Source organism: Eucalyptus grandis, chromosome 4 (genome assembly GCF_016545825.1).
Source record: "Eucalyptus grandis isolate ANBG69807.140 chromosome 4, ASM1654582v1, whole genome shotgun sequence".
Taxonomy (NCBI): Eukaryota; Viridiplantae; Streptophyta; class Magnoliopsida; order Myrtales; family Myrtaceae; genus Eucalyptus; species Eucalyptus grandis.
This window is the reverse complement of record NC_052615.1, coordinates 31,877,714-31,949,802: the sequence shown is the minus strand read 5'-3', so window position 1 is coordinate 31,949,802 and position 72,089 is coordinate 31,877,714. Positions and strand designations below refer to the sequence as shown.

Below are 72,089 nucleotides of genomic sequence, written 5' to 3'. Positions count from 1 at the left end.
TTAAAATGTTATCTCAAATGCAACTACTAATGCCCACAAAAGTGCATCTCCCCTTCGCTACTTTTTTTAATACGAGCCACGTGATCGATCGTGCTCATAATCAACAATGTCCCCCACCATATCCCATCCATTTCTCGCCACCGCACTTAATTCTTCTCCCCTCAGGCATTTTCGCAATTAGCTGGTGGGCATGGCGTCGTTCTGCCGAGAAGAAAAACTAGGGGCTGCGGCTGCCGATACCTGCGGGCCTCCTGCTCGTCGGGAATTTGCCCTTCATCGATCAGCTCCGCGCCTATTTCACCGCCCCCCCAAGGATGTACCGCCCAGTCTTGAAGCTCCAGCTTGGTGTATCCGTGATGTTGCCGGCCACCAATTGCGGAGTGCTAAAGAATAGCGACGTAACGTTTTCGAACTGCGACATGCCCATAGCGAGAAGACCGCATCCTATGGCAGCTCTTACATCGTTTGGAGGATGCTTTAGAAGTTATGCATGCTCAATATTAGATCTGTCAAATGGATAAATCAGGTTGAAAATAGTCGTACTCAAATTGACCAATGTGACCTATTTTCAAGTAATATAAATTTACTTTCATACCCAATTGGACACATACTTGACTAGACTCATATTGTTAAAACTCTTCTATACTTAACTTAATCTAGAAAAAATCATAACTAAATTGCTATGAGAGCACGGAGTGAATGCGTGTTAGATCAAGTGAGAGGATGGGAGAGTGAAGGGAAAACCATATAGGTGGATTGGGTGTAAGTAAGTAGTTAATCCATTAGCACCTATATTATTTTTCAGATTTAATATTCTAAATCTAGTTATGATTAATTTATTGAATATAATAAACTCACATGACAACTCATCCCCTCACATGTGGTTGGGGAGGGTCGGCTGGCAACCTCCACACACTCGGCGGCCAAGGGTTGGAATTAAAGGGAAAGAAAAATGAAAGTAACATAAAGGAAACAATAAAAAAGATGAAACATTGACAATTTTTAAAGAAATATACAAAAAAAATTATTCACGTTAGCGTCGATCGTTTTAGCGCCGATCGTATTACATAAAACAATCTACGTTAGTAGTTTTTAGTTAAAATTGATTGGAATGAATAAATTAACAAATTGTCAAGATGTTTATGATCAAATAAGTAAATCATTTGATTTTGATGAGCTCACATAGGGTTAACATGATCCAAGGATCGAGATGTATTGGACTTGTATGCGCTCGCTTCACCCGATAATGTCCATTGGAATCGGCAGACAAGGAGCAAGATGCGAAGACACATCTATAGATTCCGATAAAATAATGCTAACTGGATACCACGATCTCACTATGTTCACAACCACCGAGAAATGGAATCGTACTTATACATGCATTTTCGGTGTTGCCTAGTCGAATGGTTGATCTGTCCTACTCTTTCGGAAAGAAGTGGCCGGCAAGACCTCGCCACCTCGGGGTGTAACCAAGGACTAGGGGTTCCCGAATCCGCTCTAGGATGTACACACCCGCAAAGGGACACCTCAAAGTGGAAAGCATCTTTGAGAAGAGTTGCAAGGGCATCATTATTCTGATGTCGTATGCGGAAGTTGGAACTGCCTCTCTCGCAATCGCTTACCTAAAATTGATTTTTTAATTTCCGAATGTAACGCTCCGATGTATTCCAAGACTTCTTAAGCTAATATATCGGTAGCATTTTCGACAAAAAAAAAAAACTATTGGTTGTATTGACATGTTTTCCACTTTTTGATTTTCTTTTCCCTCTTATAATATATCACACAGAAACCCCCAAATCTTTGGCCAAAGGCTGATTTTCTTTTCCCTCTTATAATAGATCACACAGAAACCCCCAAATCTTTGGCCAAAGGCTGGTTGCATCTTGTAATTGCATATAGTCCTGAGGAATCATTTCAATTATCCAAGCGTTTGGCTTCATAATACACTCGCTCGTGAAATTGTGCTACCAATTAATAAAATTTAGTGCGCACATATAAGAGAATGATTACCAAATCAGTGCTAAATTTATTGTACGAATATAAAAAAAAATTATAAATATAATCATAAATCTTTCAATGAAATTCCAATATAATTATCTCGGTTAATTTTAATTTGAAATTGTTGACGTGACATGGTAATGGTCGCTAATCTATCGTAAATTGCCATATTAACGATTTCTTGTAGCAATTGATAGGAAAAATTACATTTGAATGCGCATAAAGATCTATGACAAACTTGATAAAATTAAAAAATTTATAATTGAATAAATATTCGTATAATAAATTTATAATTGATTTGGTCATTTCAAATGTTTTAATTTGAAATTGTTGACGGGGCATGGTAATGGTCGCTAATCTATCGTAAATTGCCATATTAACGATTTCTTGTAGCAATTGATAGGAAAAATTACATTTGAATGCGAATAAAGATCTAGGACAAACTTGATAAAATTAAAAAAATTATAATTGAATAAGCATTCGTATAATAAATTTATAATTGATTTGGTCATTTCAAATGTAAAACTTTTGTTTGCTAGAACGTAGGACAAAAAGGCGAGATGGACCTTTCCGTATATAGACTTGATAGTCAACAATTCATCAATTAGATTTTCTTTTCTCTCTTTTAAAATAATAACCTTGACGTCGATCAAAGATTATTAAATAAAGAATCTATCCCTTCTTCTATTCAATTATTGGCTAAAAATCTACATATCCAACCAGTTTCGCCTTATTGATTTGACATCCTGACGTTAACCGATCTCAACCCAATCTTCCATCCATCGAGAAAATATCAAGTAGATATCGACAAACACTTAACTAATCTAATTGGCTAGATGGGTCCCACTTGTCTATTAATGCCTACCTTTTCCGTCACCTTACTTTCCTACCTCTCCTCCGCTACTGGTCGCTCTCTGTAACTTCCTCTCGAAATGTGTTTTGTCTTTTCTTTAAGATGGGTCCCACTTGTCAATTAATGCCTCCATTCTCTATCATCGTCACTCTCTCCCTTCTCTCATCTGTCACTGACCGTGAGTCTCCCTCACTCTCTCTCTTCGGTCCCGTTTGAACGGACTTTCAATCCTTAAAAATGTTTTAGATCTGCTTTGGATTTTTAGCATTTCAGAAATGCAAGTCCACATCTACTATTCATCCATTGATTTTTTTTTTAAACAGATCATCTTCCTCACACCTCAACTGTCGTTGATCGGCGATGGAGTTTAATCGGATTTTATGACAATTAATTTTTTTTTTACATTAGAATGATAATTAATTAACGAAAATGATTAATACTACAATAATTAAAAAAATTATTCAAAGCTAAAAACAAACTTAAAAGAACCATAGGCCAAAAATTGAGCTTCACATCTAATCTATAATTAAATTCTTTTAATATAATTTTTAAATAAATTTATTAATATATATCTTTTACATTATTCTCAACATGAAAATATAAAAAGTTATATATTCATTGTTTCTTTTTTGCAATTTTAAAAATACTAAAACTAAAAAAAAAACTTAATTTGGTTATATTAAATGGCTTTTCAAATATATATTTACCAAATAATCTTGCATTTCCCTAAAACATTTTTTAGTTATAGTTTACTAAATAATTTAGCATTTCGGAAAACCTTTTTACTTCAAAAGTATTTGCATTCTCTTAAAAGTATTTCCCCAAAATCGAACCAAACGGGTCCTTCCTCTCTACTTCTCTTTTCTTACCGCCGCGTTTGCCATGGCTCAAGTTCAAGCTCAAGGCTCATGGCCGCTTTGGCCATGGAGCTCATCCTTAAACCCAGGGCTTGGGATAGCTTTGGCCGCTCGAGTTTTGAGCTCAGCCTCAAGCTCGTGGCAATGGCCACTTGAGCTTTGAGCTCAAGGCCATGGTGGCCCGAGCTTTAAACTCCCGTCCATGGCTGCTAGATAGAGAGAGAGAGAGAGGAATGGAGGAATTTGTCCCTGAAGCCCTATTGAGCAGGGATGGTGGATCACAAATTCAGGATGCTATCGAGCTTAGCAAACTCAACAACAAACGCACAAGGTGGCAGACGGCGGCTTGATATCTCCTGCGAAATTGCTACGAATCCCCTTAGATCGCCATCTCATTGCAAACACAGCTTGACCCAATCTCCACTCTCCCAAACCTCGGGGCCTTGTGCTAAATCGCCCCCCTCATCGTCGCGTCTGACGGCGTGCCGTCCCTCCTCGACTGGAATCGGGCATGAGGCTCGGACTTAAGCTCGAGCCATGGCGAACGGAAGAGGAAAGAAAAGACCTCGGGACCTTGTGTCAAATCACCCCCTCATTGTCGCGTCCGGCGGTGTGCCGTCCCTCCTCAACCTGAAGTGTGCATGAGGCTTGGACGCAAGCCCAAGGGAAGAAGTACACCACAAGTGCCATAACTTGGCACGCCGGGACACTTAAGTGCCATAACTTCAAAAAACGTACACTTAAGCCGCCACTTTTTTTCGAGTGGGACACTTAAGTGCCACCTCCGGCGACCCTGCCGGAAATCCTACGTGGCAATATTTTATTATCATTTTTTGCCTACGTGGCTCACGGAGCTCCAAATCAAGCATAAAAATTAAAAAAATTAAAAAAATTAAAATTTTTAAAACTTTTTTTAAAAATAAGAAAATTTTAAAAATTTTAATTTTTAAAAATTAAAATTTTTAAAAAATAAGAAAATTTTAAAAATTTTAATTTTAAAAATTAAAAAAAAAAAGAAAATTTTAAAAATTTTAATTTTAAAAAATTTAAAAAATTAAAAAAAAAGAAAATTTTAAAAATTTTTAAAAAAATTAAAAAAATAATAAAATTTAAAAATTTTAATTTTAAAAAATTTAAAAATTTAAAAATAATAATAAGAAAATTTTAAAAATTTTAAAAATTAAAAAAGGGGGAGGCGGCGGCGGCGGAGGTGGCGGCGGTGAGGGAGCCGGCGGTGGCGGCAAGGGAGCCGCCCATTCGGCCTCCCACTCCCCACTTTTTTATAATTTTTTATAATTTTAATTTTTTAAAAAAATTTCTTAATTTTTAAAAAATTTTAAAATTTTCTTAAATTAAAAAAATTAAAATTTTCTTAATTTAAAAAAATTAAATTTTCTTAATTTTTTAAATTTTTTAAAATTTTCTTAATTTTTTAAAATTTTTTAAATTTTTTAAAATTTTCTTAATTTTTTAAAATTTTTTAAAATTTTTAAAATTTTTTAAAATTTTTTAAAATTTTTAAAATTTTTTAAAATTTTTAAAATTTTTAAAATTTTCTTAATTTTTTAATTTTTTTAATTTTTCTTATTTTTTTTTAAAATTTTTAAAATTTTAACATTTTTAAAATTTTTCTTAATGTTTTAAATTTTTTAAATTTTCTTAATTTTTAAATTTTTCTTAATTTTTAAAATTTTTCTTAATTTTTAAAATTTTTTAAAATTTTTCTTATTTTTTTTAAATTTTTTGAATATTTTAAATCTAATTTAATTAATTTATATACTATTATTTACACGTAGACGCGAAACGACGTCGTTTTTGCATTTTCTCCGCCACGTCGGCGCGCAAAACGACGCCGTTTGGGACCAAGCTCGCGGAAAGTCGCCACGTCAGCCATTTGGCCGGATTTTCGCCGGAGTGGCACTTAAGTGTCCCATTTTACTCGATGATGGCACTTAAGTGTACCATTTTAAAGTTATAAGACTTGTGTGTTCCTTGCCAAGTTATGGCACTCCAGGTGTCCCGCACTCCAAGCCCAAGCCATGGCCGACGAAAGAGGAAAGAAAAGACAAAAGAGAAGTAGGGAGGAAGAGAGAGAGAGAGTTGTCAAGATGGGAGGCGAGGAAATAGAGTGACGGTGAGAGAGAAAGGAGACATTAAGGGCTCGAAGAATAATTATTCTAGCCATAAATTGATTTTTGGTAGAGAAGTATTTTTTATTTATATTTTTGGTAAAAAAAAAATTGGTATTTCTTTTTATATTATTGAATGAGTTTTAAAATAAAAATATGCGTTTGATTAATGACACAAAATTTTTATTCTCCAAATAAAAATTTGTTTGATAACGATACAAAATTTCTTCATTCCGACAACAGCGGGTGATTGGCAATTGGCAATTGACGGTAGTCGACGACTAATCTTTGGCTATTGATAGGTAGCGATTGATGGCTGAGAGGGGGAGTGGTAGCAACAGACAACGAATGACGGCTGGCAACAATCGATGGGCAACCAACCAGTTGCAATGACAAATGATAGGAATAAATTTTATTTTTCATTTCTGTTTTAGAAATAGAAAAGTACAAAATTTTTATTTCTTATTTTTGTTTTCTTATTTCTATAGTAGAAATCTATTCTAAAAATAAAAAAATGAAATAATTTTATCAAATGGATTTTGTTATAGAAATAAATTTAAAAAAAATAAAATAAAATGATTATTATACGCATCTTAATTAACTCTCTAAGATCCATCTTACCATTTATGGTGTTCGGCCCCCGAGATGCATCAAATATTTTCTAATCTTAATTACCACTTTTGATGTCCACTTCCCCTATATATTGGGAAGTGAGCCACGTTAGTCGAGCGCACTCATCGGTCATTCTGGCCCCCAAGATGTCCCATCCCTTCCTCCAAGATGTCCAATCTTCTCTTTCGTTGCACGGCCTCTCGCTGCCGCACTTACTTTTCCTTCTCTCAAGCATTTTCGCAATCAGCTATTGGGCATGGCTTCGTCTCGCCCAGAAGAAAACCTCGCTGCTGCTGCCCCCGGGACCGGCGGGCCTCCCCCTCGTCGGGAATCTGCCGTTCCTCGACCCCGAGCTCCACACCTACTTCGCCGCCCTCGCGAGGACGTACGGCCCGGTCCTGAAGCTCCAGCTCGGCAAGAAGCTCGGCATCGTCGTGACGTCCCCGGCGACCGCCCGCGAGGTGCTGAAGGATAACGACGTCACGTTCGCCAACCGCGACGTGCCCATCGCCGGGAGGACCGCGACCTACGGCGGCTACGACATCGTGTGGACCCCGTACGGGCCCGAGTGGAGGATGCTTCGGAAGGTGTGCGTGCTCAAGATGCTGAGCAACCACACGCTGGACTCCGTCTACGAGCTCCGGCGGAGTGAGGTCCGAAAGGTGGTCGGGTACTTCCGCAGCCAGGCCGGGTCACCGGTGAACGTTGGCGAGCTGATGTTCTTGACGGTACTCAACGTGATTACGAGCATGTTGTGGGGTGGGACGTTGCAGGGCGAGGAGAGAGAGCGCGTGGGTGCTGATTTCAGGCAGGTTAGTTAGTGATAATGACAACTGGTTAGTATTTCTCTCTGTCTTTTTCCATAAACAAGTAGAGTATCCTGCTGTCAGCATAAGCAACATTTTGCTGGCCAATCCTTCGGTCGAGTGTTTAAAGCTGCTAATCTAATCAAAGCAGGATACAGCCGCTTTTCATGTTATGACTACTGTTTTCTCACTAACAAGAAAAAAAAAACTAAATAAAAGATTCGGCTCTTTCTTATTTTATGCTAAAGGTGATCCATTTTCGGGACTATAGGGTTGCGAGCAAGTTATTTTCTAGACCAAACTATAGTGGAACATGATTATAATTTCTTCGAATTAGGCTGGATTGGGTTTATAATTAGTTGGTGTCGCTAAAGTTTGCTCGAGCGTGCTCTTTGTTTCCATTTAGGTAGGGCAGTAAGCAACGCACTAAGCCAGTTAATCATCAAGATTTATGATCAGTTCTATTTCTTGCGCATGTTGCACGAATTGTGTGCTTAATCGTTCAGTTTTTTCTTATTTAAGTTCAAAATATATCTTATTTATTATTTTTCTATTAGATTTTTGGCTTGTCATTGATAAAAATTTGGATGTCGATTCTGTGATTTCTTTCTTTTTGACCTTTTCCCTAAATAGGTGGTATCGGATATGACAGAGCTTCTAGCCAAGCCGAACATTTCGGACTTTTATCCCAGTCTGGCCCGATTCGATTTGCAAGGGATAGAGAGGCAAATGAAGGGGTTGGTGAAACGGTTCGATGGAATTTTTGAGAAGATGATTCAGCAAAGGTTGAAAATGGGGAGAGAAGGCGGAAGCGGGTGTCAAGATTTCTTGCAGTTTCTGTTAAAGTTGAAGGATGAGGAAGATGCCAAGACCCCTCTAACAATGACTGGCCTCAAAGCTCTGCTCATGGTGAGTTTTCCTTAGTCTCCTTATATTATTGGCAAAGCTTACTTATACTTTATTCTTTTGTTTTGAGTAATATTAATGTTCGAAGAAGATAAATTTTGCGTGGATCACATGACTATTTCTTTTTGAATGATATTTTTCAATTTGTCATGTTGCTTGATAATTTAGTTCCATTAATTAATCGGAATGTCCTTGACATTTCGGTAGATGGCATGCAACCGGCTTAGAAGTTTTAATTAACAAAAAATATACTTACAGTAATAATTGATTTCCCAATTTGAGCTAAATATCGAGATATGTGTAGGGATTATCCAAATGAGTGCTCACGCTTCCTCTTCTAGATGTCTAGTATTAAGTTTAGAGTAACAGTTAAACTTATTGACTCTGGCTACCAGTTTATTTTCAGTCATGATGAGGACTCAAAGGAAAAGATAGTGATAACAATGTGATGTTATTGATCTTATGGTATCGAAAGGCAAATTTTCTGTACTCATAAATAGAATCTACGAAGTCTAGTGGGTGCAGAGGGTCATCTAGATCATTTTAGGGTTGGTCCAGTTGTTAGGTTGTCAAGGGATTTAAGTTCAGAAATTGAGGTTTCCTATTAAAACCACACCAACAGAATGTAAATTGCTTTGAGTTAAGTTCGTATGCATGCATAAAAACCTGAATTTAATCGGTTTATGAGATTCACAAAATATTTTATAAGCCTTTAAATAGTTGGGTATATGTTATCGTGCCTCTGGATTGTGAAACAAAGAAGCTGCCATGTGATCTGTGCTGTCCATCTCAGGAGTAGTTCATATGAAAAAAAAAAAAAAAAAAAAAGAAGGGAGAAAAAGAGCACGATCCTTGTGCTTTCATCGTTGGAAGATGAATATCTCGACTCATAGGCAGGCCTAAGGTTTAGGTTGACTTGGGGTTTGTTTAGCCAACCAGATTATCGATTTCTTTTGATCAGTGTAATCATCGGTCATAATATTTCATTTACATAAAAGGGTCAGATTTAGGCTGCAGTTCTTATGTAGTTTGAAACTGACACATTTATATTTTGCACGTTTTTCGGTCTTTTTTATTCTAAAATTTTAGCAGCATCTACGATCATGGCAGAGGTGATAGGATGTTAGTACCTTGCATCTTTGGATATAAAGAATGCTAATTTGTCAATAAGTAAATTGTCCCTCAGATGGGCACCCCATGATATATCAATAATTTACAATATGATAATGCACACTCGGCCTCGTCACACTTATCAATATAGGGTTTTATTTTAATTCTTTTTAGAGAGAGAGTAACCCTATCATATATCGAGAATTTACAATATGATAATGCACTCTGACCAAAAAAAATGAAAATGATTAATGCACACTTGACCTAGCACACTTATCAATAAGGGAATTATTTTAGTTTTTTATTTTTTGGTAGGTTTATATTGATCTGGTACTGATAAATCCTACATTTCCCAATTATGCATTCTTATTCAGCCATCGCCTCAATTTATGTAAGATCAAGCGTTTACAGTGTGCGACTCAATTTCTCTAAGTCCATTTAGTGACATAGCTGTACTTTCCCTCCTAGAAGTCCAACCCTATAACCCTTTTCCACGTGAGAGTAATAATTTTCTGACACAACACTGTAACATGTTTCCAAACTATATGACCTAACATGTTTTGATCCGTTTTGAACATAAATTGATTTTGTTATTGTACAGAACTAAAATTAAATTTTCAATCGCATTAAACGAGACGAACATGAAAACGAGCAATAACATGAGTTGCCCTCTCTTCCAAGCTCTCAACAAGTTTCCTCTGTTGCGTGTTTGGTGTCATATCACTGCTGACCATTTGTAAAGGGCAATTTGATGGGTCTCGACTCTACGGCTATTTGCCACAAGTCTAGTTCAACAAACAACAACTGAAAGAAAATAATTGAAATGACTTAGCTTTTTATCCTTAAAAAATTAGTTTCATAATCATAACTCTTGCTTGCCTGCTTATAAATTCTTCTCCTTGACTTCAATTTCTCTTTAGGACGGTTCTATTGAAAATTACGTGTAATTAAATTACTTTGACAGGATATGGTGGTTGGTGGAACAGACACATCCTCCAATACGGTTGAGTTTGCCATGGCTGAGATCATGAACAAACCTAGTGTTCTAAGAAGTATCCAAAATGAATTGGAAATTGTGGTTGGCGAAGACAATATAGTAGAAGAATCTCACATTCCTAGGCTGCCTTACTTACACGCCGTCATGAAAGAGTCACTGAGATTGCACCCGGCGCTTCCCTTGCTGGTCCCCCACTGCCCAAGCGCGACTTGCACTGTTGGAGGCTACACGGTCCCAAAGGGTTCTCGGGTCTTTGTCAACGTGTGGGCGATACATAGGGACCCTTCCATATGGAGCGACCCGCTAGAGTTCAATCCCGAGAGGTTTTTGCACGATGAGGGCGATTATAGTGGAAACGACTTCAATTACTTCCCCTTTGGGTCTGGGAGAAGAATATGCGCAGGGATAGCGATGGCTGAGAGGATGGTGCTGTACTCACTTGCCACGCTCTTGCATTCATTTGATTGGAAGCTACCCGAGGGAGAGAAGATGGATATAAGAGAGCAATTTGGGATCGTCTTGAAAAAGAAAAAGTCGCTTGTGGCTATTCCTTCGCCAAGGTTCTCTGATCCTCGCCTTTATGAATGAGTACCGTGCATGTTGGTGTGGTTTCTTTATATAATCTTGTGTGAACAGAATCAAAAGGAAAAATGCATCTACCTATCTTCATGTGGTTAATATAATTCCTATCCATGAGGATTTATTTGATCATGTTAACATGTTGTGGATATATATGCTTTTTAAGTGAAAGAAATAAGACATATGTTGCATCACTTTCTATCGATTATTCATAGAGAATTCCACTTTTTACATGCGATGTTCAAACAATATGATGCATCATGCATCTATAACTCATTTAGAGGATGTAAGCAACACAAATTTCCCGTTTGTGATTGCGCACGTGACGGTGAGCTGGCTCTTTCTTCTTTTCTTCGTTTATTTTGTTGGCCCTTTTTTGCCAAGGTAGGCCTTGACGTTAACGGCCCAGAAGACCCACATAAGAAGTTCCTGAGGTCCAATTCCTTAAATGCCATGATTTGTACTATGGTTTTCTGTTTTTTTTTTTTTTTACCATATCTATGATTATTGCATATACGGGGTAGTTGGAGGTTGTAAACTTAGGCTCCGTCCGTTTTGACATAAATCTGATATTTCAGGAAAATGTTTTTTAGAAAGTTATTTTTCAGGAAAATGTTTTTTAGAAAGTCATTTTTCAGGAAAATGATAATATTTTTCAATGTTTGGTTGAAACATAAAAATAAACTGTAAAATATTTTCTAGGCATTTGGTGTAGAAAATCAAATCTAAATAAATATAAAATGTTATGGTGCTAGTAACTTATGCATTTGCTGTCGAGGAATCAAGTACAAGCACTACAATCTTGAGTTAGGCCTCGATGGAAACTGACCCAAGTGCCAAGGATTGGGGCACGGGCACCTAGGTCCCAAGCCCAACCTCGGTGGACTTGTGTAATGGCCCTTATGGACCTAGGCTCAAGTGTTGGAGATCTAAGCTCAAATATCGAGATCCCAAGCTTGGCCTTGGGGACCTAGGTCCAGGCTCGGGTCCTAAATCATTGGAGCTTTGAGCTTGACCTCAATTGACCCGAGCATAAGTGTTGGACCTTGGCACAAGTGTCTGGACCCAAACCCCAAACTCGGGAGTTGAAGACCTAGTCCTGAATGTCGAGGAGCTAGCTATGAGTGATGGTTCCTATAACTAAGGGTTTATTCATTTCGCGGAAAATGGGCCATTTTCCGCGAAAATATTTTTCTAGAAATCATTTTCCTGGAAATGACAATATTTTTTAATGTTTGGCTAAAACTTAAAAATGTTTCGGAAAATATTTTCTAGTGTTCATTAAGGAAAATATTTTATAAAACTTCACCACTTAGGCATGCATCATTGATCGACTTATAAATCCATTAAATATGAACTTATCTTTAAATTCAGACAGACTTGCTTCATATATTTATTCTCATTGTCACAAAACGTTCATCTACTTTAAAAAATGTTTGTTTGGATTTTAAAAAGAAGCAAAAGAGAAAAGAAGCAAAACATGTACAACACTGATGAGAATCTTCCAGTTGAGTGACATGTTCTTCTCTCGTGTTTTTTTTTTTTTTTTGATGACCTAGGGAAACCTCGTACGCCGGCAGCGCGGCGGGGCAAACCCTGGGGCCGCACAAGGGAACCATCACCCCGTGACAACGGTTAAGACGCCAAGCGCCTCCGCTTGGTTTCAAACCCTTCACCTTTGAGGAAAGGATCAGTAGGGCCTTATCTAGCGGAGCCACCGTGGCGGGTGGTCTCCCCCTATGTCTTTTGTGTTCTAATAAACAAAATAAAAAAGAAGCAAAGCATGTAGAGCCATTTGCTTGAGCAATGTACAACTACATGGTATAGTAAATAAAGAAAATGATAAACAAGATTGAGAGTACGAGCTTGAGATCAATGAGCTCGAGATTTACTTGACAATAGCCAACAACTAGTCAAGAAAGATGAAGATGGAAAACAAAGAAAAGAAAATTAAGAAAAAGGAAATAAAATAAAAAAGAAAAAGAAAATTAAAAAGAAAAAGGAAATTAAAAATAATTCTAATTAAAAAGAAAAAGAAAATTAAAAAAATTGAATAAAAAAAGAAAAGAAGAAGAAAAAATGGGAGGATGAAGTGATGATTTGTAGATGTGTGAAATAAGAGAGATCAAGTAAGGAAAATGTTTTCCACTTTTCAAAAGTGGAAAACATTTTCCCATAATCTAGATGACGTTTTTCCTTTCATGGAAAATATTTTCCCAGAGAATTCATTTTCTGTGAAACAAACGCCGGAAAATTCAGAAAATATTTTCTCCGAAATTATTTTACACGAAACGAACGGAGCTTAAGTATAAAGTTTTGGGTCCAAGCATTAATATTTAGTCATATTTTGAAAAATAATTTTTAATCTTTAAAAATAAAATAATTAAAAAAATTGAATATAAGTTTTTCGTTAACTTATTTTTCAAAATGAATCAAACATTGAAAAATGTTTTCCGTAAAACAAACCAAGCATTAAGATACTTTCTTTTTTTATGCCTAGGATCCGCCGGGTCCATCGGGCTTACGCAGGGCCCGTAGAGTGCGCGGTGTACCTCGGACCAAGTGTCAATACCTAGGGAGAAGCTAGCATAGGACCCCACAACCATAGCTCCCCACTTAAGACATATTGACAACGCAGAGATTCGAACTCGTTTTCTCATGCGGTAAGATAGTAGAGCTTAACCAACTGTGTTGCCCACTAGTGGGTAAGCATTAAGATACTTCATATATATTTGCATTGAAAAAACTAAAATGTTGAGGCATCAACTTGTGTTTGAATTTTACAATTTGAAGACCTAATCCTAAATGCCTAGGTTCTAGCTATAGGAATGATTTTTTATTTATTTATCTAAGTATAAAGTTTCAAGTTGAAATGTCGATATCTAGTAATATCTTTTGATTTTTAAAAAAAAATCATTTTTCTAAAATTAAGCCTAGGTTTTTAATTAACTCATTTTTTTAAAAATGAATCAAACGTCAAAAATGTTTTTCGTAAAACAAATGAAGCATTAAGATATTTCATATTTATTTGCATTGAAAACTAAAATGCTGGGCATGAACTTTTGTTTGAATTATACAAGTTGGCTCATGTTAAGAGAAAAGTGGACGGACGAAAGAGCCCCTCAAATAAGAAAAGGCTAAAGATAAAATTCATTCGAAATATAGGTTTTGACTTACAATCGTTTCAGGTTGGGGGGATTTATTTTTAAATAGATTCAAAGAACACAGAAAGGTGGTGATTCCTCTTGTGTCACTATTCTTCCATTGCATTATTTTTCTCTTCTGATGTTTTTTTTGGGTCGAAAGATACGATATATTAAAACATCGAAAGAGTACAACCAGAAGATACTACATCCACGTACACTAGGTTTAGTAGAAAGAAAGGGGGGAAAATATTCCAGTTGCGGGCCATATCCAATTTGCCATGGGCCTTGACAGCCCAGTCCGCCACTGCATTGGCCTCCCGTCTACAGTATCGGAGCTACAAATTAGGGTAAGAGGAAAGCAGATCGTTGACCTCAGCGAACAGCACGCGTTCTTCCCATGGCGGCGGTCTTCTCTCATTCACCATTTGATAATAGCAAGTAGTTCGATTCAATTACCAGATGTTCATTGTTGAGGCCCTGTTGCAGTAGATGGCGGAAAGTAAAGCTAAGCGCTTGTACCTCCGATTGGAGCGCGGAGACCGCTGGAAATTCTCCGGTGAAAACATCAGTAAGTATGCCTTTGTAATCTCGACTGATGCATGCCATAGATCCTATGTGCCTGCTTGGCTTGTAAGCCCCATCTATATTGCATTTCAGGGTGCCACGATTAGGGGGTCTCCATAGGTGTTCGGCGTTGAGAGCAGAAAGCTGTGGTTGCGGACGTCTGGGGGCGGAACCTTTGTAGATTCGGGTCTGTGTCATAGCATCTTCAACAACGATGTGGGGATTTGGTTGCTGATGTTGGAATATAAAATTATTGCGGCCACGCCAAATCTGCCATAAAACATGCGCAAAAGTCTCTAGTCCGGGTAATGTATTCTAAGCTATAACCCTTTCTGTGATCCATGCATCGAGGTGATGAACAGAGTTAGGTGTGATCAGAACATTTAGATTAGGATGACTCCAGACTTCCCTACTCCATGAACAATAGAAAAAGAGATGTTCTAGGGTTTCTTGAATATGTTGATTGCAGAGATGACAAATAGGATAAGGGGTGACGTGTCTATGAAACAAATTTGCTTTTGTTGCAAGTGAATTATGGCAAGCTGACCATAAGAACATGCAGATTTTTGGTGCTATTTGCATAGTCCATATTCGCCGCCATAGTATTCTGGGAGGCCGGAATGATGTAGAGGCTTCATTATCTATGTTGTTGCTTGTTGTGTTGATGATAGAATTGTAATGACTTTTCACCATATGAAGACCATTCTTTGTTGCTGTGCAGTGGTCTTAGAGGAATTCTAAGGATTTCATTGATGATCAGATCATCATAAAACTGCGTGAGAAGAGCAAGGTTCCAGGATTAGTGGTGAGGGTCAATAAGATCAACCACTAACTCTGGCTCCTCTCTTGTAGTTGGTCCTGCTATAGTTCCAATAGATAACCACCGATGCTATCATATTTTGATTTGTTTGCCATCACCAACAGACCATCTCATATTAGGGATAATTGCCTCTCTATCAATAAGTAGGCTTTGCCAGCCCCAGGATGGGTGATACCCTTTATCTGCTTGGAGGAAGTCTTGATTAGGAAAATAAAGCCCCTTAAAGATTTGACTCCATAAAGAGAGAGGTTGATGAATTAATCGCCAGGCTTGCTTACCCAGTATTGCCTTATTAAAAGCAATTAGGTTTCGAAAGCCAAGACCCCCATTGTTCTTGCTGATTTTTAGTTCGTCCCATTTCTGCCAATGCACCCCTTGTCTGCTCTTGTCGTTCTTCCACCAAAAACTGGAAATTCGCTGTTCAAGCCCTTTACAAAGAGATAGAGGAAGCTTGAAGATAGACATTGCATATTGTAGAATAGCCCGCACAACATATTTAAGTAGGATTTCTTTACCCCCTTTAGATAATAGTCGTTCTTTCCAACCTTCCAGTTTTGCATTTACTCTTGCTAAGATCCAAGAAAACATCTCTCGTTTTGATTGTCCCCAGTCCGAAGGTATACCCAAGTATTTGCTATATCTACGCAACATCGGGACACGTAATTCCCTTGCTAAATTTTCTTGCAAACTCAAAAGGACGATGTTTATTGCAAAACAAGCCAGATTTATTTCTGTTGATAACCTGACCTGTGGCGAGGCAATATTGATTCAAAATATTTGCAAGGTTCTGACATTCAGTGAGTGTACCATCTAGAAAAAAGATAGAGTCATTGGCGAAAAATAAGTGTGAGAGAGTCGGACATGACCTAGCTAGCCTGATCCCTTGAAGATGACCTCCGTCGACTACTTGGGAAATTAGGTGGAAAGAACGTTCGCCACTAATATGAAAATGTAAGGGGATAGTGGATCACCTTGACGAAGTCCCCTTGATGGTTGAAAATAAGATAGTTGTTCCCCGTTAAAACATACACTGAAAGATGGGGTGGTTATGCATTGCCTCACCCATATAACCCATCGGTAATGAAAACCCAATTTTATCAAATAGTCTCTGAGAAAATCCCACTCAACTCTATCATACGCATTTTGCATGTCTGTCTTAATTAGTACCTTGTACTTTCGCTTCCACTTCCTTGTCTTGAATTGATGCAGAACTTTTTGAACGATTAAAATATTGTCCTAGATCTGTCTTCCACTCACAAAGGCAGCCTGTTCCTTAGGTATTAGATCAAGGAAACCATGGTTTCAGGCGATTAGCAATAACTTTAGAAATAATTTTATATGCGTAGTTGCATAGACTAATGGGCCTGTACTGATCTAGTCTTTCAGGGTGATTGGTTTTGGGAATTAAAGCAATAATGGTTCTATTTAGATTGTGGGGCAGCACGCCTGAATTAAAGAAATCTTGCACTGACCTCAGAAGATCATCCTTTATAATATCCCAATGCGTTTGGTAAAAAAGACCGCTCAAACCATCCGAGCCTGGAGCTTTAGAGACCCCCAACTGGAACGTTGCCTTGCGCACCTCTTCGAGATTGACCAAAGCAATTAATTGGTTATTCATTTCTGGAGAAACAACTGTAGGGCATTGATTCAAAATAGGGCCGTAGTCTCGATACCCCTCTGATGTATATAAATTTGAGAAAAAAAGCAGTCGTCATCTCCTTTAGTATTTGAGGATCCCACACCCATTCCTGATTAACATCATGTATCATCGTTATCATGTTTCTTTGTCGTCGTTGGATAGTGGTTGTGTGAAAAAAATTAGTATTCTTATCTCCCCAACGCAACCAATTGATTCTGGACCACATAGCCCAAAACTATTCTTCTTGCTGCCATATGCTGCGAATTTCATCTCGAATAAGAGAAGCTTCTTCTTTATCATGGCTATTGATAGACTGTCAATTTGTGATCACTTCAAGCTGTTGGTGTAAGGCATTAATCCGCAAGTTGCCATTTTGAAATTTTGAGCAACTCCAGCCTTTTAAAGCCATAGAGACAGCATATAATTTGTTCATGAGCATAGGATGATGTAGCTGGTCTGAGTTCCATGCCCTATAGATAATCTCTTGGCATTCGGGATCCTGGTTCCAATAAACTTCAAAAACAAAAGGCCTTCTGCATTTTTCGAGTAGGTGCTGTTGTAGTGAGTAGTAGGGGACTATGGTCAAAACCCATAGCCAGCAAAGCAAATACTTCAACCTCTGGATATAACACTTGCCATTCTAGTGTACACAGGACCCGATCTAAACGTTCCTTAATTAGTTCATCCCCCATTCTATTATTCATCCAGGTGAACACACAACCTTTGCTTTTCCACTTCCATTAAGGAACAATCATTAATGAAGGCTCGAAAGGAATAGAGACGAAAGGAAACAAATGGTCTCTTACCGACCTTTTCCCATGGGTAGAGAATATCATTGAAATCTCCGGCACATATCCAAGGCAACGTGTTGGAGATGCTGATCAGTCTTAGCTCTTGCCATAACAGCTGCCGCCTATGATAGGAATAGGGGGCATGGATACAAGTAATGCGTGTCGTTCTGTCATCAATCAAGTCTCGACATATTATATCAAAATAGTCCTCCGAAGAGTGAACTATATTTAAAGTTAAGCTAGCATTCCATAGAACCGCTAGACCCCCTTTCAAACCAATAGGGTTTCGAACAAAAGCATGTTGGAAGTGTAAACGCCGCTGCAAACGTTGGATTACTAGTTCGTTATCCTTGGTTTCCATAAGAAAAACCAAGTCGGGCTTTTCCTTAGCCTTTAAGGCCTTAAGAGCGTGAACTGTCAAGGGATTGCCCAAACCCTGACAGTTCCAACATATTTACTTCATTTGCATGTGGGTGGTTGTTTAAGGCCAGCCATCAATGCCCATTGTGCCATCTCTTCTGCAGGATATACTAGAGTATCCATGAGTTGAGTATCATCTAATTCAGAAGAGGCTGAGTGTCTCATCTCATAAGGGGAAAACCTTTTCTGTTTTTTAGCAATAGTTCGTGTAGTCTTTTTCTGTTTATGTTCTGCCTTGTCCATGGGTTGAGTCTGAATTGCCTTTAATTTTGCCGATGCAGGAACCAAATCAGTAGTTGACTAAGCTCCCTGTTCTAACTTTGTCAGATGGGATTGCTAGTTAAGCACGGTAGCAAAGGACTTGTTATGAGGTTCAGGTGGAGGCATTAGAGGGAGAGTCGGTTGCAAACCAAGGGGTGTTTTAGGTACAATCTCATCCATTTGCACTGTAGTGTCCTATAGGTTATAGAATGTTTGTCAATAAGGACTATGTTCTCTAACTTCGGCACGTAACCATTGGCCAAAGGCCATCTTGTTTTTGCCATCTATTTGTGCCTCATCATAAGGGTAGTCTTTACAATATGTAGCATAATGCCCCAGTTTCCCACATGAATAGTAGAAGTGAGGCAATCGTTCATATCTAAAATCGAGCCATAGAGTTTTCCCATCTATCCGGATTAGCTTTCCAGTCTTTAGGGGTTCTTGCAAGTTGATGTCGATCCTAACTCTGCCATTTCTTAAAGTTGATCCCTCTTTTGTATCTGATTTGACTTCAAGAACATTACCCACCTGATGAATTGCCTTTCTAATAAGTTGTTTCGTGCTCCATTCCAAAGGCAATCCATAAACTTGTACCCAGAAAGCACAGCGAGTAAAATCATAATAGTGCAAAGGTGTGTTAGGTATCCACTGCTTAAAATTTACTAAATGTCTGGAAAACAACCAAGGACCACCATCAACTACTCTCCATTTGTCAGCCTCTGACTTGAATTTTGCAATATACAGGCCAGCACCCCTCTGGGATATCTCTACTGGTTTGTTTGCCATACCCGCATCATGGTACTTTGGAAAGCTTGAAGATTGACAGACAGATTGGAAAAGATATTGCCAACTAAAATTAAACGACATTCGTGCAATCTTTCAGGTGGAGGTGCTTCATCCCAAATTTCTACTTCTTCTTCAGAACACAGGCGACCCAGTCATTGACACAGGGCAGCTAGTCGCAACGACTCTTCTTGCTCATTCGAGGCCATTTGAGCCACCCAACTACAATATTACCCTAATCTACTTGGAGCACGATTCAGGTGATATCATACCCCAAGCAAGTCATCGTTCAACAGAGAAAAAAGGTAGCAGGAAAATCGCAAGGAGAATTAAAAACCTGAGAAGTCAAGAACAGCTGAATTGAGGTTCCATTGAAGCCAATCATGAAGAATCGGTGACATGCAAGCCCTCAGACCAGCAGGAAGTGGTGGTTGATCTCTTGTTGGTTGTGCGACAGTGAAGATAAAGAAGAACAAAAGTGTCCGATTAGATGCAGGGGATGAAGCGATGAACGGTAGATGGACGAGAAGAAAGAGATTATGGATGACAATTAGGGTTAAAGTGAAGAAACCAGAAGAAAACTACCCATGAAAGGTAGACAAGCCTCTACATGACGAGAGAAGAATTGACGATTGATTATCATCCCCCCACTTGAAAGCAATCTTTCTCCTCTCTTCTGATGTTGATCAACTTGAATATGTGACCTTTTTTCCACAATTGCAGAACGGGAAAGTCGTACTTCAAATCCGACAAATAAAACCACTTGCCCATCTCTGTCGATGCGTCTTACATATCATGTGCCAAATACTTAGTGTTGTCATGTAGATTAGCTTGTCAGCCAATTTGATTACTTGTCCACTTCTATATTTCGATGACTTGTTACTGAATCATATATCAAACTTGTGTAGTTACTTAGCAAAAAAAGAAAGAAAAAAGAAAAGAAAATTCAAACCCGTGAAGTTTGCCAGCTTTAGTTGTCAAGCAATCAGATACGTGGATTGTACAGACGTACTATACAATGTCGGTCAGCCTAAGGACCTTAAACAAAGGCTGTGGTTATCGGAGCCCCCGTTCCACGTAAATAAAACGGAAGGGTTAGCCGCAGGGGAATTTGTAACCAAATTTGGGAACACTCCCTGGCCTGATCCTAACTTTGTTGCGTTGGCCTCTCGACAACTGCTAGCCCAGTATCTTAGAAATGATGGCAGCTGGTTACAAATTAATCAGCACGCTATCAAATGCAAAAATCTTATGCTCAAAGAGTTTACTTTATAGGAAAATTACTTTGAGGGTCCAGGGTACTCACCTTACTTAAGGTAATATTTCTCATTGTAAAGCGAAAAAAATATTGACATGCTGATTTCATTGGAAGAGTTTTTATGATAAGAAGGCCTCATATTATATGGCTATAGACTCGAGAGTCTAGATTTTGAATAAGAGAAAGTAAATCAAAACATTGATGCGGTCCTTGGATTATTTTTTTTGTGATTAGCCAAAATATAGTCTTGGGTTCTATTTAACGAAAAATTTGATATTTTTGAAAAATATATTTTAGAAAGTTCACTTTTAGGAAAATGAAAATATTTTTTATGTTAGGCTAAAACTTTGAAAACAAACTAAAAGATATTTTCCACTGTTTGGTATACTGTGACATTCTAATTTCGCTAGACCTTGAGTACGTAACGGTCCGTGACGGGTCGACGAATATGTCGTCGAACTACGTTGTTGGCACCACTTGTGGATGTCATTTCGTCACCACTCTCATTGTACTGAAACGTCACGTTTCATCACGTTCTCACGATAGCACCCTATCTAGAAATTTCTTCGTAACGTAACTGTGGTTCCTTTCACACGCGATAGCACTATCTAGAAATTTCTTGGTTCGTGGTTCCTTTCAAATGATACGTCGCCAAGTTGAGTTCCATGCAACTTTTTCTTCTAGCCATGCACACGTCCAAGCAATCTAAGGAAATGGAAAAGGGTTGACCAAAATCTTCGGCCACGTCCAACCATGTGTCCCTTAAGCAAATGAAGATGTTGACTTTGATCATGCAAGACCATGCAACAATCATGGCCGGTTCTCCACAGCTGAACGGCAAGGGAAAGATGAAGACCTCGACCATGCTAGCAATGAAAGGCAAACACGCATGGGACTGTGCACCTTTTTCTAATGACACAATCGGCAGCCGTAGTCCATGCATTTTCATGCAATGGGTGAAGACCACTGACCCCAATTCTCCACGTGACCGAGAACCTTGCCCATGCACGGCCATGCAGCTACGTTCCCCCTCCATTTAGCCGGTCAACCAAGGAGAAAAGTTGACTCCTTGCTGCCCCGTTATCGCATCCAAGAGCTGCCCATGAAGAGCCACGTCCCTCTCTCCTTCGGTGGCCATCAAACGAAGACCTCTTTCGGTTGACCCAGAAGGTCAATTAACTGAGGGACACGCCGCTGCATGTAGAAGGAGAGGTGGCAGCCGAAATCCTTCAAGGACAGCCACGCGTCCAAAGCCACGAATCGAAGACTCCCTGCGCTGGCGATGGGGAAGTGGGTTGGGGGGTTTCGGAAGAAGGCCACGCACGCCGTTCTCCTCTGCTGACCACACCGCCTGCATGAAGGAGCAACTGGCAGGAGGAAACCCAGATGATAGCCACGCGCAATCCACCTGCCCTTCATCGCAACAGCCACCGAGGAACTCCAATAGTTGACTGCAAAAAGTCAACATCGAGAAGGCTTTGGCCTTCCTTCAGCGAGCAGCACATTTTCCCTCTCAGCCATTCTCACCTTCCATGGGCACACAACAGCAATAGAAGAGAGGAATCGTGGGATTAATCTCGGTGCCTCCATCCTCAACCGAACTGCCACCAAGGGAGAGAAAGTTGACCCAATTAGTCAACATGCAGAAGCAAATGATCTTTCTTCTTCTTCGTAGATGCCCAACCTTGCACCATTTTCAGCGACAACTCCAGCAACTTCCCGAACCAAAACCCTTGCGCCATTCTGGCCGTACTCCACTGTTAGCCACCGATGCCGTGTGTCAGCTGTCTCATCGCTGCCCCACTGCCACAGCAGGACCCGAGAGGCCTCGGCTTGCACCTCACCGCACGCCGTTGTTGTTATCACTGCTTCTCCTCACCTCAACCGTAGTTGGTAGCTTGCGGTTTGCTCACCGTCAACCCCATTGGACTTAAGGCAAGTTAGAGTCTACTAACCTATATAGTGTAGTGTTGTTGTTTGAGGAAATGCTGTTAGATTGAAATGGTTTGAATACTGATGTTGTATAGTGACTTCTAGAATGACCAAATCGAATTAAGGCTAGAAAATTGAGAAGTTTTCATGACTACCTTGGTTTAGGCCTTCGATTTTTACACCAAATGTTGAGGTGGTAGTACCTTGGGACTTTTATTCGCAAATCGTTTTAGAAAATCTCTTGATTTGCATCAAAATTTATGGGTATTGTGGCATCATACCCGAATGTTTTAAGAAATGTTTTATATTTTAAAGACTTATGAACTTTTTATAGAAAACATTCCAAACCATTGGAGTTGTGATTGAGATTTGAATTTATCGATGTGCCGATTTCAAATGTATTTATAGATTTCAATATATTATTTTGTTCCAAGTTGGGAAGGGTAATTTCCATTCAAGTTTCTTTATACGGATTCGAAAACAATTGGAAAAGTATTTGCGAAAGTGGGACTTTTAGGGAAAATTCCAAGGGATTTCCGTATTCGAAAACGTTTTTGCATTGAAATGATTTAATTATTGCACTATGGTTGGTGTGTTATTGCTGCCGTCCGACCTCGGGACGACAAAGTCCCAGGAGACGAGTTGCCTGGAGGTGAGACATGACACGGTATGGATGCTTGGGGACCGGTGAGCTCCAGAGGTTCCTCGGGAGTGTCGCGATGCCCAGATGTATGACGATACACATTTCGGAGGGTAAGGGACACTAGTAACATAGTGAGCCTTGGCGATTCATCGTGATGTTAGGTTGGGTGTGAGATGCCTGGAGGTGAGACATGACATGCTTTGGATGCTCGATGACTGAAATATGGAACCGGAGGCTTTCGTGATGCCAGGTTTGGATGCGAATGTTTGGAGGGACGCAAACCCTGGTCCTTCGGAAGAAAAATGTTTTGAATTTTAAAAGTCAATTATTCTGCTGAGTTACGTCATTTTGATAGTTATGCTTGATTTTGGGACAAAATTGTGTGGCGTGGTATGAGACGTGTCATAACAGTTTGGCCTTATAATCGGGATCCATGTGATTGAAATGATGCGTTCCAGTTTTTAAATTGTGCTTGCCATTTTGTTGGGAAACTCTATTGATTTAATGCGTACCTATTCTTCCAGATTATATGTTTTAAGTATTTTGCATGAAATCAGATAATGATGATTCTACATAATATAGTTTAGTAGATCTTTAGCTGCTGAGTGGTTGTACTCATCATTGTGGGACTAACATATTTTAGACTAAGAAGAATGCCTTTGCTGCCCTGCATCTCTGGTACATTCTACGGGATCCCTATTGACTTACAGTGAGAGTAGTCGGAATACTAGGACCCTGACTTAGAGAGAGAGAGAGAGAGAGAGAGAGAGAGAGAGAGAGAGAGAATACTAGGACTGACTTACGTTCGAGTGAGGGTGATCGTGATGATCGAGTGAGGGTGAGAGTGATGATCTAGGACTGAGAGTGAGGGTGATCGTGATGAGAGAGAGAGAGAAATGTGAAGACAAAGCTCAAGAAAATTTATATATAGAAGTGTGGGTACCAATTTAGTCTGTGTGGTTCGGATGAACTGTCCTATATTTAGAACTAAAAACCAGACTCGTACACGCTAGTTTCAATAAATTAGACCGATTTCCATAGGAATTGCCTAAAATTTACCGATTCAAATCTGGTTCGGTTTGGTTTAGACGGTTTTTTTTTTATTCTTTAGCACATCCCCACTTAACTAAATCAAATCCTAAACATATTGCGTAAATATCAATTTAATTATAAACTTTTCAATTTTGGTAATATAATCATAAATATCATTTCAATATAGTCTTTTTGACCAATTTTGATTTGAAATCGTTGATGCGTCATATAGTCATCGTCGACTATCGTACGTGTTGTAGTTACCGATACGACATAGACAATTAAGTACATCACCACATTAGCAATATCCGAGGGCAATTGTCCGACATATAAGTATTTATGACTACATCAACAAAATTGAATAACTTGTAACTAAATAGACATTTGCACGATAGGTTTATGACCCCCCACATATTAGGTGCGGAAATTTTTTTTAGGCTAGCAATGTAAGACCAGAAACTGGCTGGACCATGTTGTGTAGCTTCGTGCACCGGCCTATCATACTTCCCATAGAATGCCCGATATTGAGAAGGGATAAACAGGCCACATGGGGCCGTGGGCATAACTCCATCTATGTACGGCCAGTTATCTCGAGCCAAATCTGGGGAAAGAGGCCACGACCACAAATTATGAAGAGATAGACCACCAGACAAATTCTGCCGTCGAAAGGATCACGAGAGCTTTCATCTGTTAGTCCCTTTCGCTACAGCCTGCAGGTCATTTCAATCTTGAGTGGAATAGATCGACCTGCATTTCAATCGAATCTTCAAATGGAATCAACTGATCTCTTTCCTTAAATTCTTAATTTTAGCCTTCAGAAAGTTATAATCACGTGGATCTTATAACAATTCATACATAAAACTTTGTGCTAACAGAAACTTGAAAGTCGACGGTTGATCTCTTACTCTCTTTTTTCTCCTTTAAAAATGAAAATTTTGAGGCCGATCTAAATAATGTGCCCAGCAGTAAATAAAAATTTATCCTTTTCTCGTTTCGAGCATTAAATAATTTTTTTCCTCTTTTTTTCGTTTCAATTATTGAAGTATCCGCCTAATATAAAATGCACCTCCCCTTCCCTATAAATTTCTATACGACCCACGTAATCGATCGCACTCATAAGTCGCCATGTACCCCACGATATCCGATCCCCTTCTCCACCATCTCCTCCCGGGAACGATTTCTCGCTCCCGCACCTACTTCTCCTTCTCTCGGGCATCCTCGCAATCTGCTGTTGGGCATGGCTTCTTCTCGCTCATAAGAAAACCTCACCGTCGCTGCCGCCGGGACCGGCGGGCCTCCCCCTTGTTGGGAACCTGCCCTTCCTCGATCCGGAGCTCCACACTTACTTCGCCGCCCTCGCAAGGATGTACGGCCCAGTGCTGAAGCTCCAGCTCGGCAAGAAGCTCGGTGTCATTGTCACATCCCCGGCCACCGCTCGCGAGGTGCTCAAGGATAACGACGTCATCTTCGCCAACCGCGACGTGCCCATCGCCGGGAGGGCCGCATCCTATGGCGGCTCGGACATCGTGTGGACCCCGTACGGGCCCGAGTGGAGGATGCTGCGGAAGGTGTGCGTGCTCAAGATGCTGAGCAACCACACGCTGGACTCCGTCTACGATCTCCGGCGGAGGGAGGTCCGGAAGACCGTGGGGTACTTCAGGGTCCGGGCCGGGTCTCCGGTGAACGTTGGGGAGCAGATGTTCCTGACTGTGCTCAACGTGATCACGAGCATGTTGTGGGGTGGGACGGTGCAGGGCGAGGAGAGAGAGAGCTTGGGTGCTGATTTCAGACAGGTTAGTTGGCGAGGATGACGATCGGATAGGGTTTCTCCCTCTCTCTCTCTCTCATAGAGAATTTGCGTGCTCCACTGCCGGCATAACCGCTATTTGTGTCAGAGGTGTTCATTATGGGTTTTGAGGATTTCGCACAACTTATTTTCCAGACCAAGTTATAATAGAACCTAACTGTAATTCTTCAAATTAGGCTGGTTTGAGTTTATGATTAGTTGGTGTCACTATAGCTCGCTGGAAAGAGCTCTTTGTGCCAGTTTAGGTAGGGTAGGGGGCAAGCCACAAAGCCAGTTTATCATCAATATCTATGACCAGTAGTTTCCCTCTCAGTAATGTTTACAATTTATGTTTCAGATTAACATTTTATGGGTTTTCTATTTAAGTTTTGGTTCGGCTGAATATAAAAAATTCGGATATTGATTTTGTGATTTCTTTCTGATTTTCATTCCTCTCGATAGGTAGTGTCAGATATGACGGAGCTTCTTGGGAAACCGAACGTTTCGGACTTTTATCCGGGTCTGGCCCGATTCGATTTCCAAGGGATCGAGAAGCGGATGAAGGGGTTGGGAAAACGGTTCGATGGAATTTTTGAGAAGATGATTGCGCAGAGGTTGAGGATGGAGAGAGACGGCCGAAGCCATTGCAAAGATTTCTTGCAGTTTCTATTGGAGTTGAAGGATGAGGAAGATGCCAAGACTCCTCTAACAATGACTGGCCTCAAAGCTCTGCTCATGGTGAGTTTTTTTCTCCACCTTATATTATTGGCAAAGCTTACTTCCTCGTACTTTTTTTATTTTTTGGTCGGTTACTTCCTCGTACTTTATTCTTTTGTTTTGAGTAACATTAATGTTCGAAGAAGAAATTTTTGCAGGGATCACAATGACTAGTTCGTTTAAATAATAGATATTTTTAATTTGTCAAATCGCTTTATAGTTTAATTATATATATTAATGGCATATAACGGGCTTAGGAGTTTTACTTAATATAAAATATACCTACAGTAATGATCAATCTCCAATGGGTGACCTAAATGCCAAGATATGCATAGGAATGATGTTTAAATATCCAAACGAGTGTCGTGCTTCATCTATGAAAATTACCAAAAGAGCGTTAAATATATTATAATTGTGCCACTTCAATTTTAAAGTTTTCAATTTGACCAATTTAGTTTCAAATCTTTTAACAATTTACCAATTGAGTTATTCTAGTAAATTTTATTTGAAAATCATTGACGTAAATGCCAGCCGTCCTACATAGTACAACTAGCGTTAACTTGGACAATTTTTTTAAAAATTTAATTCACATTTTGAATTATTTAATTTATTTTTTACTTTTTTTTCATTGTGATGCCCCTAGTCACTGGCAACCCTTGCTAGTCATAAAGGCCCTCGCCAACACTAGTGAGGCCGCAAAGGCCTTGGGCAAGGCCATCATGGCCTTGCTGGCTATCACCCATGTTTGACAAATTGACAAAAGGTTAATGACTAAATTGGCTAAATTAAAAGGTTTATGACTGAATTGTCATAAGTGCAATAGGTTCGAGTCCTTTTTGGTAATTTCCCTTTTTTCCTCTTCTAAATGGCTAATATTAAGTTTCGAGTAATGTTTAAACTTATTGACTCTAACTAATAGTTTATTTTGGGTCAAGATTAGGAATTAAAGGAGTAGATAGTGATAACTTAACTATGTGATGTTATTAATCTTATGGTACCTAAGGCAATTTTTGTATGTTCATAACCAGAAATTTCAGAGTCTACTAGGTGAAGAGGTCATCTAGCTCATTTAGGTTTAGTGCAATTGGTTGGATTATCAAAGCATTTGGATTCAAGAACTAGAGATTGCCTATTCAAATCTCACCGAAAGAATGCAAATTACTTTGAATCAAGGTCACACATGTAGGTTAAAGTTTGAATTTAATCGGTTCATGAGATTTGTGGGATGCTCTTTAAGCTTTTAAATAGCCAAACATTTATGTTCGTAGCTCTCGATTATGAAAAAAAGATATGGCCATGTGATATATCCTTCTTTCTATCTTAAGAGTCGATTATATGGGAAGACTCTTTCATGTGACCATCGAGGGAAACAAAAGGAAAAAACAAAGAGAGCAGGATCCTAGCGCTAAAGTTAATTCATAGGCCGGCCTAATGTTTACGTTGCCTTGGAGTTTGTTTAGCCGGCCCGATTATTGATTTCTTGTGATCAGTTTAATCATTGCTCATAATCTGTCATTTACATAAAAGGGCCAGATTAGGCGGCCGTTCTTATGCAGTTTGAAACCGACACATTTTTATTTTACATGTTTTCTGGTCCTTTTGTTTCTAAAATTTTAGCAGCATCCACTGTTGGAAGATACGCGTGAAGATTCTACAATATCATCCGAAGATCAATTATATTCATTTAATATTGGATCTACATCCAATTAGTATCAAATCTAATCGGATACAAATATTGTAAAATATTCACTTGCTTTTCATATACAGACTTTGTATTATAAACAATGTAAACATTGTACATTGATCAATACAGAATACAAGGGAAAATTCTCCCGTTCTCTTCTCTCGACTATCTCCTTCTCACTTTCTTACATGGTATCAGAGCAGTCTCTGACCCTGACCTAGCTTCCGCATCATTATTCGAATTACCTTCTTTTTCTTTTCTGTCTTTGTTGCTGCGACTCTTGCGGAACGGAGCGATCTTCGGGGAGGAATTCGGAATCTGCAAAAAAAAGGGAATCAACCTTACAAAACAGAATTTCACCATGACCAACCCACAAGAAATCATCTCACCTTTTGGAGATCAGTCGACACCACCTGTTTCGTCCGGATCAGACTCATCCATTGTTGATCAGCAGTAGGCTATCCAAGGTCAAACACCAATTCAGCACACACAATGGCAACAAAATCCGGCTCAGTTCAATCCAGGGTTACCTTTCTCGGGGTATCCTTATCAATGGATGCCATACCCATGGATCCAGGGATTAAACCCAGGTACATCACAGCCAGGCTACCAGAGTGTGCGGACTGACGGAGGCCTACCAGCCAACATGGGGCGGGGCGCAACCATCGGCCCCGGCGAGACGGGCGGATCAGAAAATTCGAGTGCGGGACAGTCTACAAATTCAGGATTCCCAACAGGGTTTATACCTTTTCCATTCGCGGCTGCCATGGGTCGTCCACAACCCGGCGACGCGCTATATGTATCCAACGCCGACGGACCGAGTTGCAGATTATCGGTCATCCCCTTACGGGATCCGAAAATTACTCGGGTGGGCACGCGCATTCCGTCGAGCCCTCATAACAAAAGACAAAGAGGGATTTATCGACGGAACCGTCCGGTTCCAAGCGATGAAAAATTAGGGCGACAATGGAAAAAGTGCAATCAATTGGTCGGGACGTGGATAGGCAATCGCATCGGCCCGAGATAGCAGCTGGGTTGCCCCCAACAGAAGATTCGAAAATTTTTTGGGATAATATAAGAGAAATGTACGGGAAACTGGATCGGGCGAGAATCTTCTCGCTACATCAAGCTCTTACAGAACTGAAGCAAGGAAACACGTCTGTGACAACGTGCTTCAACAAGCTGTCAGGGCTCTGGAACGAGCTAGAAGCAGCGGAGGAGAAACTAATCGGACCCGAAACAACCATACAACAGTATAAGGCGATAAAGGACAGGGAGAAAGCGACTCGATTTCTCCTCATCCTTAATGATTCTTACCTCCATTTCAGGTCACAGATACTCGCAATGGAACCAGCACCCTCAATCGGCCGAATATTTCAGCTTGCTGTGCAGGAAGAAAGCCAAAGGCTTGCTTCGACCGAAGGAAAAGGGGCGGAAACCCTAGCTCTCGCCGCACGAACGGAGAGAACCTCGCGAACCCTAGAAAGGAAACGCGATGAAACCCTAGCGTTCGCGGAAGCTAAGCCTTTTAAAGGTTTTGCCGCGGACGGTCACGATCGCACGCAACGATCGGACGGCTGGAAAGGGGCGCGAACACATGGAGATCTGGACGGTGGAGATGGGTTGCTCATTAAAGGATCCAACGGTGGGAGTTTTTCGCGAAGCCATGGGCCAAATCCGTATGGGCCTAATTCTCGCGGGCCTAATTCTTTTGGGCAGAGCTCTTATGGGCCTAATTCCTATGGGCCGAATTCAAAAAATAAGGCCAAATTATATTGTGACTACTGCAGACGACCTCATCACACCATAGAGAATTGCTGGAAGCTGCATGGCAAACCTGATGAAAAAAAGGGCAAAGAAATATCAGCAGCAGCATATCAACTTACAGGACAGGCGGGTACAAATCATCCAATCACTCAAGCTGAATATGAGCAGTTGATGCAGACATTGCCAACATTGGATGTTCAAAAAGGGGGCAGCTTTTTGGTATTTCTCATTATCGAATAAACAATATATCGAGAAATACTTGGATTGTTGATTACGGAGCCAGTGATCATATTGCATGTGAGAAAACATTGTTTACTACTATCAAAGAAGCGGCTAATCCCATTGTAGTACAATTGCCAAATGGGAATCTTTGCTCATGTTACTACAACCGGGACTGTTAATCTTAGTTCTGAAATCATTCTCACCAATGTGCTATATATTCCCCTATTCCAGTTCAATCTTATATCTGTGTCTAGAGCCTGTCAAGAAAACTCATGTCAAGTTTCATTCAATGCTGATAGTTGTCAATTTCAGGCCCTTTCGACTGGGAAACTGATGGGATGGGGTAATCAATCAGATGGACTATTTTTCTGGAGAGGTTCATCCAAGAATCTGGATTTTTTTCATTGCAATAAACAATCATTGTGTAATCTGACTACCAATGATAAAAATTTCATTTTCCATTCCAGATTGGGTCATAGTTCCTCATTTCCCTATTCTCCATGTCATATTTGCCCACTTGCAAAGCAATCTCGCAATCCTTTCCCATTGAGCAAAAGTCGTGCAACTGACATTTTCTCTTTAATTCATATGGATGTTTGGGGACCGTATCATACGCTGAATCATGATGGCTCTCGTTTCTTTCTTACCATTGTGGATGATCATTCAAGGGCTACATGGATTTTCCTCATGCAATCTAAGAGTCAAGTCATTTTGTACTTAAAAACCTTCCTCTCTCTGTCGAAAACCCAATTTGGGAAAATTATTCAAAAATTAGGACAGACAATGGGAAAGAGTTTTTCAATCATGAATGCTCTTCATTATTATCATCTCACGGGATATTGCATGAGAGTTCTTGCATATACACACCTCAACAAAATGGAATAGTGGAAAGGAAGCATCGGCATTTGCTGGAAGTAGCCAGGGCTTTAAAATTTCAGGGTTTCATTCCAGATAATTTTTGGGGGGAATGTGTATTGAGGCGCAACATATTTGATCAACCGTATGCCCACCAAGGTTCTTAATGGTAAAAGCCCTTTTGAAATTCTTTTGGGAAGAAGCCATATCTTAATCATTTAAGGATTTTTGGATGTCTATGCTATGCGTCTATAGTAGGACCTAAGGATAAGATGGGTCCACGAGCTTGCCGCTGCATATTTATGGGGTATGCTACCCTACGAAGGGATACCGAATATGATCCCTCCACAGGAGAATTCTTTGTTAGTAGAGATGTTTCTTTCCAAGAAGATTTTTTCCTTTCTCTATAAAGGAATCAGACAGGAACAGACAGGACTATTCTCAGACTCAAAATGTTGAAGAATCCATCAATGCTCCCGGATATGTTCTACTTCCCTCCTCAGCTCATACAGGTCCTGCTCCTGCGTCCATTCTGCCAATGACACCTTTAGCAGAAAACGCGGATCAAGAACCAAATGAGAGGATTACATTGGAGACCCTGCCTATGGATATTCCAGCAAATCCGTCTTCTTCTGAGGACATTCAGCCAAGACGGTCCAGACGAACAACACGTCCTCCAACTTGGACCAAGGATTACATATGTGGAGTGAGAAATCCAGGTATTCTTTTTCCAATTTCCTCTTATGTTTCCTTCGATCGGTTATCCGAGAAGCATAGATGTTGTATTGCTCGCATTTCTGAAGAACAAGAACCTTCAAACTATGAAGAGGCGAGTACTGACCCGCGATGGCAAAAGGCGATGAAAGAAGAATTACAGGCACTGGTGGACAATCAGACATGGGATTTTGTTAGTCTACCTCCACATCGCAAACCCATTGGATGCAAATGGGTCTACAAGATCAAATATCGATCTGATGGTTCGGTTGAAAGGTACAAAGCCCGGCTAGTAGCAAAGGGTTTCACACAGAAGGAAGGTTTTGATTACCACGAAACCTTCTCGCCCGTAGCCAAAGCTGTTACAGTCCGTTCATTTCTTTCTGTAGCAGCTTACCAGGACTGGCCATTACATCAGATGGATGTCCATAATGCATTCTTGCATGGAGATTTAGCTGAAGAGATTTATATGGACATACCACAGGGTTTACGGAGACAGGGGGAGAATAAAGTATGTCGTCTCCGCAAATCCTTATATGGGCTCAAGCAAGCATCCAGACAATGGTATGCCAAATTCTCTGAGTCCCTGATAGCTGCTGGTTTTCAACAGTCCAAATTTGATTATGCTGTTTTCACATGGACCAAAGGTACGTCATCTATATACTTGATGATATATGTAGATGATATCTTGATTATGGGAAATGATGAGAAGGCTGTTAAAAGTTTCAAGAAATACTTGCACTCTACTTTCCATATAAAAGATCTAGGGTCGCCAAAGTATTTTCTTGGAATAGAAATTGCTCGCTCGAGATCAAGGAATATGTCTCGACCAGAGAAAATTTGCCTTAGAAATCATATCGAAGAAAGTCGGACTGTCGGGATGTAAGCCGGCAGTGATTCCGATAGAGCAGAATATTAAATTGACTACAGCAGAATATGATGCTGGAATCTCTCAAGAATCTGATCCTATACTGAAAGATTCAATGAGCTATCAGAAACTTGTCGGAAAGCTCATCTACTTGACTATGACCAGGCCGGACATCGGTTATCTTTGTGCAAACTCTTAGCCGTTTATGCACAATCCAAAGCAGTCTCATATGAGTGCAGCACTCAAAGTGGTAAAGTATCTCGAAGAAATGTCCAGGACTTGGAATTCTTCTCTCCAAGAAATGTGATATGAAAATGACGGCATATTGCGATGCTGATTATGCGACATGTCCAATGAGCAGGAGATCCATAACAGGGTTCTGTATCAAGTTAGGGGATTCTTTACTTTCATGGAAGACAAAGAAACAACCAACTGTTTCATTATCATCAGCGAAGCGAGTATCGAGCCATGGCGAAGACCGTATGTGAGATAGTATGGCTGCGCGGATTGCTTCGAGATCTTGGGGTACGAATTGAAGGACCAACCAAATTATTTTGTGACAACGATGCGGCCCTCAAACTTGCCTCGAACCCAATAGTTCATGAAAGAACGAAGCATATAGAAGTATTTGCCATTTCACGCGAGAAAAGATCCAGCAAGGGATAATTGAGACACTTGGGATCCGAACAGAAGAGCAACCGGCGGACGTGTTCACCAAACCCTTGTGTCAAAGTCAGCACACGTATCTCCTAAACAAGCTAGGCGTCTTGGATATCTACAAGCCACCAGCTTGAGGGGGAGTGTTGGAAGATACGCGTGAAGATTCTACAATATCATCCGAAGATCAATTATATTCATTTAATATTGGATCTACATCCAATTAGTATCAGATCTAATCGGATACAAATATTGTAAAATATTCACTTGCTTTTCATATACAGACTTTGTATTATAAACAATGTAAACATTGTACATTGATCAATACAGAATACAAGGGAAAATTCTCCCGTTCTCTTCTCTCGACTATCTCCTTCTCACTTTCTTACATCCACGATCATGCAAAAGGTGACAGGATGTTTGTACCTTGTGTTTTTGGATGCACCCCACATTTAGACGTCACTCCGTAAATCAGCTTTTTCCATTAAGGAACTATGTGAAAAGGAAAAACTGTTTTAAAGAATGCTAATTTGACAATACCTAAGTAGTAGATTGTTTCCCCGATAGGCTTTCTAGAGAAAGAAACTCACCTATGAATTTTTTATTGAGAATTTACATTATGATAATGCACACTTGACCTCCGCACCCCTATCAATAAGGGATTTGATTTTAGTTCTTTTTTTGGTTATGGGACGAAACTTAAATTTCAATCGCATGAAACGACATGAACGTGAGAAGGAGCAATGACACGGGTTGCCATATCTAACAACTTCTCAGCCGAGTTTTTATTTTTATTTTGCGTCTGGTGGCATATCATGAACTCTCCATCCTAGCTATGATGGGTCTAGACTCTGCTGTCATTTGCTAGAAGTCTAGTTCAGCGATAACTACTTCTCAGCAGAGTTTTTATTGGCTAGAAGTCTAGGAGCAATGACACGGGTTGCCATATCTAACAACTTCTCAGCAGAGTTTTTATTTTTATTTTGCGTGTCTGGTGGCATATCATGAACTCTCCATCCTAGCTATGATGGGTCTAGAATCTGCTGCTGTTTGCTAGAAGCCTAGTTCAGCAAGAACAATCGAAAGAAAATAAATGAAAAGACGTAGCTTTTTACCCTTAAAAAATTAGTTTCATGATCCTAGGTCTTGCTTGCTTGCTTTCAAATTCTTTTCCATGACTTCAATTTTCATTCGAGGACGGTTCTAGGGGAAATTAAATGCAATTGAATTACTTTAATAGGATATGGTGGTTGGTGGAACGGACACATCCTCCAATACAGTGGAGTTTGCCATGGCTGAGATCTTGAATAAACCTAGTGTTCTGAGCAAAATCCAAAATGAATTGGAAACCGTGGTTGGCAAAGACAACATCGCAGAAGAATCTCACATTCCCAAACTGTCTTACTTGCACGCCGTCATGAAAGAGTCATTGAGATTGCACCCAGCACTTCCCCTATTGGTCCCCCACTGCCCGAGCGCGACATGCACCGTCGGAGGCTATACAGTTCCGAAGGGCTCTCGCGTCTTCATCAATGTGTGGGCGATACATAGGGATCCTTCGATATGGAGCGACCCGTTGGAGTTCAATCCCGAGAGGTTTTTGCACGATAAGGGCGATTACAGTGGGAACGACTTCAATTACTTCCCCTTTGGGTCTGGGAGAAGAATATGCGCGGGGATAGCGATGGCCGAGAGGATGGTGCTATACTCGCTTGCCACGCTCTTGCATTCCTTTGACTGGAAGCTACCCGAGGGAGAGAAGATGGATCTAAGAGAGCAATTTGGGATCATCTTGAAAAAGAAAATGCCGCTAGTGGCTATTCCTTCGCCGAGGTTCTCTGATCCTCGTCTTTATGATTGAGCATCGCTGCACGTTGGAATGATTTCTTTACATTATCTTATGTGGATAGAATGGGGTGGAAAAGTGCATCTTCCTATCTTCGTATGGTCAATTAAACTCCTATCTGTGGTTTTATTCTATGACATTTATATGTCACCATGATGAACATGAAAAAGGTCACATTTTTTTTTTTTTTTTTTTTATCACTTTCCCATTCACCATCCATAGAAAAATTTACTTTTGACATGCGATGTTCGAACAACATGATGATGCATCTCTGATTTATATATAACATGTAAGTAGTAACAAAAATTTATCGTTTGTGGGTGCACACATGATGGTGAGCCGGATCTTTCTTTTCTTCCTTTATTTATTTCCAGGACTAGCCTAGACTTAATAAGCCCAGAAGACCCAGAGAAGAAGTTCCTAAGGCCCAGCCTCTTGGTTGCACACATGATTATTCTTTGTTACCGAGACAATGACTTACTTTATTATAAATGGGGTAATAGGGACACAGAAAACTTAACGAACTTCACATATCTTTGCGTTGTAAAACTAAAACGTAGGAGCGGCGGCTTATGTTTGACTTTTACAAGTTGGCTTATATAAAGTAGAGGGGCAAAAGAGCCTCTCAAATAGGAAAATATCAAAGATAAATCAATCTGTAATATAGATTATGATTTACAAGCCGTGAGTAGACTTGCTTAAGAGAGTCAATTTGCCATCAACATCTTACAAATTTACTCATTTTCAAGTAGAGTGGTCTAATATGAGAAAGTATCGCAGTGACGTGACAATTTATTTAGCCTATGATATAAAAAGATAAATCTTAATTTGCATATGTCGGCGGAATTTTTTATATCCACACACCCCTTACAAATTTAATCCTTTTCAAGTAGAGCGGTCCACCGACCAAAAAAAAAAAAGTACAGTGGTTCAATGTGAGAAATTATTGAAGTGATGTGACGATTTATTCAGCCTATGATATAAAAAGATAAATCTTAATCCACACGTCTTGGTAAATTTTTTTATATCCACTCCCCCCCCCCCCCTACAAATTTAATCCTTTTCAAGTAGAGCGGTCCACCGACCAAAAAAAAAAAGTACAGTGGTTCAATGTGAGAAATTATTGAAGTGATGTGACGATTTATTCAGCCTATGATATAAAAAGATAAATCTTAATCCACACGTCTTGGTAAATTTTTTTATATCCACTCCCCTCCCCCTACAAATTTAATCCTTTTCAAGTAGAGCGGTCCACCGACCCAAAAAAAAAAAAAAAAGTACAGTGGTTCAATGTGAGAAATTATTGAAGTGATGTGACGATTTATTCAGCCTATGATATAAAAAGATAAATCTTAATCCACACGTCTTGGTAAATGTCTTGGTTTTTTATATATCCACTACCGACCCCCTATTCAGCCCTCCCCCTACAAATTTAATCCTTTTCAAGCAGAGTGGTTCAATGTGAGAAATTATTGAAGTGATGTGACGATTTATTCAGCCTATGATATAAAAAGATAAATCTTAATCCGCACGTCTTGGTAGAATTCCCCCCCCTATCCACTTACTTGGTCAACACGACCTTCTCCATCGTGGCCCAAAAAAATCTCCATCTTGCAATTATCTTAAAGATTGATTGAGCGATTGAGTGCCTAATTCGAATTATAACATCTCGCACCATGGACAATTTTGAAGGCCAATCTTGTTATCCTGTGAATGGAGTTTTACTCGAGCTCGTTGCGTGCAAGAAAGGCACAGTTTCTATTCATTTTTCGGACTTGAAAGTTTGAATATCTTTTCATAATGCACGAGCAACATAAAAATGAACGTAAATTTACCAACAATGACTCATCAGTTGAATATTTTTGGCGGATCGATGACCAACAACTAGGTGGTTGCCAAATGCAGGAAAGGTGAAAAATAATGGGATTTAGGTTAACTGACAGCTGGCATGTTTCATCTTTATAAAACCTCTCTATTATTGCGTTTAACATTTATTTCTATAAACCCAATCAAATGCACGTATCTGACTCCCAGCCTTACCTATTACCTATTACATGAAAAGAACTAAATCATTAATTTGTAATAAAAACTCAATCGACATAGATTATGCGATTTTTGCTATTGTAAAAGTGGCTAAGTCCTCTTATTGAAAGTTTACTTATTTTAAATAGGAAAAAAAAATTGTTCTAATTCAATTCCCTATCATAGAATTCCACTCAAAATGTCTTTAGTCTAAATAAATACGATATGTTGATATTCATATCAAATGGTATACGTAAAACCAAAATACTTATAAAAAGTCAGACATAGCTGCTAATCAATGTTCTCAAAGAACATGTTAACAATAAATAAAAGAGATATTGTAGCTTTTGATTTATTAACTTTCATTGGGAAAAAAAATTATTGGAAAAGTGCAATATTCTTATGAATGCACCTTGTCTTGATGCAAGAATATATAACCTCCCTAGGCTCCGCCACTGCATGCAGAGACACAGAGAGAGACACAGAGAGAGCAGCGACGTCAACGTGCATATAATAAATATGACAGTCGAGTACAATAGTTACTGTGATACGAGAGAGATAATGATTGCTTTATCTGGTAACAGAAATTTGTTGTGAAAATAATGTTGCGAATTGAAACTTTGCAATTGAATCAAGAGTGAGAGAAAATTGATAGAGAAATAAAATGAAAAATAATAGAGGTCATGAGAAATTTATGTGATCCAATTCGAATGTCAAAACCTATATTTATAGATAGAGTCAATTGTCAATAATTCATAAATAAATCAAAAAAAATTATTATTGAAATCACTTCCACGTTCGAATGTTTTTCAAGTCTCAGTTACACCAAAATCCAAATTATCTAAGAAGAAGAAAACAACTCGATGTAAAACTCAAACTCCTCGTTCAGAGCTCCCTTTTGTTCGAGAAAAAAAGAGTCCCTTCTGTTTAGTCAAATGAAAGAAAGCATAAAGGGCCAAAGGGACAATTACAATTCAGATTGCCCTTAAATATTTTTACTCTCACTTTCACTCTCTCCCTCTTTCCTCCTCCCTTACTTTCCTGTCATACGTACGTCAACCAGCGTCGCCAACCCTAGTCACTTCAATTCACCAACAACACGAAAGGTTCCGTTGACTGCATTCTCTTCTTCTTCGAATCCTCTCAGCTTCGAGGCCTATCGTGATCGATCGCTCTCCCAGGCCAACATGCCTCCGTCCATCTCCCTTTCCCTTCTCCACAATCTCGAATCTTCCCTCTCATCGCACGATTTCTCGCTCCTGAGCTTACTCTTTCTCCTCTCGGGCGCTTTCGCAATTGGCTTTTGGGCATGGTGTCGTTTCGCAGAGAAGAAGAACTCGCCGCCGCTGCCACCGGGACCGGCCGGTCTCCCCCTCGTCGGGAACCTGCCTTTCCTCGACCCGGAGCTCCACACCTACTTCGCAACCCTCGCGATGACGTACGGCCCCATCCTGAAGCTCCAGCTTGGCAAGAAGCTCGGTATCGTCGTGACGTCCCCAGCCACCGCCCGCGAGGTGCTCAAGGATAACGACGCCACGTTCGCCAACCGCGACGTGCCCATCGCTGGGAGGGCCGCGTTCTACGGCGGGTCAGACATCTTGTGGAATCCGTACGGGCCCGAGTGGAGGATGTTCCGAAAGGTGTGCGGCCTCAAGATGCTGAGCAACCACACGCTGGACTCCGTCTACGGGCTCCGGCGGAGGGAGGTCCGAAGGACCGTGGGGTACTTCCTGCTCCGGGCCGGGTCGCCGGTGAACGTTGGGGAGCAGATGTTCTTGACGGTGCTTAACGTGATCACGAGCATGCTGTGGGGTGGGACGGCGCAGGGCGAGGAGAGAGAGAGCTTGGGTGCTGATTTCAGGCAGGTTAGTGACGATGACGATCGGATAGGATTTCTCTCATTTTTTTTTTCTTTTTTCTTTTTAAAGTCAAATCTCTCATTTCTTTTTTACTACGAATGATTCAGCACGCTGTCTGCATAAACAAAACTTCAGGACAAGCAGCTCCTGTCGATCCTTGGATCGAGCCTTTAAGTATGCTAATCTAACCAAATGTTGTCTTTGAAAAATTATTTTTTATATCGACCATATATGCTCTGACTTCTTGTCTTATCCACAAACAAGAAATTATGACTTCCTCTTATTTCGTATTAAAGGTGATCACTTTGGGACTTCAGGGTTGTGCTAAACTTAACTTTACGGACCGAACTATTATAGAATGTCTGTAACTCTTCAAATTATGCCGAATTGAGTTTATAATTTATCGATATCACTAAAGTTCGCTCAAAAGTGCTCTTCATGTTTATAAAGGTCGGGCAATAGGCAAGCCACTAAGCTAGTTAGTCATCAAGATCCCTGATTGTTCCTATTTCATATTCAGATATCAAGAATTAGCTGTTTAATTGTCTAGTTTTCTTTTATATAAGTTCAAAATATATAATTCAGTCTAAATGTTTTACAATTTGTCTAGGGATAATTGCACATAAAACCTTAAACTTTTCCTTGTGGGACACCAATCCCATACTTTTTTTTTTGCGTCTCACTGATACCTCAAACTTGCACCAATTACCCAAAAAAACTTTTATTAAACTTTCGTCTGTAAGTGCCATTAAAAATTCAACATAACATGTTGCTAGGCGAATGGACCTGACATGGCAATGGACACAAGTTACCATGTTGGCCAAGAGGATAGCCACGCCCAATCTTTAATGATCATGACGCCGTCACGATGGAATTTTTAATGGCCATATGGATGAAAGGAATTTCTAGGTCATTGATACAAATTTGAGAGTTTTGGTGAAAAAAAAAATGGATTACTGGCACCCCACGAGGGAAGAGTTTTACTACTTCTGGTGGAATTATCGCAATTTTTTTTTTTTTAGATTGAGTAAATATAAAAAATTTATACCATTAATTTTAAAATTTCTTTCTGGATTTTCCGTCCCTCAACAGGCAGTGTCAAATCTTACAAAACTTCTCGGGAGGCCAAACATTTCGGACTTTTATCCGAGTCTGGCTCGATTTGATTTACAAGGGATAGAGAGGCAGACGAAGGGTTTGGCGAAGCGGTTTGATGGAATATTTCAGAAGGTGATTGATCAGAGGTTAAAGATGCAGAGAGAAAATGGAAGCGAGTCCTTGGACGGTGGCGAGGAGAACAAAGATTTCTTGCAGTTTCTATTGAAGTTGAAGGATGAGGAAGATGCCCAGACTCAGCTAACCATGACTGGCCTCAAAGCTCTGCTTATGGTGGGTTTTTCTTAGTCTCCTTCTTATAATATTGGCGCTTACTTCTTTATAATTTAATCGTTTGTCTTTCTAATGAGAATACATGATGGAAACCGATCTAATAAATGAAATAGTTGAACGCACATAATTATTAGAGTCATATTAATATAAGAGAGATTTTACACAGATCACAATAACTAGTTTGTTTAAATGATGATCATTAGTTTGTCATATTGCTTCGTAAGTTGCTTATATAAATTATCTTAATGGTAAAATTTCTAGACCGCATTCAATGGGCTTGAACCTATTATTTTATACAAAGTGAACCTCCGATGATAATCAATTTTCCATTCTTAAGCTAAAAATCAAGATGCATGGGGATTGATGTTGATTTCTTAATTAATTACTCACCGTTCCTCTTCAAATTCTCTAATGTGGAAGTTTCAAGCAGTAGTTGAACTCATTAATTGTACATACCATTTTAATTTCGGTCCTGAGGAGGACTCGAAGGAAAAGATAGAAATGACTAAGCACAAGAATTAAGAGTGGTTGAGTTGGTTATTTTAGGAGAAACTGACATTGGCAATGTCCGACTTGACTTCTTTGTCTAGGTTCACTTAGCGATATTGCTATATCCTCTCTCTCCTAAAAGTCCAAACCCTGAACTTTTTCCACCCGGGAGTAGAACACATTTCAAATATGGCATGGCGTGGGTAATAATTTATTGAGAAACGCTTGAATTTGATATGAGTTCAGTGCCATTTATTCAAAATTGATACTATCTGACATGTTTAGTTCATATGGAATATAAATCGATTTTTCCATCGTACAAAATCAAATTTTCAACTGCATAAATCGATATGAATCTAACAACATGCAATAACATGAATCACCATATCTGTTAACCCTTCAGCAGTTTTTCTCTGTTGTCTTTGGTGTCAAATTGTTAAAAAGGCTTGAATTTGGAGCGCGACGTCGCTGATAACAATTTATAAAAGACAACTTGATGCGTCTACACTTTACTGCTATTTGTCGTAAGTCTAGTTCAACAAATAACAACAAAAGAAATAATTGAAAATACGTAGCTTTTTACCTTTGAAAAATTAGATTCCTAATCCTAACTCTTGCTTGCTTTCAAATCTTCTCTGTGACTTAAATTTCTTTTGAGGACGATCCATTGAAAATTACATGTAATTGAATTATTTTCACAGGACATGTTGATTGGTGGAACAGACTCATCCTCCAACACAATCGAGTTTGCCATGGCTGAGATCATAAATAAACCCAAAGTTCTGCGAAAAATCCAGCAAGAATTGGAAACTGTGGTAGGCAAAGGCAACGTAGTAGAAGAATCTCACATCCCTAAATTGTCTTACTTGCAAGCTGTCATGAAAGAGTCGCTGAGATTGCACCCGCCAGTTCCCCTGTTGATCCCGCATTGCCCGAGCGCGACGTGCACCGTCGGAGGCTACACTGTCCCGATGGGCTCTCGGGTCTTCATCAACGTGTGGGCAATACACAGGGACCCTTTGATTTGGAGGGACCCGTTAGAGTTCGATCCTGAGAGGTTCTTGCACAGTGAGGGCAATTACAATGAGCACGACTTCAATTACTTCCCTTTCGGGTCTGGGAGAAGAATGTGCGTGGGAGTACTGATGGCGGAGAGGATGGTGCTATACTCGCTCGCCACGCTCCTGCACTCCTTTGATTGGAAGCTGCCCGAGGGGGAGAAGATGGATCTAACAGAGCAGTTTGGGATCGTCATGAAGAAGAAAAAGCCTCTAATGGCTGTTCCGTTGCCGAGGTTCTCTGATTCTCGGCTTTATGAATGAGATACTAGTGGAGTGCATAATATGCCCCGTCGCATCTTGGTATGGTTTCTTTATATAAGCTTATTTGTCTGGAATAAAGGAAAATGTGTATCCACCTATCTTGATATGGTCTATTAAACATCAGTCGATGCGGTTTTATTTGATCAAGTTTATATGTTGCAGTGTCAAATGATTTTAAAATAAAAGAGAATTCCCATTATGTACTTTCTATCCACTGTCCGTCGAGAATTTCGCCGTTGACATGCAATGTTCAGACAATATGATGCATGTGCATCTCTGATTCTTCTGTAGGATGTGAGCAACAAAAGATTCTCGTTTGTGGGTGTGCACATGATGGTGAGTAGGATCTTGCTGTTCCTTTTTGTCTCCTTATTTATATTTTTTTTTTTGCCCTTAATTGCCTAGGCAGGCGTTCACTTTTGTTTTTAATAGCCCAGAAAACCAACATAAAAAGTTCCTGAGGCCCAGTCCCCTTACTGCACACATGATTATTGGTTGTTCTTGAGACGATGAGTGCGACTATCATGTGTTAAACTTAAGGTATTCTATATATATTTGCGTTAACAAACTCGAAAAAAGAGAACCAAATGTTGGAGCAGCAGCTTTTATCTGACTTTTTACCAGAGAAATGGGGGAACAGAAAAGCCTCTCAAATAAGAAAATGCTAAAGATAAATTAGTTCTTTATATAGGTCTTGACTTTCAAGCTATGTCATTAAGAGAGTCAATCTGTTGTCCATATCTTCCATAATTTGATTGATCTTTCAATCGAAGTGGTTTAATACAAAAAAGCATTTACGCGAGGTGATGATCCATTCAACATATCACATGGAGGAAATACCTTAGTTCCCATGCTTCCGATGACATTTTTATGTTCAACCCCCGCCCGGTATGTACTTACTGTGAACATAAGCTTCTCCATCCTATAATTTCATGTTCGACTTGTAGCATCTCACACTTAGAGCAATTTTAAAGGCCATACTTATTATATCTTGACTGGTGTTTGGCTTGAGCCCATTGCATTTTAGATATGGACAATTTGCATCCATTCTCAAAAATTATTTGAATTGAAAGTTCGAATATCATTTCATATTGCGCAAACTATACTGATAATGAATGTGAATTTTCCAACTATGACCTACAAGTTGGATACGTCCGGTGAATTCATGTTCAACAATTAAGTGGTTTCCAAATGTGTATGAGCGCAATTATAAAAGTGAAGAAGAATGGACTTTAAGGTAATTCACATCTGGCTTGTTTCACCATTATAAACCCTTTATTTTATTGCCTTTTACATCTATTTTAGTTAAACAAACTCCTATGATATATTTGGAAAAATTGTCCACAAAATCCTAAGCCTATTGCATCTTTGCTAATTCAATTTAAATCTTTAAATTTTGTCAATTGAATCATACAATATTTTTTTATGTTCTTTCAATTAAGTTCATCTAACCAGTATTGATAAGAAATTGCCAATATGGACGCCGAAAATCCATGCTGAACATAAATTGATTTTTTCACTGTATAAGATCGAAGTTAAATTTTCAATCGCATGAAAAGAAGCATGAAAATGCGCAATTACACAAATTGCCATCTTTGTCGCCCTCTCAGCAGTTTTTTCAACTCTGTTTGGTGTTAGATCATTGACTAGTGAAATTCTCAATGCTCACTATTTCGTTTAATTTTATGAGTGCAAAATGGCACTAAAGCTTGAATTTGGCGCGTGATTTCACTCCTAACCATATGCAAAAGATAACTTGATGGCTGTAGGCTCTACTACTATTTGCCCAAAATTTAGTTCAACAATTAACAATAGAAATAAATAAATGGAAGAAACTTAGCTTTTTACCCTTACGTAATTAATTGCCTAATTCTAACTCTCGCTTGCTGTTAAATTTTCCCCATGACTTCAATTTCTCTTGTGGACAGTGCATTGAAAATCAAATTGAATCGAATTATTTTGACAGGACCCGGTGCTTGGTGAAATTGACACATCCTCCAACATAGTCGAGTTTGCTATGGCCGAGATCATAAACCATCCTAGCATTTTGAGAAAAATTCAGCAAGAATTGGAAACAGTGGTCGCCAAAGACAACATGGTAAAAGCCCTTTACCTAAAAAAAAAAAAGACAACATGGTAAAAGAATCTCGCCGGTGCTTATTTATTGGTCGTGAAGAAGAAAACGCCTCTAATGGCTATTCCTTCACTGAGGTTCTTTGATCCTCGGCTTTATGAATAAGCACCGGTGCACGTTGGTAGGGAACAGAATAAAGGAAAAAAAAATGCATATACCTATCTTCATGTGGTGTCAAATACTATCTATGCTATTGCGAGTGTGGTGGGTAAGCCACTCTATATAAACCAACGAACGGACCAAGCAAAAATGGTTTCTTTTGCTAGAATTTGCGTTGAAATCCAACTAAACCAGTCAAGATGCAAAACTGCTGAAGTGATCTTGAAGGGGGTATCTTGCTCCATAACCATTAATTACGAATGGCTACCAGCTGAGTGCCCGGACTATGGAACATTTGGTTACAATTGCAGAGCTCCCTCGCGAGCGCACAAGCCTTCAGATTAGAGGAGAGCCACAAAGTAGGCTCCGCCCGCTCCTGCTCCATCGTGACCAAAGGCGGCCCCCAACCCCGCTCCCGCTCCTTCACGTCAAGCTCCCGCCGTACTTGATCCAGCACATCCAGCGAAGGCCCCCACCCTTGAAGCTACGATCCCATAGCAAGACTTGACCGACCCTACTCGCCAGGCCCTAGTTGTGGCCCTAGTTCCTGACCGGGTGGCTGCAGCTCAATTCCCGTCCGGGTAGGTGCAGAACCACATGTTGCAGAATCATAGGCTGTTCTGGAGCAGCCTTGGAAACAAGCGAAGAGCAAAAAAAAAGAAGAAAATGGCCTCTCAGGAAGGACCTTCCTCCCACCCAAGCAATCTTGGTGATGAAGGAACTACCCGACGACTTAAGGCCCCTGTTTTGGAGAAAGAGGTGCAATCCGAGCCTGCTCGGAAGATGCAAAGGGGCTTTAGTGTACCTCCAAAGGTGGCTCTTTCCCTTGTAGATGATTCCTGACCAGATCAAGGCACTTCTTCCCATTACCTCGATATGGAGTTGGAGGTTGCAGCCACCTTTGAATGCTCGGATGAGGACGACATTGTCTCCCCCCAGCATGTCAAGCCCACCCCCGAGGGTTGTTCCGATGAAGGTGGAGACCATTCAGGAGAGATTGCTTGCTTTAGCTCCCGACCCGGGACCTGAGGTGAAGACTGGAAGGTCGGCAAATCCTCGCCGGAAGCCTCCTAAGCAAAGGTAGGCTCATTTGCCTTCCTTTTCCTTTTGTTAGCCTAGCTTGGTAGTTGTGTATATTTTATTTATATATATATATATATATGTTGTTCGGATTTTGGAATATTAGAGGTCTTATGGACCCTTTGAGGAGAGCCGAGGTCAGGAAACTCGCTCATTCTAACGGCCTCTGTATGGTCGGCTTATTGGAAAACAAAGTGCTAGAGCATTTCTTTCGATCCATGTCTGTTGGGCTTTTGGCTGGGTGGAAGTGGATGGCCAATTATGATTATTCTCCTAAGGGCAGGATTTTGGTTGGCTGGGACCCTACTCTGGTTAACTTTGAATTAATCTCTTCCAACTAGCAAGCGATCCATGGTAGAGTGGAGCTTCTTATGTATGGATTATGTTACTGCACTTCGGTGATTTATGCTCTGCACACGTTCATATCACAAAGGTTTTTGTGGACGAACCTGGTCAGGATGAGTTCTTGTGTCCAGGATTTGGCCTGGATGATTGCTGGAGACTTTAACGCCATCAAAAACCCGTCTGATAGGATAGGGGGCTCTAACGCTTGGCCGCCCTATTTTGACGATTTCAATCAATTTTTGACTCAGGTGAAACTAGAAGATTTGAGGTATGTTGGACTTTGGTTTACTTGGTCCACGTCTTCTGGGACAAATCGTAAGGCGAGAAAATTGATCGGGTGTTAGTAAATGCCAATTGGAGCTTTCAGTTCTCTTATTCGGAAGCGACGTTTCTGACTTCCGGAATTTCTGGCCATTCTCCTATGGTGGTTGAAGTGACACAACTAGTTTTTCGGAAGAAGCCTTTCAAATTCTTTGATTTCTGGATGGAGCATCCGTCCTTTCAGGACATTGTGGCACAAGTGTGGGATGCCTCGACAGAAGGAGTCCTCTATGTACAGGCTAGTTAGCAAATTGAAGGCCCTAAAAAGCACGGCTAAAGTAGCTAGATAGAGATTCTTTCTCTAACTTATCTAAGAGGGTTGCTGAGTCCGGGAATGCCTTTAGGTTAGCCCAACTTGACCTACAGCAGGACCCAACTAACGATCTCTTGGCAAAGTTAGAAAAGAATCATCGGAAAACCTTTGTGAAGCTAAGGAGTTGGGAAGAGTCATTTTTTAGACAAAAATCCAGGATCAGATGGCTCGAGAATGGTGATAGGAATACTAAGTACTTTCACCACTTCGTCACTACAAGAAAGTTGAGGAACATGATTCTTTCGGTTTTTGATAGGAATGGTAATTTGGTCATCGAACCAAGCCTAGTGCAAAACACTTTCATCTCTCACTTTCAAGAGCTCTTCATTGCGCAATCCCTTCCTTCTAAGCCCTGCATTGCTAGACTTGCAGCAAGTTATTCGATGCCCTTTTGATAACTCTATAAAAATAGAGTTATTTTACCTATTTTAGGCAACAATTAATACAATATTTATGAGAAAATATTTGAATTTCCTTCTGATTATTTGAATTTTCCCTGTTTATGCAGAATAATGAGATATGGAGAGGATAAGGAAAAGAATGGCAAATATCAGGAATTCAAATAAAAAAAGCAATGGAAGATGGATATCAAATCAAGAAATTCTTGATTTTGTTCCCTAATGTTATCTGCAAACGTTGGGAGATAGATATTTTGGATATATCATATAAATAAGAGAACATGAGAGAGAAGCTAGGTTTTTGGGGTTAGATCGTTTTTTATTCTTTTAAGAGTTTTTCAAGTATTATGAAGAGAAGACAAAAGTGGTGATAGAATTCTTGTCATTTGATTCAAGATGCTGAGTTTGATCTATATTTTTATTTTTTTTTCTACTATGTTTTAATTTTCTTTTATTAGGGCTTTGATGTAGCCTAACCATGATGATATGAATTTCATGATTTTTATGTTTTACAATTGATTTCATTCATGTGAGTTATATATTATTGTGCTTAATGCTTTTGAGTGACTGGCCACCACTTGAAAGATCTAATGTGCATGTTTGAGACTGAGAAGTGATAATATGTAATTGCTCATTATAATAGTTATATATATATAACAATGAATTAAACATGGATAAAGATATACTGCATTATTTGTGTAGCTTTCGGTGATAAGATGATCCAAAAGACTCATTGTAAGCTAGGAATATTCATAGTTTTTAATGCACTCATGTTTATTTTAATTCACATAGAGATATATTGGATTAATAAGCTGAGTAGGTAGAGATATGATAGTAAATAGATTATGAAATTATGTTATCACATATTTGATATCGTTCTTGTACCCACAACAATCTGAAATTCATATATAGTGGTTATGGTGAAATCGGATGCTCTAACATATTTATCTGATCGATTTACTGCATTTAGTCTACAAATTTCATTTTTTAATTTATTATTAATTATATTTTGATTTGTTAGATAAATTTTAGAATTAGTCTATTTTAGTATTTAATTGGTTTATGAATCATCGATCTCTGTGGGACGATACTTTTTCTCATTATTATATTACTTGTTTGACACGTGCACTTTCGTTTAGAATTTTATGAACAAGTCTCAATGAGGAGCATATTAGTGTCCTCTCCCGTCCTTTCTCAAACAGAGAAATTCATGATACATTCTTCTCCCTAGCCCGTGGGAAGGTTCCTGGGCCAGATGGGTTTGGTGTGGAATTTTTCAAGAGCAATTGGGAGATAGTAGGGCCTTTGGTTATTGAAGCAGTTAAGGACTTCTTCGTCACAGGGAGACTTCTAAAGGAGATTAACAACACCATCCTTGTACTGATCCCTAAAATGCCTAATGCGATCTCGGTCAATGATTATAGACCTTTTGCCTGCTGCAATACGATTTATAAATGTATTACTAAGGTCTTAGCTAATCGCGCCACCACAGTTCTTCATGACACTATCAGCCCTTCTTAGAATGCATTTGTTAAGGGCCGTCGCATCCAGGATAATATTCTTCTTGCACATGAATTATTTTCTGCTTTCCATCTTCAGCCGCATTCCCCTAAATGTGCTATTAAGGTTGATTTTCAGAAGGCCTTTGACATGGTCGACTGGGACTTTCTTGAAATGGTCATGTGTGCATTTTGATTCCCGGACCATCTTGTTAGGCTCATTATGGTATGTGTACGCACTCCCAAGTTTTCGATCTCCTTGAATGGGGAACTACATGGCTTCTTCCCTAGTAGACGTGGCCTTCATCAAGGGGATCCCATGTCCCCTTACCTTTTTACTTTGGTTATGGAAGTTTTCTCAAGCATCCTCAGTGCGTGTGCGGCGCAACCTGGGTTCAAATTCTTCTGGAGATGTAAGGCTACAAGATTATCTCATATTTTCTTCATGGATGATGTCTTTCTCTTTTGTCGAGCGGATATGGGTTCAATTTCTCTTCTAAAAGATGGTCTACATACTTTCTCGGCGTGGAGCGGATTGAAGCCAAACAACAACAAAAGTGAGATATTTCTTACAGGTGGCTCGGAGGAGTTATGGAATGAGATCAAGGATGCCCTTGGTTTCATTAAAAGTAAGCCGTCGATGCATTATTTGGGAGTTCCTATTATATCCTCGAGGCTCGGCAAGGCGGACTGTGTGTCCTTAGTTGATCGTGTAATGGCCAGGGTCCAATCCCGGAACTTAGCGCTTTCTATCCTTTACTGGTAGGGTTCAGCTAATAAGGTTAGTCCTTCATGCCATCCAAGTTTATTAGGCGAGTGTTTTCACCATTCCTATTGTAGTTCTAGATCGCATTGAGCTTATCCTCAAACAATTCCTTTGGAAGGCCCTTGGCCTTGGAAAGGGTTGCGCTAAAGTATCTTGGGAAGACGTGTGCCTTCCAAAGGAGGAAGGAGGACTTGGAATTCGCAGATTGTGAGAATTCAACAAGGCAGCGATGTTGAAGCACATTTGGATCCTATTTACACACAAGGAGTCCTTATGGTGCAAGTGGATCCACTCAACCTTCTTGAAACATAAGAGTTTTTGGGTGGTTGGGACACCAACCTATTGCTCTTGAGCTTGGAAGAGAATCATTCACCTGAGATCCGAGTTTCGACTCTACTTCCGATGGAGAATTGGAGATGGTCAATCAGTCTCCCTTTGGTTTGATCACTGGCACCAGAGAGGTCCTTTACATCTTGTTTGCTCAGATCAAATAATACTAAATTCTGATTTATCCAAATTTGCCACGGTGGCTGACCTTTTCTCACCGGCGAGACAGGATTTCAAGACAGTAGTTGAATCTTGGGATTATCCCCTCCCTCTCCTCTCCAGAGCACCGGATCGCTTTACTTGGAGTGATGACACTTATGGTCTCTTCTCGGTCGCCTCAACTTGGCATATTATCAGAAGAAGGAAGGACATGATTAATTGGGCATCATTTATCTGGAATAAGGTTATCACCTCGAGATATCAATTCAATCTCTGGCTTATTATAAAGAACCTTCTTCCCACCCAAGCCCTACTCATGTCGCATGGTAGAATTGGGAGAGAGGTTTGTGCTTTTTGTAGGCTGACGCCGGATTTCATCGATCATCTCTACTTTGGGTGTTGCATCACTACTAGCATGGCTTTCTTTTGGGCTACTAAATGCAATCTCCCTTGGTGTAACAAGACATGGTCTGAAAACCTTTAGTGGGCGATGAAGTTCCTCTCCGGTAAGGACTTTTATCGCTCAATTGGCTGTTTTTCTTTTGGTGCTCTTTGCCACCTTATTTGGAGGTACAAGAACAACATACTCTTCAGAGATCACACAGTCGCAGTTATGGCGGTTAAAAATAATTTCATCAAAGTGATGAAGGACAAGGCCTTAACTTTCAGAAACAGTGAGGATAATCCAAGAAATGGAAGACTCCAACGTAACTGGGGGATAGATCCTTGCATCTTCTCTCCTCATCAGGCGGATCCTTAGTGTTCTTTGGAGTGGTCAGAGATAGCTTGCAGTTGGGTTGGGGCCGTTGTCTTCTCGAGCACTTGCTGTATGAAGGCCTTCCGCCTTCTTCCCTCGGCTGGGACCGTGTTCACCTTGACTTGGTTGGCTGCTGTTAGTCTACGGCGATGACCCCTCCTTGGTGTTTTGTGACTATTTTCTTTCTTTGTTGTATGTCCTTTGTTTTGGTTGTTTTGTCGAGGTTGGGTTCCTTTTGGCCATGTGTGGCCTCCTCTTTCTCGTTTGCTTGTTCTTTAGGCTATTCACTTTGGCCGCTCTTGCGGAGTGCCTTTGCATCCGGCTCCCTTCCACTCGTTTAGACTTATTGTCTTCATGAGTGCAAGTTTTGTAGCGCCGGATCTTGTGTAAATGTCTAGCTCAAAGCTCAATATATTATTCTTCTGACCAAAAAAAAAAAAAAAAACTACTAATTATGTGGTTTTATTTTATTACAGTTAAATGTTGCGATTATAAATGTTGGGAGAATTACCAAAAAAAGTCATAAACCTATTAATTGTAACAATTCAGTCATAAACTTTTTTTTTAGCCAATTTAGTTCTAAATCTTTTGCAATTTGACCAATTTAGTCCATCCGGCCAAATTTAGGCGGTCGGCACCGACGTGGATCCTGGGCGGTGATGGCAGTCCGGCGAACATTGACGTTGCATTTTTAATTTTTATTTTTTGAAATATTTTTTCGAATTTTTTAAATTTTTTTTTTTTTCATCCATCTTCTCCTTCCTCTAGTTGGCTATCGGCTAGAGGTGAGGACCAGCGAGGCCCCAAATTTGGCGAGACTTGGCCTTGCCTAGCCATGGCGAGGACCTGCCGGCCAAGCCAAGGCGAGGGTTGACCTCGCCAGTGGTTGGGGAGGCTCTTCGCTAGATATAGTGACTACGGCCTCGCCATTGGCTGGCGCTAGCCAGCTAGAGGAAGGAGAGGGTGGGAGAAAAAGAAAAGGAGAATTTAAAAATTGCCATATTAGCGCTTGCCGGATGGTCATCGCCGATCGGTGTCCATGTCAATGTCGGATGGCCATTACAAGCCAATGTCCGTGTCAGCATTGGTTGGTTAATTTTGGCCGGATGAACTGAATTGACATAATTATAAAATGTTTATAATTAAATTGGCCTAAAAAAGTTTATGACTGAATTGGCACAATTCCAATAAATTTAGAATTTTTTTGGTAATCATCCCGATAAATGTTTTTACTATTTATAGTTGCTTTTGACATACGATGTTCAAAGAATATAACGCATGGCATCTCTAATTCATTAATAGGATGTAAGTACCACGAATTTTATTTGATCACTTGCACTCTGGTTTTAGGTTTATTGTTTTTAACCATATATCTACTAGTGTTATAAAGAAGGGTATTTTCACATATAATTGCATTGAAAAACTAAAAACACAAACGAAAAGATGGAGCAGCCGCTTCTTTATTTTAAAATATCGCATTCAGATTTGTCATTAGTATTGTTATTTGAGAGGTCCTTTGTCCCTCTACTTTTATCTTAACGTGAACTAACTTTTCAAAGTTTAACAGAATATATATATATCGAATTTGATTGACAATACTCTTTAGTCTAAATAATTGTTAAACCGATCCGATGTTGATATTTATTTTAGTGGCATACATAAAATCAAAATATCTGAGTAATCATGGCAAGTACAAAATTTCAACCATTTTTGTATAAGGTTTTGTTAATAAGTTTTCTCAAAACAGTTGCTAGACAGTTGTTGACATCCGAATTTTTGTCACCATTTAAGTGATCACTTATATTTTAAAAATGTAAAACCTTGTAAAAAAGTAAAAAGAAAAATAATAATAATATAAAATAAAATGATAAAATGAAAATGAATGAAACGGTATTAAAATAACACGAAGTCGCATGGGCCGGACACGCCGACCCACTTAGCAATTTTCGGCCCTTTCGAATGCTGGACCCAACTTCCCATTTATTTTCCTTCTTTTAGTCCACTTCTCTCCCCCTTTCGTTGAGCCCATCTTTTGTATTTTCTCTTCGGCCCATTTTCTCCTCTTTTGTTTATTCTTAGCCCATTGTCCTTTATTTCCTTAAGCCCCAATATTTCAACCCAAGAAGAGAGAAACGAAGTCGGCTCTCCTCTTTCCCCTTGGCACGCGATCGCATGTAGAACGTGTGTTGCTGACGCCACCACAATGACGTGAGGAATGGAGGAATGATGCGCCGTCGTCGGGGGAGAGGTAGGCAGATGAGCGAATGGGAGAGGACCGTAAGGGAAAAGGGATGGGAGCATGCTCGGTGCGGGAGAGGGGGGGCCGGTTTTTGGAGATGGAGGAGAGAAAGGTTCCGAAGAGAGGGAGGACCAGAGAGCTTGAGCGGCGGTTTTGCAGAGAGAGACCGCTAGACAGTGATCTGTTTTGTGAAGGATCGTCGGCCAAGAGTGAGAGAACTCCTCCAGGGAGTCTCGAAATCGTTTCGACCCAAGGATCCCGGCTCGGAGACGTTGCGAGGCGACGAGACCAAGTCCAATCTTCCTAAGCTCGCCCTCTGTTCGCCGCCCTGAGCCGGGTAGGGCCACCGTCGGCGACCAAGGTCGCGCTTCTCTCTTTCCGTTCAATGGTTTGTTACACCCGGCCTCGGTTCAACCGAGACCGGGACTTTTTGTTCTTTGTTCTCGTTCATGTTGAATGCAAATAATCCGTTTCTGAGTTGGCTTCGAGTGTTGCTTGTGCACTGTGTATTGGTGTTGGCTCGAAATCGTGTCTGCAATGAGTCCTCCGTCTCACTTAATCGATGCCCACCAAGAGTATTTAAGAGGAGCCTTCCTAAAACCTGTCCATTTGAATCCTTAATAACACGCTTAAATCCCTACGGGTGCCTTTGATCAGTTTATTCTGCCTCATCATGAGATTACATTATAAGACTTTGAGTGCCCCTAATGTTACCTGATTATTATAATCTGGTGCTCTGCATTTCGTGATTCTGGCGAGGACTTTTGTTGAGGAAATATTCCCTTTGATTTGGTTAAATCATCTTTGGATATTGCATTAGCTTCTGGTTTGTTGTGTTTGCTGGAAAGAAGGGACGGCAGATTGAGGAAATCACATGGAAGAGAGAATGGCAAGGAAATGGGCTTAGTTAGGCTATTACTTAAATTTGGGCTTAGATTTTTTTTTTTTTGTTTAAGGTTAGATTCTTGGCTAAAATAAATTGTGTTGGGTTTGGATAAAAACCAATTCTGACCAATTGAGGAGTCTGCCTTAGGGGGTCCGGATTGAGCTTGATAGTGGGCTTTAAAATTTACTGAGGATATCTTCGTGGACTTATTTAATTAATTCCGAGTGAGCCTTCGGAATCAGCCCTGTTTTTAAACCAGCTCGATCCAATAGGGTTCGGGTCGGTTTAGTTGGGTCTCTTGACCCGATCCGAATTCCTTTTATATTAATATTAATATTAATAATAAATAAATATGAAAAATACAAATTAATTAAATTAAAAATCGAAAATAAAATTTAAAAATTCGGAAAATTATAAAAAGGGGTTTAAAAATTTTAGGAAATAATAAAGAATTTAAAAAAAAATTGAAAATCAATTAAAAATTTAGAGTTGTAGAAAATCATTAAAAAAATTAAAATTATTTTTAAAAAATAAAAATAGAAAAATTTTAGACATTAAACATCTAAAATTGGATAAGCCCTTAAGGCTTTGTAATAGGGTTCTTGTTTTTGCTTTGTCTTGTTTTCATTTTTATGGACAATTTTAAGATGTTTGCATACTTTTTATTATGATTATAATTGATTATGTTTTTCAATATTTGGATGTTACCTTTTTGTTTTAGAATGGTTAGAACAAATCTTAGCTTTTTTTTTTTTTTTTTTTTTTTTTAATAGACTTCTATAGCATTAGTTGGCACATGATTAGCTTAGGTACCAAAAGAGTATTAGTATTAGGGCTTACATAATCAACTCTCTAAGTCCAAAATCTTTGGTTGCATAAATAATAAGATAATCTATCATATCTTACTAAGTTTCTAGCCAATTCTAAAAAGGCTAGTGGCGATTCTATAGTCAAAATTTGCGTGAGCTTAATTTATTAAAAATTTGAATGTCCAATGTCATGTGAAGTAAGGACTTGGGAGAGCCCGAGTCAATAGAAAGCCGTCAGTCGAAGTTGACAATAACCTCAAACCTAATAGTGTCTCCTGCCAAGGGATTAGGTCGTGACAACAAGAAGATAAAAAGAAGAAGATATTGCAGTCTTTAACTTATTAATTTTTTATTTTAAAGTATGTAATTCTTTTTTGGAAAATTAAAATGATTCTTATGAAGTAAACATGATAAGTATTTCGGAGCACTCGCTATCATAACATTTTCATTTATTAGTGGGCAAAATCAACATTGACCAATTAGATTCCACTACCAAAGACTTGTCTCTCAAGTGCACATCAAATCCTTGTCTTGATGCTAGCATGTATAACGTCCCTCGGTTGTGGTTCCACCTCCACCAATTAAAGACGAGCAAAAGCAAGGATGTGCAATCTAAGTAGCACCAATACGTGATACAGACACGCGATACGACACAACACGATACGTCGATAAGTTATTTCTCAAAAATAGATAATTCCAACACATTGTGATACATTATATATTAAATGAATATTTTTATTTTTAATTAATTTAATTCAAATTCACAAATAAATGAATAATAAAAAAGAGCTTGCAATGAATTTACATTTATAATATTAATAAATCTATTCATAGGAAATTTGAAAGACATATTTATAGTTAATGCGTACCAATATTTGGGAAGATATTTATAATTTTAATAAAAATTATCAATGAAATTAATAACTAACAAAAAATTAGAATCAAGTTATTTAAATAAATATATAATCTTATATAATGACCAAAATTTATCATTATTTAACATTTAGTATTTTTATTTTTCAAAATCACTTTTCAGCCCCATTTATTTGTTTTTCTGACCCAAAAAAAAAAAAAAAAAAAACCTTGATGCCCAGAAATTGTTTCCCTCCCTCATTTTCTCCCCAAACCCCCATCCCCCAAAAATTATTTACCTCCCTCGTTTTCTCTCCCCATTCCCCCATTGGTTTCTTTCCCTCGTTTCTTTTCCTTCATCACCTGTCATTTCCCTCGTTTCTTTCCCTTCATCACTTGTCATTTCCCTCATTTCTCTCTCCCCCACCCCACCCCCCCCACCCCAGGCCCCCTTCCCCCTGGTTTCTTTTCCTTTTCCCTCGTCACTTGTCATTTTCTTTCTTGAAAATTGAAGTCGTCCCCACCCCCTCTCCAAAAAGGAAAAATCATGCCAATCCCCTCCCCTTTTTTTTTTTTTTTTTTTTTTTTTTTTTTTTATCTACTCTTCCTGTCGTAGCCTCTTCCTCCTTCTCCTCCTCGCACAATCATCTTCCTCTTGATCTCTGCTCTCTCTCGGTCACCTCATCGCTATTACCATAACCTTGCCTCCGGCCCTCCATCATGGCATCATGATTGTGGCCCTTTAGGTTGTCTTGGTTTCTGCTCTTCCTCTGACCCTCCTAGCAGTCGCAGCCTCGCTTTGCTCCCTTGCTGTTGCCTCCACCCTCCGTCACTTTCTTCAACGATTCTCTCTCCCTTCACACTTGCAGACCCACCCCAAAAACCACCATGTCGCTCATAGTTCCAGACACGCATGTCAAAGCATGTTAGAAAGAGTTGACCATGTGTTGCGTGTTGGAGCATGTATGAACGTGTTATACACATGTTGGGGTGTCCGACGGGACATGAAAGCTCCTAAAACATGTCCGTGCTTCATAACATACGATGCAACAATTGTTGCGCTCGAGCATAAACACATACAAACAGATAATAAATACAAAAATTATCGCAGAAGGTTCTGCTAAGGCAATTCATTGCTATTGCCGATTCTGTTCCCTGGCTTTCATCCAAAATGGGTATCTTAACCGGGCCGTTGTCTTGATGCCATCTCTGATGCCCGACTAAGCACATAAAAATTGCTAAACTCCATTTTATTTTGCACTTGTCTTTGTCTTACGCTTGATCATAATACTATGATCTCATTCAATTACTTGTTATTTGTGGGGCAAAGTATAATACCCAGCTGTTTACATAGCTGGCCCTCTCCCAAGCACATGGTGCGAAATGAGATAAAGTAGAAAATACGTACATGAAGAGAAAATGAGATAACTAAGTCTTATCACGGCACAAGTTGCTGAGATTATATCTCAATGAGTCCATGAACGAAACTCGATCCAAGTACAAATTTCAAACCCGAATAAGACCTGTGGCTTGATGTCTATACAAGTAAGAAATTGTGAAATACATTCCACGTTGTGTCAATGCGCTGTGCTCGTGTATTACATCTCAAAGGAATTGCGAGCGTTTTGAACTTGTCACAAAACCTCAAGGTATGAATTTGTGTTTTTCTATGCGAGATTGATAAAGACTATTTTGCAAATGAATTGTGAAAGCTAAATATTATGTGAATTATTGGATGTAATTTGAAGCTGATAAACGCTAGAGTATTTGAGTGATTTAAGTATGATTAAAATCTCCGATTATTTGATCAAGGACGAAAATCTATGTTTCACTTCTCATAAAGTATGTCACCAATCAAACCGCGTATATATGATGGCCGAATAATTTTCTAATTTATATAATATTTTCTTTGTTCGCTTACTTTCACAAAACGAGTAACTCATAAAATTCATTTAGCTGGAATATAAAAACTGGAATTTTGGGTGTATTCTATGATCTAAATCTATTATCCAAAGGATGCGGAAAAACTTAACATAAGAAATACCAAACTTAATAAATACCTCGTATAAGTAAGAACTAGAGAAGTTTTACCTATTTGTCTGCGTGCGTGCTTGGTGTTTCTTTTCTTCCTTTTTTTGGTTTTTCTGCTAACTTATGAATAGATGAGATGGGCGCTATTCAGGGGGAAAATTAATACCAAATGCTTCTCAAAGTGATGCCATTTGTTTATGGACAAAATTAGAAAGCTCAAGATGCCTTGGCCGACTCATTAGCACAAAAGGAAATGTAAGAATTTGTCTGGATTGTGCGTTCATTCTGTCTCATCCACAACACGGTAATGTGTCATTATCTTATGCCCAAGAAACACACTATATATATACAACCATCAACTTTGATCTTTAAACTTGTACTATACGCTTGTCCCAGGTTTCAGGATGCTCCTTTCCTCCTCCTTGTCCAATGTCTTAACCACTGGATGGTCATGGTGGCCATAATATTGCGATTCCAACAGTCAACTGAGGGAAGTACTTGTTACGCTCTCCATTTTTGCACACTTTTGTTACATCGCTAGCACATGGGCTCACTCCAAGTCTGCGAGACAGAAATCGCGAACACCTCCACTGCCGCCGGGTCCCCGTGGTCTCCCCTTAGTTGGGAACCTTCCCTTTCTCGACCCAACACTCCATACCTACTTGTCCCGCCTGGCCAAGAGCTACGGTCCGATCATGAAGCTTCGGCTAGGTAAGAAGATCGCCATTGTGGTGAGCTCCTCCTCCGTGGCCCGTGAAGTCCTTAAAGACCACGACATCATCTTCGCCAACCACGACGGGCCGGTGGCAGCCCTAGCTGGAACCTACGATGGGTGCGATGTGACTTGGAGCCCATATGGGGCACATTGGAGAACTATGAGAAAAGTTTGCACCCTAAAGATGTTAAGCAACACCACTCTTAACTCGGTTTACCCGCTCCGCAAAAAAATGGTCCGACAAACCGTGCAGCATCTATATAGCCAGGCCGGTTCGGCTATCAACGTTGGGGACCAAGTGTTCGCGGCTGCTTTCGACGTGGTTACAAGCATGATCTGGGGTAACACTATTAGAGGCGAAGAGATGGCAAGGCTAGGGGCGGAATTTCGGCAGATCATAACAGAGAGGACAGTTTTGGCTATCAAGCCGAACATCTCGGACTTCTATCCAGGTTTGGCCCGGTTCGACTTGCAAGGCATAGTGAAGAGGATGAAGGTTTTAGCCAACGGGTTTGACAGTTTATTCAACATGGTGATTGCTAAGAGGTTGCAGATGGACAAAGAAGGTTGGAACCAAAACATTGGTGATGAAGTCAATTCGACTCAGGACTTTTTGCAGTATTTGCTTAGACTAAAGAAAGAAGGGGACTCAGATGTTGATGCACCATTCACCATGACTCAACTGAAAGCCCTACTTCTGGTATGTGCATTCATTGTTTAAAAATTCGATCTCCTCAAATACATTATATGGCAACGAGATAAACATACTTAAATTAAAGACATTGGAATTTGTAAAACATCATTCTATCTATCATCCACACCAATGGAATATTATCAAATTTTATTTATTTTTGTCATCTAACTCCACATATTTCGTCAGATGTTACAACAACAAAAAATATTGAAAGGTTAAGACATGAGTCTATATTGAGTGTTTAATTAATGGAGAACGCATTAACTCTTGAACCCTAGGTTTAGAAACTAATGAGAACATCACTTGTATATTAACATGGCCAAATAAAAATGTTCCCTGAAAACTAATGTTAGCATCTTCACTTATTTATTTGTCAATATGCTCTTCCACCCCCCGGCACAATTCTCTATATCCAGTAGAATTATCACTACTAAGGTACAACAAGTGACAGGCGATAAGCCGTCCCTAGAAGGTGAAGAGTCATCCCTGATGTTCATCAGCGACAGCAAACCATAGTCACGCTAGCATCTAAATAGAACTAGTGACTAAGAGTGATCGGTTTTTGGTCCAGTTTCAAATTTCAGGAATTAAGAATTAGACCGGGATAACTCATCTCCATTTTTGGGACCGGAGACTGGACTGGACAGTACTAGGACCGGGAACTTGACTGACCGGTCCGATCCAATCTGGTCGATTTAATGGAACCGATCACTTAACAAAAAAAAATTAAAAATTTAAAAAACTAGAGTTATTACAATTTTAAGTTTTATTGTTATTTTTAAGAAATGAAAAATATATTTAAAAAAATCGATCCAGTCCGTTTGTCTAGTCCGGGAACCCAACTGAAAATCAATGGAACCGGGAACTGGACTAAACTGGCTGGTCCGGTCCGGGCGATTCTCGATCCAAGCAGTCCTGTATGCACATCCTTACTAGCGAAGGTTATGCGGAGCCTCTTACCAAGCTTATTAAAAAAGGCTAGAGGTCCCATCACAAAAAGATTGCTGTGGAGACGATCTCCCTGCCCTAGAACTAGCTTGAGAATTTTTGCACATCATACAATGACTTTATCATCTATACTTCAATTTTAACATATCATGTGATGATTATGCATGGACAGACATGATAGCGGGAGGGACCGAGACGAGCTCCAATTCGGTCGAGTTCGCCATGGCCGAGATGATCAAGAACCCCGAAGTGATGTCCAAAGCCCGACAAGAGCTTGAGCAAGTAGTAGGTGAAGACAACATAGTGGGAGAGTCACACTTACACCACCTTCCCTAATTAAAAGCAGTCATGAAAGAGACTTGTTGACACCTAAATTTTGACGACCCGCTTAATTATTTATTGCATTAAAAAATTAGGGGTTAATTTTATTCCGGAAAAAAATAGTTAATTGCATAGCATATAGTTTTAGGTGCATTTGTTTCTTAATTTGCATTTACATTGGGTCGGTGACAAATGGGTTTGATTTAGTAGTTCTAAGCTTTAATTTGGCAGGTCGGACTAAGCCCACGAACCAAGTAAATTGGCCCGAGCCTGTTTTCTTTTAATAACAAGAATTACCTAAATTGAGATTTGAAATAATATTACGGTGGATTTTTGGAATCTAAGAAAATCGGGTTGCAATCTTATCTTTAGGTGATAAAATCAGGAGATGTGGAAAATAAAAGAAAAGTGATATTGCGTGCGAAAAAGAAATCTTCGCGGATGCTGATTTGAAAAGGAAAATAAAACCCTAATCTTCAGCCTATAAAAAGGTTTTCACGTAGGGTTTCGGGCAGGAGGCTACACACATTGAATATACGGCCACACAAGAGAGGGACTTCTTCTTGGTTTTCTCTTGAGTAAAAAGGAAAATCGCAAAAAGGAAGAAGGGGGAAGTCTTTACCGTGGTTTTTCTTTCGTAGAAGATCACGAGAAAAGAAAAAACCGATTGATAAGTCAACAGAGGGGAAAAGCTATAGGAAACGTGAAGAAAGAAAAAGAAACAGGGAAGGTACAGCTGCAACGGTGCTTTGCAGAAAGAAGTGATCGGACGTGCAGCTGAGGGGAAAGAGGAACCACTTTGTTTGTCTTCTTCATTGGACCCTCTCGCCGGCGCCTCTCCGGTCACCGATAACCTCCGCCGCCGCCGGCAGTTGCGCCCACGTCACTCAACCGCGAGCACCGTGCCACCGCGCCTTCCGCCCGAGGTCCGACACACGACGCTGCACCGTCGCCGCTTCGCCTTTGCCCCGACGACCCGCGTCACCTGCCTGTTCGTTGCTGCTGTTCCGGTGCCAATCTCCTTCGCTGTCATCTGCTAAAGCCACGCTGGTCCTCGCCGCCCGCGCAAGCCGCGACACCGGCAGCCCGACGGCCGTCGCCGTGTCGATCCGCGACGCTGGGTCGCTTCGCCCTCGGTTGCAGCGTCACGGGCCAAGCGCCCCCGCCTTTTATCTCTCGCTCGCAGCTCCGCACACCACCGCCGCACGACCCACCACCCCCTGCCGCAGCACCGCTCCAGATCTAGAGCCCGAGCCACTATACGCCCATCCGATGCCCCGGCGTCCCACGTAGCCCGCACCTCCGCGCCGGTCCGTGACTAGTCGCTGCTGTAGATCCGGTGGTCCGCTCGACGCTAGCGGGCCCCGAACCCCGCCGCCGTGCTGCTCGCCATATCCGACCCGATGCACACCCGAGCGACGAACCAGCTGCGGCTTGCTCCCAAAACGTCGGACAGCAGCCCCCCCGCCCGGGTTAATGTTGCTGCCGCCGGTCCACCCGCCGCCCTCACCGGAGCTCCGAACGGCAACCCATTTAGCCGCCGGCTAACCCTAGTTTAGGAGGCCAAAAACCCTAATTAGGTAGATTTCTTATTTTATTTTATTTTTATTTATTTATTTATTTAGTTTTTATTATTCATTTTGTTTCTTTATTTGATGATGAGGTGTTCGATATGAAACAGCATGTGAAATTTGTGATTGATAGTCCGATTTTCGCGTCCGAAATCCGACTCGCAATCGCAATCGCTTGAAAAATCGTCAATCCGATCTCTCGCCCGAGATTCGATTCTCGATTTATTTAAAAATTGGCCAGCCCGATCTCATGCGCGAGATATGGTTTGCCGGTTTGTAGATATCGATACTATCTTATCTAATTTGTCGTCACGTTAGTTGAATCAATTTTATTTTGTTAAATAAAAAAGATCCAAAAAATATTTGAGTTAGGATTAGGATTGTTTTAGAATATTTCTTGTTATCTTACATATTTAGAATAGAGATTTTATTTCGAATCCAAAAATCAAAAAAATAAAAAATCAAATCAATCCATTTAGGTTGCTAGTTTTTTTGACTTAGGTTGCAGGTTTAATAATTTGATAATTATTAATTTCGAAATTAATAAAACAAAAACACAAAAAAAGGTCATCATGCATATGTCATGCAGAATTAGGACATTCTTGGTACGTCATTGCATATTGGATAATATTGCATGTCTCATTTTGAGTTTAAATTGATTTTTAGATAAATTGCATCTTAGGTTAGAGATTGCTAGGTTAAGATATATGATGGTTTAAATTAGGATTTAATATAACTTAATCCCTAGTTTAAATTAGATAGAATCTTAATCTAGCTATAGATCATTTGAAATTTCATAAAATTTGTCTTAGGATAAATTAGTTGCAATTTCTAAGATAGATTGCATTTTTTAATAAAAATGTCATCTGCATATGTCATGTAGAATTAGGGCATTCTTTGCACGTCATTGCATGCTAAGATTGCATATTATAGGTAGATAATCTCTCCTAGATAAATTGCATGTTTTGTTAGGAAAATAAAAATGCCCATGTCATATAGAATTAGGTCCATGAAATGCACGTCATTTAGTGATTATTGTTAGGTTTATTTCTGATTAGAAATTGACCGTCATCAGATTAGGCCATTTAATAAATGTCGCGTGACATATAGCTCGCATATTAAATTGCAATGTCGCATGTCATTTTAGATGAAATAATTTTGTACGTCATTGCATTGCATTGCACGTCATTAGAATTAAGTCATTTTTGTTAATTTAGATTGCATATTTAACAATTGCATGCTCATTAAGAGATCATAAAATTTTTATTCATATGGTTTAGGATATGTTGCCATGTCATATCATTTCATGTTAAATTAGTGGCATACATTGCATATCGCATGATTTTCATTAATTAAGTGAAAACAAAACAAAAATTGCGTGTTAATTAGAAATCATATTTAGGACTGCTGATGTAAATTCTAAACTAACAACGCAGATGCTTTCGTTGCTACGAGATAAGTCCTGCAATTTATTCATTGCTTTCTTGGATGTTAAATTGGTGGTTTGCGCACCTGCATGATCACCTCACATGTTAGAATTTAAAATTAATTCAAGCTGCCTGCAAAAACATTTTTGAAATTAAAAGAATGGTACCGAAAGGGCATTAGAGAAATCTAGTGTAACCAAGTCCCCGTACCCATAATCTCTGGTTCGTAGGAGTAAAATAATTCTCCCATTATTTTACTTGGGTTTCTAATCGACCTACCATAAATAGATTAGTGGCGACTCCTAATTGAAAATCAATTGCATGTTATAAACTTGAACCTAAGTCGCGAATTGGTATGGGCTTGGGAGAGCCCGAGTTAAGTCTAGGCTTAACAATCCATTAGCCAAAACCTAGGTGGTTCACACCCCCGAAAAAAATTAGGTCGTGACAAGACTCTAAGGTTACACCCTGGCCTTCCAATGTTGGTGCCTCATTGCCCTAGGGAGACCTGCATCATCGCGGGCTACATGGTCCGGAAGGGCTCTCAAGTCTTGATCAACACGTGGGCCATCCATCGCAACCCATCCATTTGGAAAAACCCGTCGACTTTTGACCCGGAGAGGTTCGCGGACGCGGACAGCAAGTGGGACTTCAACGGGAATGACCTGAATTACATACCGTTTGGGTCGGGCCGCAGGATTGGCCCCGGGACAGCGATGGGGGAGAGGATGGTGCTGTGCTCGCTGGCTACGCTTGTGCGCTCCTTCGAATGGGAACTGCTGAGCGGCAGTGCGGAGAAGCTGGATGTTTTGGAGCGGTTTGGCATCGTTCTGAAGAAGAAGGAACCTCTTGTCGCGATACCTACGCCGAGGTTGTCTGATCCCGCACTCTATGAGTACGCAAGATGAGTGTTCGATTGATTAGCACTAGTTGGATGAATAAAATAAAATATTTCCAACAAATAGTAGGAAAATTAATGAAGCTTCTGTATGATGGAAGACTAACGAGAGTTGGGTAGCGGTAAAACAAAAGGAAAATTTGTCTATATACTAGTGTGCCCTAAGTTTGTCAATGTATGAGGGGCAATACTCAGACATAAGTTTGAGAAGAAGAAAGAAAATAACTTTCAAGTGGTTACCGAAAAAGAAATAGTGGCAAAATAACCAACCAGGGTTATCTTATTGTCGATTGCTTGATGTCAACATCAATGTTTTAAGGTTCTCCTCGATAACTTCACTTTGTATGTCGTCAATGACTTCACTAGCACGCTATCGATTCTTTTGAAGTTACTAATAATTCTATTCATATATAATCAAATTCTATTCTCATTGACTAAGTCCATCATATGTCAATAATAACCAAAAGTTGATCATTTTTTGGTGCAAAAAAATGCCTCTTTAAATTTAAAATAATTGAATGATATATCGATCATTCGATTCTTTTAAATTAGACAATCAAGAGTCATCATGTGTCTTCTTGTCAGCGTCGACCATGCAATGTAGGATAATTGGCATTCATATTGGCAATATCGAGCCAATTTAAATCGGATGGACTGAATCAATATCAATGTAAAAATATTTAAGACTAAATTAACCTAATTAAAATGTTTAGGACTGAATTAATACCAATATAATAAATTTAAAACATTTTTAGTACTTTCCCCTCACACTAAAGTACATATTGGAGTACATGTACTCCATACAAAATTTCATGAAAACTTTTGCTGATAATGTGATTGATGTGAATATTTATGATGTTATAATTTTATGCATATTATTTCGCTTGCAAAAGCTCACGCGGATATTGTTACGAAATCGCACGTTGATTACAGAAAAATAACGCTCGCAAACAATTCACCAAGCAGAATATAATAATAAAAGAACAGAATCAGAAGAACACACCAGAAAATTTGTTATCAAAGTTCACCCAAACCTGGGCTATGTCTCCGCGCAGAGGCACTCTGCGAATCCACTAGACTTCAGAAAAAGTTGGAATACAATGACAATCTTCTCTCAAGATCATGGCACAAAAAGATTGAGAACCCTCATCAAGAAAAAAAACTCGCTTTTTTTTTTCTTCTCTCTTTTTCTTGCCTCTCTATTTCCTTTTTTAGCGTCTTGACGGCTAGGGTCTTGTCATCGCTAATATAAAGGTATCACTTTTAACCTAAAAGCAAATCTGATAGAAAAGACAAAAAAGCCCATAAAAACAAATATTTGACTTCATCTATAACAATCTCCCACTTAAAGACAAATATACCAAAGCACCAAGCAACTTTGCATCCATCTTCTTCAAAAATTAGTAGTTGAAAAACTTGTGCCTTTGTGATACTCTTCATCAATCAACATGGAGTAATACCAATGGTAGTAGTATAGAAAATATGCTTCTCTCTGTCTACTACCTTGGTCAACATGTTAGCTGGATTCTTCGAGCCATCAATCTTCTGTAACTTTAACTCATTATCTTTTAATGCTAACCTGATAAAGTGATAACGTTTCTTGATATGTCTAGTCCTTGAGTGATAAGTTGCATTCTTTGCTAAGTGCACTGCACTTTGACTATCACTCCGCAGTGTACTGACTGGCTGTTTTCGATGTAGCTCATCCATGTAATCTTGTAACCATATGATTTCCTTGGAGGCTTCTGTAATCACTACATATTCCGCCTCTGTCGTCGATAAAGCCACTACTTTTTGTAGTTGAGATACCCAACTCACTGTTGTACCTGCAACTGTAAAGACATATCCAGTGGTACTCTTACCACTATCTCGATCACTCGAATGATATGCATCTACATAACCCTGCAACTCTAGAGATGTATCACCATAATAAAGTGAGTAATTAGAAGTACCTGCTAGATATCTCAATATCCATTTTACTGCATTCCAATGCTCTCTACCTGGGTTCTGCATATATCGACTCACAACTCCCACTGCTTGTGCAATGTCTGGTCTCGTGCTCACCATGGCATACATCAAACTCCCCACTGCTGATGCATATGGAACTATCGCCATCTCATCTTTCAAAACTTGAGCACTTGGACACATATCATTGGAAAGTTTGAAGTGACTTGCTAGAGGAGTTGCAACCAGTTTTGCCTTGTCCATGTTAAATCTCTTTAACACCTTGTTCACAGTCTTCCCGTGACAACCATAATTTCTTATTTTTTCTATCCCTGATGATTTTCATGTCTAAAATATTCTTGGCCTCTCCCAGGTCTTTCATAGCAAACTGTGATGATAACATCTTCTTCACTTCTATGATTCTCTTCATATTGGAACTAGCCACTAGCATGTCATCCACATATAAAGAGAGATACACAATGTCGCCATCATCATACTTACGAAAATAAACACAATGATCAGATTCACAGTGTGCAAATCCTTTTTCATTCATGAAACCATCAAATTTTAGGTACCATTGCCACGGAACTTGTTTTAAGCCATACAAGTTTTTCTTCAAGCGACATACCATGTGCTCCTTACCTTTGACTTCAAAACATTTAGGTTGTGCCATGTATAGTTCTTGATCTAAGTCACCGTGTAAAAACGCCGTTTTTACGTCTAACTACTCAAGATGAAGATCCTCCACTGCAACTATACTCAGCAGAATTCTAATTGATGTCATTTTCACTACAGGTGAAAATATCTCGGAGTAGTCGATCCCTTCTTTTTGAGAAAAGCCCTTGACTACAAGTCTCGCCTTGTATCTAATACTACAATCTGCTTCATTCTTAATCCTATACACCCATTTGTTTAATAAAGCTTTTTTACCTGTGGGCAACTTGGTCAACTCCCAAGTTTTGTTCTGAAGTAACGAGCTCATCTCGTCTTTCATAGCACACTCCCATTGCAAGTGAGACATGTCTACCTTTGCCTTATCGTAAGTCTCCGGTTCCCCCGAATCTGTATATAAGACATGGCTCAGAACAGTATTAGTTGATGGATCAAAAATTACCTTTGGCTTTCTCACACGTGTAGACCTCCTCAAGACAGGTACTTCAGGGTTGTTAGTCTGCTCCGAATCATTGCGTTCCTCTTGAACTACCTCTTCACTAATAATAGGCTCATCTCGAACTTCTCTTTCAAGTGCATTTTGATCTACTTGAAACATCTTCATAAGCATTGTGTCTAATTCAACATGCTCTGATTCTACTACCTTCTCATGCTCTGTCTGTCGATCTTTGTACATCTTTTCTTCATGGAATACCACATTGCGATTGTGGATGACTTTGTTATTCTCATAATCCCAAAGCCTATAGCCATACTCATCACCACCGTATTCGATAAAGACGCAATTCTGGGACTTAGCATCAAGCTTTTTCCTATCCTCCTTGTCAATTAAAGCATATGCAATACAACCAAACACCTTTAGATGTGAATAATTAATCTTTTTACCTGACCACCGCTCTTGTGGTATTTCTTCATCCAACGCACTAGATGGACTTCTGTTGATAAGATAAACATCTGCATCAACTGTGGTAGCCCATAAGTGTAGCGAGAGACCCGCATGTAGCCTCATGCATCTCACACATTCTAGAATAGTCATGTTCATTCTTTCAGTTATACCGTTCTCTTGAGGAGTTCTAGGAACAGTCTTTAACCCGTGTATGCTCTCTCGACTCAAATATTCTGCAAAATCCTTACTCGTGTATTCACCACCATTATCAGATTTCAGAGCTTTAATCTGATAACCTGTCTCTTTTTCTACCATGGTCTTCCACATCTTGAACATTCCAAATACTTCTAACTTTTCTCTAAGAGCATAGACCCAAGTCTTCCTTGTTGCATCATCAATGAATGAGACAAAATATCTCTTACCACCATAAGAGAGTTCCTGAGCAGGTCCCCATACATCAGTATGAACCAACTCTAACTTTTGGCCTTTATTTTGTCGCCCATTCAATTGAAAACTAACAGCCTTCTGTTTTCCATAAATGCAACTTTCACAAAACTCTAACTCAACTTTTTGCAAACCTGTGAGTAATTTTCTCGAGTGTAACTGCTTTACACCTTTTTTCACCAAGATGTCCCAAACGATAATGTCAAAGAGTAGATAAATTACCTGTAGCCATTGTAGTTGCAACCATATCACTAATATTGTCTCCTTGGAGAAGGTAAAGTGTACCCGTACGCTTTCCTTTTGCTACTACTCTTACCCCTGAGGTTATCTTCCACTTTCCGTAGCCAAAGGTTATTACCAAACCTTCTTGGTCAAGTTTACTGGTTGAAATCAGATTTTTCTTTAATTCCGGAATATGCCTAGTTTTCCGCAAAACTAGACGTCATCCACCTAAGATGTTCACAGTCACGGTTCTTTTCCCAACAATGAGACACATGTGCCGTTTCCCACAACCACTTGTTCGAAATCTCTACTGACATAATCATCAAATATGTCTCTTTGCAAGGTGCAATGAAAAGAAGCACCAGAATCAATAAACTATTTATCTGTTGTCAAGTCAAACCCTGCAGATAAATACAAGTTATTTAGCAAAGATTCATCGCTAACCACATTAGCTCCTTGATTCTCATCTTGCTGCTTCTTTTTGTAGGCTTCACACTAAAACCTCCGGTGTTCGGTTTTGTGACAAAACCAACATTCATCTTTTGCAACCTATCTCTTACCCCTTGATTGTGATATACCACGCCCGCTAAAATTTCCTCTACTTTTACTTCTTTCACGGTTCTCCACTGCGAGTGCCATTGAAGATGTAGATGCAGAAAAATTATCTCCACCTGAGACTTTCCTTCACATCTCTTCATCCATGATACTACTCACAGCATCATCAAGAGTTAAATCATCCTACATAGTGCTTGAAATTCCCTACACTGCGGTATCGTAGCTTTCTGGAAGAGAACATAATAATAATAAAGCTTGAAGCTTCATGTCTAAATTTATGCCTGCGGATTCTAATTGACCCATGACCCGAGTGAAACTATTAATATGCTCTACCACAGAACCTCTATCAGATAACTTCATATTAACCAGTTTCTTCAACAAAAATACCTCATTTGATGTGGACGGCTTCTCAAAAATATTCGCTAGAATATCCATGGCTTCTTTTGCAGTTTTTGCTTTCGCGATGTGGTACCCTGTCTTTTTCGTCAACCCCAGACGAATCGCACCTAATGTTTTTCGATCAAGAATTTTCCATTCGGCTTCTGCTGTCGGATCCACTTCCGCCATCTCAGGTTTCCAACCCTCAAGTGGTGCATAGAGATCTTTTTTATAAAGGTAATCCTCTATTTGTAGTTTCCACCATCCGAAATCCTCCCCATTAAACTTATCGATTCTGATTTTATCTTCTGCCATCTTGTTTGCTTTCAATCGAACGTCACCAAAAACCCTCGATGTTCTCGATTAGCCAACCTGGCTTTGATACCAGTTGTTACGAAATCGCACATCGATTCCAGAAAAATAACGCTCGCAAACAATTTACCAGGCAAAATATAATAATAAAATAACAGAATCAGAAGAACACGTTAGAAAATTTGTTTTCGAAGTTCACCCAAACCTGGGATATGTCTCCGCGTGGAGGCACTCTGCAAATCCACCAGACTTTAGAAAAAGTTGGAATACAACGACGATCTTCTCTCAAGATCAGGGCACAAAGAAATTGAGAACCCTCATCAAGAAAAAAAAAAGCTCACTTTTTTTCTTCTCTCTTTTTCTTGCCTTTCTATTTCCTTTTTTAGCGTCTTGACGGCTAGGGTCTTGCCATCGCTAATATAAAAGTATCACTTTTAACCTAAAAGCAAATCTGATAGAAAAGACAAAAAAGCCCATAAAAACAAATATTTGACTTCATCTATAACAGATATCAAAATTGAGAATGATATAACAAATGCTACGTCAAAGCTATGCAATGCACGAGCATCTTGCTAGTAGATATTTCAAAATATCAAATCAGTCATACAATCTATGTAGGTATGCGACCTTTAAAGCTCTTCCTTTCTCTATAGTGGCTCCCCTGTGCTTGAAAAGGATAAGAACATGATCATCTTAGACTTTGAGAGGTCTGGACGTCGGTGGCATCCGACATGATATTAACTTTTACCATTCTCCATGCATTGATAAATAGCAAACTAGTTCCATGTTTGGTGTAGCGGGAAATAAACAACAAAATCATAATCTATTCGTCAAACGATGAATTCTTAGTGACAAAAAATACATAATGAGCACTATCTAAGGCATGGTTAGCAACTACAACAATATCATCATTAGACTCAACTCCATTTCTCTTATCCTTCTTGTTGTTTAGCTTAAGGCAATCCATTTTAAGATAATCCCTCTTGCCCTCTTGCCCTAACTCCAATAGACAACACCACAAATCCTAAACTAACTACACCTGTTCAAATTTGCACTACTCCTACTAACACTATTATTAGTTCCTCCTCTTCCTTCACCTTCTAAAGCAGCATGCATAAATTCACTAGAATCTCTTCTATGGATGTCTTCACTTAGAATCAAGTAATGAATTTCATCAAACACCAAACTTACTAACCCAATGGAATTACTAATAACAATAATATAGTAATCCAACTATCAAGCAATGAACATGATAAAATCAAACACTAAACTCAATTGACTGACAATCGCATTGAATTCATTGATTTTCTAAGCAATTGATGCACCTTCACTCATCTTTAAGTGAAATAGACAATACATAAAGTAGACCTTATTGTTCGCAGAAAGTTTCTCATAAATTTGATTGGACTTTTGTCAATCCCACAATGATCTTCTCTTTTATGATGCTAATGTAAGGAAAAAGTGCCAAAAAAATCCTAAACCTTTTGTTTTTATGCGGATTTAGTCCTAAACCTTTTTAAATTGTGCCGATTCAATCATTTCCAGTCAATTTTGGTCGGATTTTGCTGACTGAACATCGGTCTGCTAATGTGACCTGATCGGTGTTGACGTGGATAACTCTTAATAATATTTTCATTTTTTTTCCTTTTTTTTTCTTCTCCTTTTCTTCCTCCAGCCGGTCGCCGGGCCTCGACGACTGGCCAGAGGCAACGGTCGGCGAGGTCGACCTTGCCAGCCACCTCGCCAATGGCCGCAAGGGCAGCCTTGCGCAGGGCGGCAAGACTCGCCCTCGCCGGATCTGGCAAGGGTCATGCCTCGCTCATGGCTAGTGAGGCTCGACCTCGCTAGATTCGATGAGGGCAAGCCCCGCCAACTCGTCGAATCTGGCGAGTGAGGGGGTTTGAGCAGGGGGAGAGAGTTAGAGGGGTAGACCGCTGGCCACCACACTTGAGTCATGGCTGTCGACCTACGGCCACGCTTGGTTTCAAGCGCTGAAGCTCCGGTAGGCCTCGGTCCTTTTTTGTGCCTTGTGTTGGTCGGACCAGGTCGGAGCTCATGGTTGTCCGTCACACAAGCTCCGTCCCTGACCTTCCTTTGTTTGTTGTGCACGTCCTGGATTGTTCTTCAAGGATTCCGTTCGAGATCTGAGGGTGTTCGATCTGGGCAAGACCTGAGAGAGAGAGAGAGAGAGAGAGAGAGAGAGAGAGAGAGAACAGTTTCTTTGGCCAGTGACGGTGACGGGGAGTTGACCACGACATATAAATTGCTTCTGAGTTGGAGTTTGTAGATGGGGCTGTACGTCTCGGCCAATTCAGTGAACTTCCGATGGAGATTGCATCCTAGGAATGGGAGGTACCTAAGGAATGGCATGCCTCGGGGCCCTGGGGGCAATGGAGCCTTCGAGTTGTTTCACTTCCTGAACACGGAAAAAACCAAAAAAGTAGGTGTTGCAATTGCTATGATAAGAAATGTTGTGATAGCTCTAGGAATTGCATCATCCTCTTCTTTAGCAAGCCACAAACACAGCCAGGTACGTCCAGCGTATCCGTTTGACATTTTGGCTCACGACCATGGGAAGCAAAGTAGCCAAGCAAGAATAAGAAATTCTTTTCTTTTATTTTTTCGATTAGAAGAGAGAGAGAGGGGTTGGGTTGCCCCCTTTTAAGTCCTTCTAAAAAAGATTTCAAAAGAATTGTTTAGTTTTCAATGACCACTCACAACTTTATCATTAAAAATATCATTTATGACTTCTAA

General features: G+C 39.8%; 3 protein-coding genes and 1 pseudogene across 3 annotated transcripts; all 4 read left to right on the top strand.

Annotated features, from left to right (window-relative positions):
- Positions 1 to 6,576: 6,576 nt before the first annotated feature.
- LOC104441867 (flavonoid 3'-monooxygenase CYP75B137) lies at positions 6,577 to 11,041 on the top strand. Its single transcript, XM_010055113.3, has 3 exons — positions 6,577 to 7,261; positions 7,889 to 8,164; positions 10,236 to 11,041. The coding sequence occupies exons 1-3, from the start codon at positions 6,596 to 6,598 to the stop codon at positions 10,854 to 10,856; spliced, it is 1,563 nt and encodes a 520-aa protein (XP_010053415.1). The 5' UTR covers positions 6,577 to 6,595; the 3' UTR covers positions 10,857 to 11,041.
- A 14,201-nt stretch (positions 11,042 to 25,242) lies between these two features.
- Positions 25,243 to 35,443, top strand: LOC104441866 (flavonoid 3'-monooxygenase CYP75B137; the record flags this gene model as incomplete). Its single annotated transcript, XM_010055112.3, has 3 exons — positions 25,243 to 25,932; positions 26,388 to 26,663; positions 34,650 to 35,443. Coding segments are annotated over 3 exons (1,587 nt in total), but the record flags the coding sequence as incomplete, so codon positions are not given.
- A 2,811-nt stretch (positions 35,444 to 38,254) lies between these two features.
- LOC104441865 (geraniol 8-hydroxylase) lies at positions 38,255 to 42,640 on the top strand. Its single transcript, XM_010055111.3, has 3 exons — positions 38,255 to 39,142; positions 40,229 to 40,525; positions 41,716 to 42,640. The coding sequence occupies exons 1-3, from the start codon at positions 38,465 to 38,467 to the stop codon at positions 42,334 to 42,336; spliced, it is 1,596 nt and encodes a 531-aa protein (XP_010053413.1). The 5' UTR covers positions 38,255 to 38,464; the 3' UTR covers positions 42,337 to 42,640.
- A 2,595-nt stretch (positions 42,641 to 45,235) lies between these two features.
- LOC120292620 lies at positions 45,236 to 63,935 on the top strand (annotated as a pseudogene).
- Positions 63,936 to 72,089: the final 8,154 nt, after the last annotated feature.

What these genes read in the sequence shown, in the direction of transcription:
- LOC104441867 (XM_010055113.3), top strand. Translation starts at nt 6,596, where the DNA reads ATGTCCCATCCCTTCCTCCAAGATGTCCAATCTTCTCTTTCGTTGCAC. An exon ending in TGGGTGCTGATTTCAGGCAG is followed by an intron (nt 7,262 to 7,888) that starts GTTAGTTAGTGA and finishes TTCCCTAAATAG; the next exon opens with GTGGTATCGGATATGACAGA. An exon ending in GCCTCAAAGCTCTGCTCATG is followed by an intron (nt 8,165 to 10,235) that starts GTGAGTTTTCCT and finishes TTACTTTGACAG; the next exon opens with GATATGGTGGTTGGTGGAAC.
- LOC104441865 (XM_010055111.3), top strand. Translation starts at nt 38,465, where the DNA reads ATGCCTCCGTCCATCTCCCTTTCCCTTCTCCACAATCTCGAATCTTCC. An exon ending in TGGGTGCTGATTTCAGGCAG is followed by an intron (nt 39,143 to 40,228) that starts GTTAGTGACGAT and finishes GTCCCTCAACAG; the next exon opens with GCAGTGTCAAATCTTACAAA. An exon ending in GCCTCAAAGCTCTGCTTATG is followed by an intron (nt 40,526 to 41,715) that starts GTGGGTTTTTCT and finishes TTATTTTCACAG; the next exon opens with GACATGTTGATTGGTGGAAC.